Source organism: Prionailurus viverrinus, chromosome E2 (genome assembly GCF_022837055.1).
Source record: "Prionailurus viverrinus isolate Anna chromosome E2, UM_Priviv_1.0, whole genome shotgun sequence".
NCBI classification, from domain to species: domain Eukaryota; kingdom Metazoa; phylum Chordata; class Mammalia; order Carnivora; family Felidae; genus Prionailurus; species Prionailurus viverrinus.
The window spans coordinates 43696991-43757938 of record NC_062575.1 but is presented as its reverse complement, the minus strand read 5'-3'; the positions used below and the strand labels follow the sequence as shown (position 1 = coordinate 43757938).

General features: G+C 42.0%; 1 long non-coding RNA gene, 1 other non-coding gene and 1 pseudogene across 2 annotated transcripts; 1 reads left to right on the top strand and 2 right to left on the bottom strand.

Annotated features, from left to right (window-relative positions):
- Positions 1–4028: 4028 nt before the first annotated feature.
- LOC125152899 (uncharacterized) lies at positions 4029–9939 on the bottom strand. Its single transcript, XR_007147354.1, has 2 exons — positions 9755–9939; positions 4029–4312 (listed from the first exon to the last, which is right to left on the bottom strand). It is a non-coding gene; the product is annotated as an uncharacterized LOC125152899 (long non-coding RNA).
- A 15112-nt stretch (positions 9940–25051) lies between these two features.
- Positions 25052–25159, bottom strand: LOC125153873 (U6 spliceosomal RNA). The gene has a single exon (XR_007147613.1). It is a non-coding gene; the product is annotated as a U6 spliceosomal RNA (small nuclear RNA).
- Positions 25160–48856: 23697 nt separating this feature from the next.
- On the top strand, positions 48857–51687 carry LOC125152556 (methyl-CpG-binding domain protein 4-like; annotated as a pseudogene).
- The last annotated feature ends 9261 nt before the right edge of the window (positions 51688–60948 follow it).

Sequence of the window (60948 nt, the reverse complement as noted above, 5' to 3'; positions counted from 1 at the left end):
TTGTTGCTTTTACTTAATGTTTTGCAACTCATGGTTTCCTGTACTCTATGGCATTATCAACTATGCTGATCAGTGTGATAGCCCATAGTATATTATGCACATGAATTTCCCACTTATGTGCTAGAAAATGGTTGAGAACTGTGACACATTTCATTACTGTGGCTTCCAAAAACCCAAATCCCATGTTGCTCCCCTGCTTAAGAGCTAAAAGATCCCGATTCTTTTTTTTTCTTTTTAAAATTTTTTTAATGTTTATTTATTTTAGAGAGAGAGACAGAGTGCGAGCAGGAGAGGGGCAGAGAGATGGGGCGCCTGGGTGGCTCCGTCGGTTAAGCGACCGACTTCGGCTCAGGTCGTGATCTCGCGGTCCGTGAGTTCGAGCCCCGCGTCGGGCTCTGTGCTGACAGCTCAGAGCCTGGAGCCCGTTTCAGATTCTGTGTCTCCCTCTCTCTGACCCTCCCCCATTCATGCTCTGTCTCTCTCTGTCTCAAAAATAAATAAACATTTAAAAAAAATTTAAAAAAAAAAAAGAGAGGGGCAGAGAGGGAGACAGAATCCAAAGCAGGCTCCAGGCTCTGAGATGTCAGCACAGAGCCTGATGCAGGGCTGCGAACCACAAGGCGTGAGATCGTGACCTGAGCTAACGTTGGACACTCAAACAACTGAGCCACCCAGGTGCCCCAACAAGATCCCAATTCTAATGTGTGTGGGGAGATTCCCATGTAATCCCTGAACACCAGCTGTGGTGTCCTACAATTCAACTTAATTTTGACACTATTTACCCAGATTCCACAGGTTGAGGGCTCAGTCCTACAAGACTGCCCTACCCCCTTCAGATGCCAATCATAAGCCCAGGTTATTACCAGTGCCTCTGACCAACCAACTACAGACTGGGGGGCTCCAATGATTCCCTCCTTGGACATCAGACCCAGTCCCAAGTACAGGTTACCATACTTCTGACAAACTGACTATATCAGAGGTTCCCACAACCCCCTTTCTTGGGTTCAATTAATTTGCTAGAGCGGCTCACAGAACCCAGAGAAATATTTTACCTACTAGATCACTGGATTATTATAAGGATAGAACTCAAGGGTGAGTGGGTGGCTCAAGGGGTTAAGCGTCGGACTTCGGCTCAGGTCATGATCTCACAGCTCGCGAGTTCAAACCCCGCGTCGGGCTCTATGCTGACAGCTCAGAGCCTGGAGCCTGCTTCAGATTCTGTGTCTCCCTCTCTCTCTGCCCCTAACCCACTCGTATCCTGTCTCTGTCTCTCTCAAAAATAAATAAACATTAAAAAAAAAAAAAAAACAACTCAGGAACAGCCAGAGGGAAGACATGCACAGGACAAGCTATGTTGAAAGGGGTGTGGAGCTTCTATGCTCTCTCTAGGTGTGCTGCCATCCCCAAATCTCCACATCTTTACCAGCCTGGAAATTCTCAGAACCCCTTCATTTTGGATTTTTATATAAGTTTCATTACACGGACATGATTGGCCATTGGCAATTGATTCAATCTCCAGCCCCTCTTGACTCCCAGAAGTTGGGAGTGGGGGTTGTAGAGGGTGGGAGAGTGGGACTGAAAGTTCTAACCTGTAATTACCCTGTCCACTGCACTGGCAACCAGCCGCAATTCTTAGGTACTTTCTAAAAGTTACCCCATTAACAACAACAAAAAAAGCAAGAACAAACAAACAGGATTCCTTTATCACTATCATTACTTAGGAAACTTCAAGGATTTTAAGAGCTCTCTTCCAGAAACAGGATGAAGACCAAACATGTATTTTTTATTATAAATGACAATATAACAAGTTCACCTGGGCTTCAAATGCCTTGAGGGCAAGATATGATCTATGTGTCTTACAGGCTTCCCCTTCTATTAGGACTTGGGCCCCAAACTTTGGGAGATGATGGAACTGTCTTTCAGTTCAGGCCCCAGCCTTCTGCACTGTCACGCATTTAACCCAAGAGGAGGATTGGCTCTGTGTTCTGAATGTTCATGTATTCTTGTCTGTTGCTTTAGCCCATAGGGATGTTTAAAGTATCACTGGTTTCTTCTTGGCCAAGCAAAGCCCTCTGACTGGTGGCAGGCCCCATCATTTGCCTGCCCCCATGGCAAATGCCCCCAGTAGCCACTAATCTCTTCTCATCTATAAAGTCTTGTTCCCCTTCTCCACAATGTACTTTCTGTAGACTACTTTGTGATATCTGTAAAAATATTTTTATTTCACTCATCCCCTCCCCCCCCCCCCCCGTTAATACAGGGGAAATGGTCATCCATTGTGACCTTTTCAACCTCATTGGAAGTGGAATTTGGAAGATTTTTTTTTTCTATATGTATCCATTAGGGATATGCCCATTTTATCCCTAGAGAGGCCCTCCCAGTCAGTGTTTCCTCTAGATTTGGGATAGACTGTTGTTACTTCAGTTAAGTAACCTATGACATTGTTGGCCTGCATTTAAGGCCTGTGTTTTGGGAAAATATGTTCCTTCAGACATCAGAACCACTCTCAGTGCAGTGAGATGCTCATTCTATGAGACATGCAATAAACAGATTAATTGATGGTGCTGTGGAGGTGCTATGTCCTGTGTTTGCTCCGTGGTGCAGACACATAAAGTGAAATTGTTACTTATTTCTCTTACTCTTTCCTTTCAGAGCATGATCACTGAATTTACGTAGGTAAATGCACAGATGATACAATTTCATTGTTTGCTGCCTTTCGATGAATAGTAGCTCTGAGTAACATGTTTTTACTTCTAATTTTTAAATGAGGAAACTGAGGCTCAGAGATGTCAAGTAACTTAGATCCAACATTAAGGTGGGAAATCACGAATTTCAACCACATCTGTATGATTCCATTAATGTGTGTGCTTTATACCATTCTAGGATGGCAAGTTGAACTTTTCATCAAGTGACAACTAAAGTAGATAGCACTGTTTGCCTGGAGGTTTGTGTTGCAAGTTCTGAGGATGTGTCTGAAACCATCAGGACCTTGTGCCATGATCGATTATCAGTATCTTCCATGGGCAGGAGGTGGAAGAATGGTGATGCCAGGAAATCTCCGCCTATACCACCTTCTGTGAGAGTGCATATGATAAAGTGCTTTGTAAACTTAATAGCACTCTGTAATTAGGTACAATAGTCTTATCATCATGCAAATATCTGTCCAATGACCTTAACAACAAACGACAGAAATGGGTAAGAAGTGTGTGATTGGAAAGTAAACAAAGTGATAAAAATCAGTCTATAATGAATTTATCTGAGGAAAAGCTTTCTCTTTTTTAAAAATTTACTTATTTGAAAGAGAGCAAGTGCGAGGGGGAGGGGCAGAGAGAGAGACAGAGAGACAGAGAGACAGAGAGAGAATGAGAAGCAGCTGACAGTGCATGGAGCCAGATGTGGGGCTCGATCTCACGAACCTCAAGATCATGACCTGAGCTGAAATCAAGAGTATGACACTTAACCACGCCCCAAGGAAAAGATTTATAAAATGCAAATCTTAGGGTGTGAGATCTGGCCCTCAAACCTTACCTCAAAAAACCTTCAATGACTCCTGTGGCTCTGTGACCTTAGAATAACCTGGGGTCTGTTTACAAAACCCTGTGTGAACTGGCTCTTGAAGTCTCCTGTCTCAACTTTTTTTTTTTTTAATATTTAGTTATTTTTTATTTTAAGAGAGAAGGACAGAGTGTGAGCAGGGGAGGAGCAGAGAGAGAGACACACAGAATCCGAAGCAGGCTCCAAGCCATCAGCACAGAGCCCGATGCAGGGCTCAAACTCACTAATGGTGAGATCATGACTTGAGCCAAAGTCAGACGCTCAACTGACAGAGCCACCCAGGTGCCCCTCCTGTCTCAACTCTTATTACTCCCCTTTACTGTCCCACATTCTTGTTGCTGGGTACAGTTGGTGCAGCAGCACTGGCAAGGGGCAGGGGTGGGGGGTGGGGCGGTGGGGTGGAGTGTGGCAAGTCCCCAACAGATCAAGTCGAGCCACTTGCTGCTGACAAAATCCAAAGGCAGAGAAATGAGTGGAGGTGAAACAAGAAAGGAATCTATTTCAGGGAGGCCAACACCAGGAAGACAGTAGACTGGTGTCTCAGTGGTCTCCAAAGTGTAGAAAATACTTCCAGGTTTTTAAAAGAAAGTGTGGTCTGTGCACCTGGGCAGTAAAGATCAGGTCAATCCATGTCTCGGACTCAATCACTGGCAGGGTCTTGCTGGCTCAGAGCAGTCCTTGTTGCTTGAGGGGGTAGGTTCAGGTCCCATCACGGGATGCTTTGCCCTCAGGGTCTCCATCTGAGCCACGAACCAAGCTGGAAAAAAGAACCCAACTAGGAAGTTTGAGATCAAAATTGGAAGCAGCCCAAGTCCTCTTTCATTCTCACTACCCTCCAGGCTTTGTCCTCCATTCCAGAAGCCACGTAAATCTTCTCTCTGTATCCCCCTCTGGAGCCTTCTCACTGCAGCTCTAAGTCTAGATATCACTCCAGTCCAAGGGCCTTCCTGAGAGCAGCTGTCCTGAGAGCAGCTGTTGAGATAGTTGCTCTGTCCAAGCGATCCTATCCAACCTTCCTATCCAACCTGTGCTAACTCTGCCGTTGAGCTAATCACATTGTGGTGAATTGCCTGTATATGTATCCATTTTCAACATTAGTTCACAAGGTGTGCCAAGAGCAGGGACTGTATATGTGCCTTTTCACCACTGCATTCTCAAGTACTGACCTCAGGACCATGTGCAGACCTGCAAAATATCGGTCGGTCTCTCTCTGTCAAGAGACCAATTCTTTTTTGGCATTTTGTAAACTTTCAAGAAAGATACAGTGAAGGTGACCTTTTTTATTTTATTTTTTATTTTTTTATTTTTAGGAGACAGAGCATGAGGGGCAGAGGGAGAGAGAATCTTTAACCAGGCTCCATGCTCAGCATGGAGCCCAAATCGTGGCTCGATCCCATGCCCCTGGGATCATGACCCGAGCCAAAATCAAGAGTCGGATGCTTAACCCACTGAACCACCCAGGTGCCCCCGAAGGTGACCTTTTTAAAAAATAGGAGATACAGAAGGAACGACTTCCAGCTTTACAGATTCTATTTTAATATGTGAGGCCTTAAAATGAGTGGTGTAGGAGCTTCATTATGGCACCTGTGTTCTATGTTTGGTTTTTTTTTTTTTTAAAGTGAAATGTTTTGCCTCCAATCCAGGCATTTTTATTCATTTCTTGTTGTGTACTAAGTTAACATGCAAATTTCAATTGCCAGTTGAGTAGTTCTGGGTGATGTTTTCTTGTTACTATATGGCAGACACCCATGGCTTTCTCATTCACCCCATCTGGGCCTCCAGTGTGGTCTAATTATCCTGAAAAGCCAAGATGTGTTAGAGCTGAGCTTGATTACTCTAATGGCACACAGTGTTTTTACAAACCTCCCGATTCCTGAATAATTATCATTATCATATGTATGTGTTTAGCCAAAAGCTTAATTGGAAAATTCCAGAATGAAACAATGCTACATGAGGAAAAAAAAACAACAACAAAACTTCCAGTCATTTTCTTAAAAAAAAAAAAAACATTAAAAAAAATCAAAGTACTGCTAATACATGCACAAGGTTAAACCATCAAATCATGCAGACGGGCTTCTATCGCAGGGCAATTATTCCCAGCCTATGTCTCCCCCGCCGTGGTCCTACGGAGGCAGCCACTTTTAACTCATTCGGCTGTTTCTCTTGGTGGTTTCTCTAAATAATATGCTTACATCACCAGTTCTTGATTCATCCATTTTAGACATTATCTTAATTTCTAGCTACGTTAAATGAAGGTTTATCTTACAGGGGTAGTACTTAGGGATATTTTAAAGTTCTTTTCCATTCCCTAGTTGCCTTTATGCGGGACTGAGGTCCAGGCTGTATGCATTGTAAGGTGGGCTTGTCATGTCTGGGTGGTGCCTGTTCTGACCATGCACAGCCTTTGCCCTACCCATAGTTCCACGGTATGAGGATGGCCCTCGCCTCTTGGTGCTAGGTTTTGTTTTGCTTATCTTTGTGTGACTCTGCCTTTTGGAGGCTTTCCTCAAAGTCTGGTGACTATTGGAGCACATAAGAGAACAGGATCATAGGGGATCTCTGGATGGGACCTCTGGGCTTGCAGGGGGCTCACAAATTGAAGGAATTCACTTAGGGTGATCAGGTGGGAAGCCACTCTCTTAGACAGTTAGCTGGTGAACCTCCAGATGACAGATTGTGGAAGTTTGGGGATGTTCGATTCTCTTTTAGAGAAGAACCTTTGCCCTATTTCTGGGGATGGTGTATGTCAAGCCAGCACGTGGCTGCTGGTTCCGAGTGGTGGGGAGTGGGCAAGGTTCAGCCCCTTGTCTTACTCCTACCCTTTGTTGTACTGGGTATTTATATGACACAAGCCACTTGGGAGTCCAAAGGGATGATTTGCTCTCTGCTTGGCTGCTGTTTCCTTCCCCGCCATGTGCATTCCAGTCCTTGGCCTCCTGTACTTGCCTTTACCAGTTGCCTCCATTCTCGGTTTTTGTGTGTATGTCTGGCAAAATAGACATAAAATTGATCATTTTCACCATTTTTGCGTGTAAGGTTTGGTGGCATTAACTACATTCACAGTGTTGTGCAGCCTTCACCACCATCTACCTTCAGAACTTTCCCATCTACTCAAACTGAAACTCTGTACCTGGTAAACAATACCCCCCTGTTCTCCCCTCCCCGCAACCCCTGGCAACCACTATTCTACCCTCTGTCTCTATGATTTGACTACTCCAGGAACCTCATATCAGGGGAATCATACAATATATGTTCTTTGTGTCCACCCTCCATTTTACATCATCAATAAGGCTGTTGAAATTTCTTATCTCTTCGATTTCTACTGAAGTTCCCAGCTCTGGTTGTGGATTTGCACCTTTTACCTCTTTTACTGTTCTTTCAGTAGGGTAGTGGGAAGGCACGGAGATAAAAATGTGAGGTTAAACAGCCATTTAACCAGAGTTTACTTATTTGGAAGAGGGGGCATTCCAACAAAAGGACAGATATTGTTTGATTGCACTTCTATGAGGTACCTGGAATAGCCAAATTCACGGAGACAGAAAGTAGCATGGTGGTTACCAGGGGCTGGTGGCAGGGGTCGTGGGGAGTTATTTAATGAGTACAGAGTTTTCAGTTTGGGGAGAGGTGGTGGTGATGGTTGTACAACAGTCTGAATACACTCAAAGCCACCAAACTATACATTTAAAAATGGTGAAATTGGTCAATTTTATGTTATGTATACTTTATCACAACAAAAGCTTTTTTAAAGAAAGGAAATAATTGAGACTTCTGTCTTCACTGCGTTTAATTCTATTACAATTGAGCGTCAGAGGAAAAGCAGCTCCTTTAAAATGCTATAGAAGGGGGGGGTGCCTGGGTGGCTCGGTCCGTTAAGCGTCCCACTTCGGCTTCGGACATAATCTCTCAGTTTGTGAGTTCAAGCCCTGCAGGGAGCTCGCTTCGGGCTCTCTGCTGTCAGTGCAGAGCCTGCTTCGGATCCTCTGCCTCCTCCCCACTTGCCTTCTCTCTCTCTCTCTCTCAAAAATAATACATAAACATTTTTTTTTAAAATGCTATGGAAGGTGGGGTTTTAATTCTGGAAATGACAGTATCTTGTATTGGACCCACTTACTTGTTTATAATGATTACTAACCCTAGAAGAAAAACATTTTTTAATGTTATTGCTTGAAGGCACTGGTAAACAATCTAGAGCAGGCAGGAATTGAAGGGAACATGAGTCTTGTAAGAAGGGAAGGAAATAGGTTTAGTGCCAATTTATTAGGCTTTTCCTCTGAGGACATTCCGCCTTTCAGCAACACACGGCACCTTGTAGAGTAGGGTTAAGATATAAAGAGGTGGTTTTAGTAGCTGAAGAGACTGAGCTTAGATTTTGGGGCTGCCAAAACAGTTGGGAATTGAGGGGTGACCTCCCAGGAAGGAGAGAGTCATACTACAAAATGTGCATATAAATTCCCCCAAATCTCTGGCTGACTCCTAAAGGGAACATGCACAGGGCAGGACCTCAGGGACCCCAGTGAAAGTTTTAGGTAGAATTTTAGGCAGATATTTCTGTACTAGTTTGAAGTTCAAGTCCTGACAAGTAGGAGGGGCTTGAGGAACTCCCAAATCTTTTTATAGAAAACCAAAAGTAAGCCCAGAGTTGAGTATTATCAGAGATCAAAGACATCCTTGGGGTGGCCTAATGGCAGACTGGATACAAGAGAGTCAAGTTGAAGACAAGTCAGTAGAAATTATTCAAATGAAGATTTAAATAGGGAGAAAATGATTGAGGAAGCTGAGTAAGAGTCTCTGTGACTTTTGGGAAAATATCAAAATGGTCTATTAGATGTGTATTTGGAGTCCCAAAAGGAGAGGAAAAAAATAATGGGGTAGAAAAAAATATTCCAAATACCAGTGTTCAAAACTCCCCAAATCTGGTGAGGTACATCAACCCCAGGTCCAAGACTGAAAAGAGAATCTGTAACACAGCTTCATAGCTGCTTTTGTTTTGTTTTGTTTTGTTTTGTTTTGTTTTGTTTTCCTGAAGTGTATGTATAGATGTAAAGTTTGCAGAGAGGGGAGACTTAGTCCATGGGCAGCCACAAGATGGGACATGAAGTTAAAATCCAATGACTTCTAGGCCCACGGTTAGCTTGATGTAAAGGAATGCAGAAGGCCAGCCCCTCTGTGATGGAGCTTCAATAACCAGGGCACAATAGGCCAGGAAACAATGACAATGCTTATTCCTGTATCTGTGGGCTTTGTAAGTATCTCTCCCAGGGTACCAGGGCCACGGCAAGGGTGAAGCAGGGCAGGTACCTAACACGCAAAATTTAAGAAGGCCCTCATTCCCAAGATAGAGTTCCAATAAAGAGACAGAGGGCTGCTCCAGCACATTATCTGTTCGGATGACATCTGTCAAAGGAACACAATGCCACCACAGCATTAGGGATCATGATGCCATGAACAGCCTTGGCACGCCGTGAAATGATACCGACCAGCCCATTAAGGTACTGCTAATAAAGCATTTATCATTTGATCTTCCTATGACCTGCATTGTAGAGCAGAGAACCAGCATTATCATGCTCCTCTCTTTACAGTGGGAAGAAAACTAAGGGCCAGAGAAGGTGGTGGTTTTGACCTCAGGGGGTCAATGGCTGAGCCAAAACCAGCACTTGAGGCTTTTCAGTCCAAACCTCAGCTCTTTCTATTGCAGCTAGAAGAGAAGGGAATCCACTCAATAACTGATTCAGCCCTATATGTTTGTGTGCAAAATTCCCGTGTTTGTTCTGTCTCATATCTTGCCTAATTATGTGTTTTGACAGTGACTTGAGTTATTGAGGGTATAAATAAGTAAATTATGATAAGTATAGGCATAACTATTGGCAAATAAAAATGATAGAGTAACTCATCAATATAGTATTGCAAAGCACTTTCATAAAAATGGCCTTCTCCTGGCGATTCAAAGCATCATAAAGAGAAAACAAATTACAGTGGAACAACTTTTAGAGTTTATAGAACACGATTTTAGGACAAAAGTAAAAAAATAGAGCAAAATAATGAAAAGAGTAAACTATATAACAGCAAATTATATGTTACTAGAGTCTAGTAATTATGTAAATTACATAGCAGTATATTCTTAGATTTAGATGTTATTGGATGCTTTGCCAAAAGTATTACTTTATTGAAAATGATATTTACACCAATACTCATCACTTACCTCTAAAAAAGTTAGAAGTACTTCATGGGGTAACATTTTAGAGAATCGATCGTCTTTCCCAATACACTGCACTGCTTACAAGATCTGGGCACCATACTGGTGTTTGCGTAGGTAGCTAGTTGGAGTTTCAAAGTCTCTTGGACACGAGTATGCACTAGTGTTGGCAAGATGGCGACCCCCTACAACGTCTTCTGGGTTGGAATGTTCTGAGTGACGGAAATGTGACTTATAGGCTCTGCGGTGAGCACAGAGGAAGTGGTGGCAGTGTGGTGATGGCAGAGGTGGCGGTAGTCATGGTGACGGTGGCAGTCATGGCGGTGGCAGCGGGGGTCATGATGAGGGTGACGGTGGTGGCGGTGATGATCGTGGTGATGGTGATGGTGATGGTGGTGGCAGCGGTGGTGATGACAGAGGTGGTAGTCATCATGGTAGGGATAGTATGTTAAATGAATGATAAAGGGAGACAAAAAGCAACCTTCCGAGGTCTTACATCTGCCACAAAGGAATGTGTTGTTCAAACATCAAGAGGTTCAAAGAAAGTAGTTAGATAAACTAGAAAGAAAAGACGTTCCAGAAGTATCTGATAGGAGGAATGAGGAACTGGCCAGTTGGTGTCATCCTTGTTCTGTCACTGAGAACATGAGCACTGAGCGTGGGGCCCGCAGCCAAGCCGAGGAGCTGAAGGCGAGGGAGGCTGCGCGGCATTGCCACAGGTCTCTCCAGACTCTCCCGGAGCAATGTGGAGATAGGAGCCAGCTCGAAGATTCCCTTTGCAGATGAGCGCCTGTGGGGACCCGTTCAGCTGGCTGAGGCTGTTCTGAGAAGTGTTTGTGCTTTTGCACAGGTTGCCCCTTGCATTCTGGGGCAAGGGCAAAATATAAATGGAGACCACATACCATATGTCTGAATGTTTAAAAGTTATAATTCAAGCAACAAATGGTTGAATAAAATATGTTAAGTGCTTTTTTCTCTGGACAAAGTATACCTTCAGACCAAGCTGAAGGCCAGGTTCAAATGTAGACTTTTTAGACTCCTTGGAGTCCCACACTGGAACGTGGGAAGTGGAAGAGAGGCCCACACAGGCCAGTCTTGTGTAGGGGGCATGAGGCTGTTGGGGCATGGCATTGTGGATCTTTGGGTAGCCACGGCATGGATTAGAAAATTGGTTAGTAAGCTATGCTCCTGGGCCAAATCAAGGCCCTCTGTCTGATTTTGTAAATAAAATGTTATTGGAATCCCAGCCACACTTCTTCATTTACATATCATCTGTGGCTGCTTTCTTGTTACACAATGGCACACTCCTGCTCTAACTGAGGAGTTAGAGCAGACATCTTCAGGGCTACAAAGCCTAAAATATTTATTCTCTGTTCCTTTGTTAGTTTTTTTCTAATGCTTATTTATTTGTTTTTGAGAAAGAGAGAGCGCACAAACAGGGAAGGGACAGAAAGAGAGAGAGACACACAGAATCTGAAGCAGGCTCCAGGCTCCGAGCTGTCAGCTCAGAGCCTGACGCGGGGCTTGAGCCCACAAACTGTGGGATCACGACCTGAGTTGAAGTCGGTCGCCTAACTGACTGAGCCATCCAGGTGCCCCTATCTTCTGTTCCTTTAAAGAAAAAGTTTGCTGACCTTTGGTCTGGAAGGAAGTGGGCAGGTTCCCATGGGCTTGCCTCCTTGACTCTAGACTTGGGAGATGCAAGTAGAGGAGGGTCAGAGTGGATTTCCCGAAAGTGTGGGGCCCCAAACCTGGATCTGAGCATGAGGGAGCAAGGCCTATATATACTCTTCAAACTTCCTGTGCCATGAAAGACAAACAAACAAACAAACAAACAAAAAAGGGGCTAACGAGCTATTCCCAGCTAAAGAGGAATAGAAGTACAAGACAAACACAAGCAATGTGATGACTAAAAGATGGGATCTGGGACCAGGAAAACATATGCTCTAAAGTACCATATTGGAAAAATTGGTGAAATTTTCATAGGTCTGTCAATTAGGTAATAGCTTTGTATTAATGTGATTTCCCACCTAGAGTGTTATACTATGGTTATGCAAGTAGATGTCTTGTTTTTAGAATATTCACAATAAAGTATTTAAGAGTAAAGGGATATGATGGCTGCAACTTGCTCCCAAATAATAATAATAATAATAATAATAATAATAATAAAAAAAATAAAATAATAGTAGTAATAAATGTAGAGGGAAAATAAAAATAAAATAAAGCAAACGTGGCAAAATGTTAGCAGTGAATCCCTGTGAAGTCTTTCTAGGAGTTCTTCAGCCACTGAACCCCTTTCCCTCACTATTATATTCATTATAATTCAACAAATTATAACAAATTACAAATGAAAAGGAAATGAATACGGTTAAGGAAAGGAAACAGAAAAAAAAGTCATTTGGGTGGCTGATGTAATTACCTATGCAAGGCCCATCAGGGGTGATGTTAGGCTGACTCAGGCTCACAAGGTGACCATGGGCCATGCTCAACTTATTAAGAAGGATACAGGGCAAGAACTGCAGCAGTCAGCAGGGAAGATCTGGAACTCTTTCCAGTGAGTGTGCCTGTCATAGTTCACTCACTAGGTGCAAGGAGGTGAGGTGCACATCTGGCCTTTACCAGAGCAGCTCTGATTTCAGTGTGCATGCCTCCCGGGAGGCAATCTCACAGTAATTCTGGAGGCATAGCTTCCAGGGCCTCTGCAAGGGACGTGCGCAGTTACAAGGGTTCCACACTCAGGAAACCCAAAACAGTGGTTTCCTCATCAGGTATTTATAAGTCTGTCAGTCCAGATGCAATTTACCAATGATCATTTTTACTGTAAGCAGCGTTGTCTAGCAACATAGTTGATGCATACTCTCAGGGAAAAAAACCTAGGATTAGATTCTCATGCAGAAGTGTTTTGTTAAACCTTTGCCAGTCATTTACCCCCATGAGTTTGTTGAACACTTTTAACGAAGAAAAGGACAAGTAGGCACATCTTTTGATCACCAGAATTTATATTACCCAGGGGGGTAAGGATGTCCCCTCCATATCTTATGCAACTGGACTGGTCTTTGGCCATCTGTCTTTACAGGACCTACAGTACCCTTTTTATTCTGGGAATTCTAGGAATTTTACATCAGACAATATTACATGCTAGTTTGTAACAAACAACAAACTACAGTGAAATTTATTTAAACTTTTTAGAAAAATCATCTCCCCACACCATATGCTGTTAAATCAAGAATTTTATCTAGTCTGAAAGTACAGCGTGGGTCCTTAAAATAACCAATTGTGGCTTTAAAAAAATGTCTGAACTGTAGAAAATCTTTTCATTCCCATCTATTTTCACTAGGTGGCAGCAGAGGACACTGGTCGGGCTCTAGTGTCGCACTAAATTCACTCAAGGGCTCAGTCCATAGTTTTTGTCAGACTTTGGGGTTGACCTGGGGTTACCTCTTTCGACACACAGAGAACTTTCTTTCATTGGTGACCCCAGTCCTGTTGTTACTGTAGTCCTGCTTGCTCCTGCTGGACACCACTCAGCCATGTGTCTGCTTTCGCCCTTTGCTCCCTTGTGTGCTCTCGAACATTCCTCCATGCAGATAAAAGTTTGAATGGAGTTGGAGTCAACTTGGAGGTAACACCTAGTTTATCACAAGTATGGGGTCTTCAAGTTCATTCTCTTGTCTTCGTGGTCCCCCTCAACACCCACCCAGCCAGACATGAATCCATCCCTGTAGCCGCCCTTTCTGGCCAGGTTTCTGCATTTCTGGCCAGGTCCCTTTCGTGGACAATGAACAGTTTCTCCTCTCCGTATGAATTTGGTTTTACTCCAACCTGCAACTGCCCCACAGGGATTTGTCCTCTGTCATATGTCTCAGAGTTTTCTACATCAGAGAAGGGGTAAAAGTACTTTTTCACCCACTCAGTGCTTTGTTAGCATTTCCTTTCCAATTCCTTTATCTTGTAGTCCATCGGTTGAAGAAAATTGAGCATTTGAGGGTCTTAGCCTACTGTTGCCATTACCCTGTGATGCCCACGGGTAGGTCTTCTTAGATTCGGCCTAACTTTCAGACTCCTAAGGCTAATGGAGGTCACACACGACACTATTCAGAAAATATAGGAGACTATTCAGAAAATATAGGACAGGAACCTCACATGCCACCAAGGCAGTGTCAGATATTTCCAGCCGTGGGAATCTTTGAAGCAGTTCACTCAGCAGATGGCTCAGAGCAAGAAGACAAGATCTACATTGGGCAGGTGTACAAGTTGCCCTGATTTCGTGCCCCCTAGCAAACAATATCTCTGGAAACAACTTTAAGGCATGGCCTTCAGGGTCCCCACAGGGGACTTGCAGGTTAGAAAAGGACCCCCAAGGCTACAGTGACTCCAAGTCCAGATAAAAGTTACAAACCAAGCAATGTTGCCAAGTAACATAGTTGACACATACCATCTTTACCTGTTTTCAAGAAAACGTAGAAAATTAACCAAAAATCAGACTCTCATATAATGGAGAAAAGGTTTGATACTTTATACCTGAAAGTTAAAAAAGTCCAATGAAGAAAAACTATAATACTTTGTTCAATGAAAATGAAGAAGCTCATCAAAGTGGCCAGATCTATCTATCCATCATCCATCCATCCACCTATCCATCCATCATCTATCTATCCATCCATCCATCCATCCATCCATCTATTATCTCTCTATCTGGATATTTTTTATTTGAGAAAGAGAGAAAAAGGGAATGGAGGGGCAGAGGGAGGGAGAGAGAATCCCAAGCAGGCTCCCCCGAGTATGGAGCCTGATGTAGGGCCCAATCCCATGACCCTGGGACCATGACCTGAGCTGAAATCAAGAGTCAGATGCTCCACCACTTAGCCACCCAGGTGCCCCAGATACATAATTTTTAAAAGCCTTTTCATGTACCATCAATGATTACAGAATGTAATAGGATAAATATTTCTTATATAATAGCAGCAGAAATAATAATTACTTAATACATATCATGTACATAATAATAATATACCAAAAATATTCAAGCATTACCTGAAAAATACCTTAAAACTTGACTGAATTCCTGAATAAATGAACCATGTTAATTGGATGGAAAGAGTCAATATTGTAGAGATTTAAGTGCTCTCCAAATAAAGTACAGATATGGCATAATTCCAATGAAAATCCTAACAGGTTTTTTCTGAGGAATTTGAAAAATTGATCCCAAAGTTCACCTGAAAGCATACATGTGCAGGAAATTTTTGAAAGAAAACCAGTTAGGCTTATTTTTCAAACATCAAACCTCCTAGGAAGTTATAGCATTAAGAGTGCAACTTTGGCTCAGAAATAGATACATATCAGTAGAATTGCATTATGTTCAGAAACCAATACTTTATTTAGTTGTCTTTTATGTTAATAAAACTTATGTACATAAAACAAATAAATCTTATGTGTAGAGCACAGTGTATTTTCACATGTGTATATCTCTGTTTAGCCACCACACAAAGATACAGATCATTTCCGCTACCCCAATAAGTTTGCTTGTACTTGTCCCAGTGGTTATCAGTCCCCACCCCCAACAAAAATAACCATGGGTTAGTCTGGCCTCTTTATGAACTTCATATAAATAGAATCATACAGATGTAATATTTTGTGGCTAGGTTGTTTTGATTGGCATTATATTTGTGATATTCATCCATATGCTTGCATGCAACAGTGGTTTGTTCTTCTTCATTATTGTATTCCACAGCATACGGTAGTATTTCAATTTATGAGTAAAACAAAATATGGTTGCGCATTCTATTGTTGATGGAATTGGGCTTGTTTCTAGTTTCAGCCATTAGAAATAAAGCTTCCATGAACATTCCTCTACATGTCTTTCTCTGGACATAAGCATTCATTTGTATTGGGCATATATCCAGAAATGGAGCTACTAGGTCATAGGGCATATATGTATATTTAGCTTTAATAATGCTTCCAGGGGCGCCTGGGTGGCACAGTCGGTTAAGCGTCCGACTTCAGCCAGGTCACGATCTCGCGGTCCGTGAGTTCAAGCCCCGCGTCAGGCTCTGGGCTGATGGCTCAGAGCCTGGAGCCTGTTTCCGATTCTGTGTCTCCCTCTCTCTCTGCCCCTCCCCCGTTCATGCTCTGTCTCTCTCTGTTCCAAAAATAAATAAACGAAAAAAAAATATTAAAAAAAAAATAATGCTTCCAGTTTTCCAGACTGGTTGCAGTATGGTGGGAGGTTGAGAGTTTTGATTTATAGTGGTAAATCAATTGTGGTTTTAATTTGCATTTCCTTGTTGACCTAATGATGTTGAATGCCTTTTCATCTGCTTGGATCTTCATCCATTTGGATCTTCTTCTTTGTGAAGGTCAGTGCAAGTCTTCTGCCTTTCCCCTTCCCTAAAATTAATCCAGAGATTTTCTTATTAATTTATAGGAGCCCTTTGTCAGATATATGTTTTACAAACATCTCCTGCTGGCCTGTCACTTACCTTTTCACTTTCTTAATGGTGTCTTTTGATGAGTAGAAATTTTATTAACTGATGTAGAAGTTAAGCGTATTTAATTTATAAATTAAATTGAATTAGTGTATCAGTCTTCTATGGTTACAGCTATTTGTGTCCCATGAAGGAAATATTTGCCTGCTGTTACCCATTAACATAGTCTCTTATCTTTCATCTCTTACCTTTCATATGCTTCTCAAATTGATTTTTGTGTATGGTGTGTGGTGGAGGCCAAGGTTCATGTTTTTATTTATTAAAATTTTTTTATATGTATTGATTTTTTGAGAGAGAGAGCACACATGCACGTGAACAAGAGGGGGACAGAGGATCTGAAGAGGGCTCTGTGCTGACAGCAGATGGCCTGATGTGGGCTTTAACCCACAAACTTCGAGATCATGACCTGGGCTGAAGTTGGATGCTTAACCGACTGAGCCACCCAGGCACCCCTCATATTTCCTTATATAAATATTCAACTGACCTAGCCATATTTATATTGAAAAGACTACCCATTCCCCATTAAATGTTACTGGAGGTTCTAGCTAGTGCAGTAAGGTAAGAAAAAGAAGTAAAAGTCATTCAGGTTAGAAAGGAAGAACAAAATGGTCATTATTCATTGATGAAATGACTGTCTATATAGAAAATCTTTTGGTATGTATAAAAAACTACCTAAACTAATAAGTGAGTGTACTAAGTTTTCAGGATACAAGATAAGTATACAAAAACCACTTGTATTTCTATATATTAGCAATAAACTATTAAAAATATAAAAATAATACCATTTATAATAACACTAGAACTATGAAAACTTAGAGATAAATCTGTCAAAAGATACACAAGTCCTATACACTGAAAACTACAAACATTTCTGAGAGAAATTACAGAATACCTGTGTACATGGAGATGTATACCATATTCATAGATTGGAAGACTCAATATTTTTAAGGTTTGATGTAGATTGATCTATAGATCCCTTACAATTCCAATCAAAATCTCAGCAGGCTTTGTTTTTGTTTTTGTTGAAATTGACAAACTGATTCTAAAATTCATTTGGAAATGCAAAGCATATAGCAAAGACCACTTTGAGAAAAAAGAACAAAGTTGGAGGATTTAAATGATCTGATTTCAAGCTTATTATAAAGCTATGGTAATCAGGACTATGTGGTATCAATGTCATGATAGATAAATCAATGAATAGAATAGATTCCATAAATAAGCCCACATTTACATAATCAACTGATTTCCCACTAAGTGGCAAAGGCAGGTCAATGGAGAAAATATAATCTTTTCAACAAATGGCTGAAAAAAATGGATAGCTATAGCAAAAAATTAACTTTAACTCATCGCTTGCAATATATATAAAAACTAATGTAGCATAGATCATCATCATAAGTTTAAATTTTAGAACTATGAAACTTATAGAGAAAAAGACAAAATCTGTAGGACCTTGGGGTAGGCAAAGATTTCTTAGATATGACACTAAAAACAAATAAAAATAGCTAAGTTAAACTTTGTCAAAATTAAGAATGTCTGCTTTTGAAACATGCTTTTAAGTCAATGAAAAGATTCCAGCCACAGATTGGAAGAAAATATTCACAAATCACATATCTGAAAAGACACATCCAAAGTATGTAAAAAAACTTGAAACACTTATTAGTAAGAGAATGAGAAACCCAATTTTTAAAAATGGGCAAAAGATTTGAATTGACACTTTACTAAAAAATACATGGATGACATATGCTTATGAAAGGATGTTCAACTTCATTAGTCATTAGACAAAAGCAAATTAACCTACATGAGATCTTTTAGATCTCTAGAATATCTTTTAGACATTTAGAATGTCCAATAAGTTTTGGTGAGAATATGGAGAATCTAGAACTTTCACTCACTGTTGGTGGGAATGTAAAGTGGAACAACCACTTTGAAAAACAATTTGTCAGTTTTCTTAAAAAGTTAAATATAGATCTATCATAATGAGAGCCATTCACTCGTAGGTATTAATCGAAACAAAAGCGTATGCCCATACAAAGGCTTGCACAACTACGTCGATAGCTTCGATATAGCCAGAAACTGGAAACAACCTAAAAGTCCAACAACGTGTGAATGGATAAACACATGGTGCGATATCCACATAATGGACTACTACTCAGTAATAAAAAAGGAATGAACTATTGATACACTCAGTAACATGGATGAATCCAGAAATGATTAAGCTGGATTTCTAACCCCCTCCAAAGCACATAGTATATGATTACGTTTATATACAACTCCATAAAGTGCAAACTAATCAATAGTGACCAAAAGCAGATCTATGGTTATGTAAGGAATAGTTACAGTAGACTGCCTGGGAAGAGGGATTACCAACGGGCCGAAGGAAATTTTCGGGGGTGAGGGCTATGTTCACTCTTGATTGGGGTTTGAGGACTGAGAAGGCCGGACACTCAGATGGCCGGCACAGGTGATGAAGACGTGGCTAAGGCTAGAGCAGCCCAACAAGCAAGTTGCCAGCGCACCAACCACCAAGCCATCGCTACCTCCCAGCCTGCCCCGCGTTATCAGGCGCAGGCGCAGAGAGGTGGGCGGAGGAAGGGTCTGGCCCCAAGGGCCTGTGGGTGTGATGTGGCCCTCAACCCCGCCCCGGCCGTGGCCACACCCCTCTCCCCGCCTCCTGGCTCGGGACGCCCCGGGCGAGGTGCTGCTGCGGTCGGTTGGGCAGCTTTTTGGTGGCAGGTGAGTGAGGTGCAGCGTCGGCGCCCGGCGTTATTTGCACCGGCTTGTCTGCCGGAGGGGAAGGCGGGAAGTTGTGGGTACCGAGTGGGTTGATCTTCCCCCGTTCCTCTGCTCTCTTAGGACAAGAGTCCTGTCGGGAGTGGGACGACTACCCAGGGGACGCTCCCTGCATCCTCGCGTGGGCTTCAGGGGCACTGTTGCAAAACAGATGCAGCACCTGAGTGGTTTTCTTCCTGGGAGGGGAGTTTTCGGTTTAAATACGGCTTCCTTCCCGAGCTTTCTTCAAAAATAAAAAGAAAGTCCTCAGCCCCGTCTAGTAATGAGAGTTCTTAGGGGCGGCTCCATTAGATGGCCAAAATAAAGGTGTGTTTTCGAAGTTTTTCGTGATGCAAAACAAAATAAAATATATTTTTATAAAAATATTGTTCTACTCAGTTTCATTTGTGAAGACCTCCTTAAAATGTAATATATGCGTGCCAATATAGTATGTGAGTGCTTGAGGCAACTGAGGCACAGATAGGCAATTTTGCCTCCCAAAGATTTCACACCTATTACTTGGCAGAGTCAAGATCAGAATCTCATTATTCTGGCTTCAGAGCTTGTGCTCTTGACTATATGCTATTGCACTCTGGCCACTTTCTTGTCAAACTGTGGGTAGGTATTTACTTCAATTGCCTTTTTTTTTTTTCTAATTTTTTTTTTTTTAAGAATAATATGGCTAGATCCTGGATACTAATTTGCCTCACTAATAAATGAGGCAAAAGTTACCCAGGGAGGGGTGCCTGGGTGGCTCAGTCTGTTAAGCCTCTGACTCTTGGTTTCAGCTCAAGTCATGATCTCAGGGTTCATGAGTTCAAGTGCCTAGTCCGGCTCTGCACTGTCTGTGAGAGCCTGCTTGGGATTCTCTCTCTCTCGCTCTCTCTCTGCCCCCCCCCCCCACTTGCTCTGTCTCTTATTAATTAATTAAATAAATAAACTTAAAAAAATTAAAAATAACATTAAAAAAAAAGTTACCCAGGATAATCTGATGTGTCCCATTCATACCTGAACTTGAATGACATCAGTTAGGAAATTGTTATTTTACTCATAATCAAGTTATGAAAAACATATTTATGACTCAAAACACTCCTTGTTTCATTTTAGTCTCAAAATAATCGAATCTATATGGGAGAACACCTGCGGTTTTATGATAATTTCCATTCTTTAGAGATACAGTGTCTCCCCTTAATGAGGAGGGCCATCTTCACTTCTGCTGGCCCCTCAGTCCTCTTCTGGGCTGCACAGTAGCTGCTAGTCAGCTGAATCGACTCAAAAGCAGCCATGACTCACGAGTGCTTGGCAGGCTGCTAATTTTTGTTTTCCTACCATAGCAATTGTTAAACACACAGGAACAAGAATAAAAACTCAATAGATGACAAACCAAAGCACAGATTTCCCTTACAAAATGGCAGTGCAGCTTGTTCTTCTGTGTAGGCAAAACATTTTAAGTGGACTTTAGAGGTTGTGGTTATGTGGCATCTCAGTGGTACATGTTCTGCATAAATAGATGTACATTTTTACAGGTGAGATTTTATGGTTTTGTAGTTGCCATCACATGTCCTCTGTCTGCCTCCAGCCCGGAATCAGATCTTATGATACTTGGCTGCCCTTGTTCTGTGATCATATTGGGGAATCTTGGATCCAGCTTGGGTCGAATCCTCTGTTCTTCACCTCCCCAGACCCACAGCCTTCTGTGAAGACAGGTCACCCAGCCCCAATTGGCAGCTGTCTTTTTCAGCTTCCTTTTCTTTTCTTTTTTTTTTTTTTTGTTTCAGTCTGCAAAATTTTTTTTTCATAATTTAACTTTATTTTTTATTTTTATTTTTATATTTATTTATTTATTTATTTATTTATTTATTTATTTATTTTTAATTTACATCCAAATTAGTTAGTATAAGTGAAGCAATGATTTCAGGAGTAGATTCCTTAGTGCCCCTTACCCATTTAGCCCATCCCCCCCCCACACACAACCCCTCCAGCAACCCTCAGTTTGTTCTCCATATTTATGAGTCTCTTTTGTTTTGTCCCCCTCCCTGTTTTTATATTATTTTTGTTTTCCTTCCCTTATGTTCATCTGTTTTGTCTCTTAGAGTCCTCATATGAGTGAGCTCATATGATTTTTGTCTTTCTCTGACTAATTTCACTTAGCATAATACCCTCCGTTTCCATCCACGTAGTTGCAAATGGCAAGATTTCCTTCTTTTTGATTGCCGAGTAATACTCCATTGTGTATATATATATATATATATATATATATATATATATATATATACCACATCTTCTTTATCCATTCATCCATCGATGGACATTTGGGCTCTTTCCATACTTTGGCTATTGTCGATAGTGCTGCCATAAACATGGGGGTGCATGTGTCCCTTCGAAACAGCACACCTATATCCCTGGGTAAATGCCTAGTAGTGCAATTGCTGGGTCGTAGGGTAGTTCTATTTTTCGTTTTTTGAGGAACCTCCATACTGTTTCCCAGAGTGGCTGCACCAGCTTGCATTCCCGCCAACAATGCAAAAGAGATCCCCTTTCTCCGCATCCTCGCCAACATCTGTTGTTGCCTGAGTTGTTAATGTGAGCCATTCTGACAGGTGTGAGGTGGTATCTCATTGTGATTTTGATTTGTATTTCCCCGATGATGAGTGATGTTGAGCATTTTTTTCAGCTTCTTTTTTTTTTTTAATTTTTTTTCAACGTTTTTTATTTATTTTTGGGACAGAGAGAGACAGAGCATGAACGGGGGAGGGGCAGAGAGAGAGGGAGACACAGAATCGGAAACAGGCTCCAGGCCCCGAGCCATCAGCCCAGAGCCCGACGCGGGGCTCGAACTCACTGACTGCGAGATCGTGACCTGGCTGAAGTCGGACGCTTAACCGACTGTGCCACCCAGGCGCCCCTTTCAGCTTCTTTTTAAGAAAAAGAGCTTTCTTGCAGAAAGCAAGACTCCTTTGTCCCAAAGGAACTGAATTCCTGGTTGCCAGTGCTGGGACCTGTCCCTAATCCAGTAGGCCTGGGGCTGCCCTCTTGCCACCACTGTGTATATCTGTACCTTGTCCACTGAGATGATTTTCTTATTCTTGAGCCTAACTGGCTTACTGTTTTTCTCTTTTTATATTTTATCATTCACTCTAGGCTCTCAGAGGAGAGGAACTGTCCGTTTTGTTCATCACTGTATCTTTAGCATTCAGAATGGAACCTGACATATGGTAGGTATCCAGTAAATATTCATTGAATAAATAGAGGAACAAAATGCTTTGTTTTGAAAAAGGATGTGTTAAAGTGTAAACTTAGGAATCATCCAGAAGTGGAATTTGACATGTTCTCCTGGATATGCATTCTGAAGAGCAAAATATGGCAGTGTTCCAATATTAATCTCTAGTTGTCTTCGTCTCTCATTTAAAACCACATACAAACTTTCTAGTCTTATCTTTGTTTCATATCTAATAGCTTTACTTTATAATTTCGTCAAGACATGAAAAGAATAATTAGATCATTTTCATTAGCAACATATTTCTGTAGAATGCAGAATTCTATTTAAAGCTGCTAATTTTATCAGGTCTTTATTGTACTAGTTATCAATTTCTGGGTAACAAATTACCCCACAGCTCAGTGAGTTGAAACAACAGTCATTTTCTCATAGTTTTGTGGGACAGGAATTCAGACAGAACACAGTAAGGAAGATTTATTTATACTTATTTATATGTGAGACCTCATCTGGGGGCTGGCTGGGCATGTCTGTCCTCTCATGCGGTCTCAGGACCTCCCTACATGTGTCTCCAGCAAGGGGGCCATAGGGTAGTTGGAATTCTTACATGGTGGCTGATGGCTCCAAGAGAGGCTGTTTCAAGACTCAAGAAACGGAAGCTGCTTGTTTCTTAAGGTCCGGGCCTATGACTGGCATAGCATCACTCTTGTATTCTGCTGGTCAGAGCAGTTAGAGAACTTGGCCAAATTTAAGGGACAGTGACACCTCTAATGGTAGCAGTACCCCTTTCTGGCCATCTTTAGTCCAACACATTGACTATAGAAAAAAGTATCTTTGTTACAAGGTATCTCATAACCTGCCATGCTCTGGACTTTTCTTTTGTAAATAGCATCCCTAACAAAAGCAGTTCAATTTTTGTTCAAACATATTCAATGAGGTGAAAGTAAGCCTTTGTTTTGATCTTAAACCAGCCGCTAACGTCAGCTTTGAGATCAAGTGAATCATAAAAATGGACAGTTGATTTGACCACTAAGAGCCCTCATTTTATAGCTAATCTTTTTGAAGTTTGTACAGAACCTCAGTTAAAGCAACAGTTATGGTGATACCCAGGGAAAGTGGGAATCTCCGGGGTGCTGAAAATCCAAATCATGCATGATGCCAATGTGTTGAATGTAAATCCTCTAAGTTGCATTTGAAGTAGAGAAAACCAGCTAAGAGGCAACAGCTGTAATCTGTGGAGAGGAGACGTGGTCCTGGCATTATAACAAGGCAGCTAGTTAGCAGCAGTGGGTGCTGTTGAGGCTGACTGGACAGGACTTTTGCACCTGGGTGTGGGAGAGGAAGGGATATCTGGTACCTCCACACGTTGAGTCTTGGTGGCTGGAGATGGGGACTCCTCTCCCTGAGGCAGGGAGGGAGGATGAGCATGTGTTACTGAACTGAGATGATTATGAAGTCCAAGATATCCCACTCGAACCGGAAACATGAATGCATAGTTCGCAGATAGGAAACCAGAATGGTCAGGCCTCTGTTTGGGGACTAGATGACTTCATTTTTTAAAAATTTTATTTATTTTTGAGACAGAGAGAGAGAGAGAGAGCGCACGTACAAGTGGGGGAGGGACAGAGAGAGTGAGGGAGACCCAGAATCCGAAGCAGGCTGTAGGCTCTGAGCTGTCAGCACAGAGCCCAACATGGGGCTTGAACCCATGAACCGTGAGATGATGACCTGAGCCGAAGTCTGACGGTTAACCGACTGAGCTACCCAGACACCCCAGGGACTAGATGACTTCAGACATTACATTCCCTGGGTGTGTTCGTAGACTAGACCAGGTAGCACTTGGCCTATTGTTTCGCTAGGAGTTTAGATATTCTTTTACAGGTAGCATAAATCTATCAAAGAGCGTTTAATGAGGGAGTGAATTTTAGGAAGGGTTATGAGTTTTAGGAAGGTCACTCTTTTGGCATTGTAGAGAAATAAATAAGAAATGGTAAGTCCAGTTATAAATCTATTTCACCAGTCCAGGGGTATGAACTAAGCCTGGGTCATTAGTAGTGAATATGAAGGGGCAGATTTGAGAGCGTGAAACTCTCAAGGTAATAGAGCAGATGAAGAGGAAGAGGGAAGTCTAGAATGGGTTGGACTTGAAGACTTAAATAAATGGTGATGTGCTAACTAAGATAAAAAATAGGAGGAAAAGGGAAAGAAGAATGAGGTTTGATTATTTATGTTAATCAGGGTATAATTTACATATAGTGAAATGCATAGATCTCAAGCATACAGTTCGACCGATTGGACAAATGCATGTATCTGTGTAAGTCATAGCTCTGTCAAGATATAAGACATTTCCATCACCCCCAAAGAGTTTCCTGTTGCCTCTTCCCAGTGAGTCCCCTGTCCGGAAGCAACCGTTCCTCTGATTTCTCTCATCAAAGGTATGGGTTTTGCCCATACCTTCTAGGTACTACTCTGTGTCTCACTGAGTGTAGTGCTTTTCTCACTGAGTGTAATGTTGCTGAGATCACTCTGTTTTTATGTGTATCAGTAATTCATTCCACTTTGTTGCTGGGTAGTTTTCTCTTACGTGACTATGCTACGGTTTATCTCTTTGCCTATGGACACCGGGGCCATTTTGAATTTTGTCACTGATATAAATAAAACTCCTATGAACATTCTCATACGAGGCTTTCCGTCGACATACGTTTTTATTTTTCCTTGGATAAATACCTAGGAGCGGGATTGCTGAGGTTTAAGTTAAGAAAGTGCCTAGGAGTGTTTGTGTGCCGTTTTACACTCTACCAGCAGAATGTCAGAGTTCTGGTTGTTTCTCATATTCACCAACGCTTGGTGTTGTGGGTCTTTTTGCATATCATCCCTGCAACAGGGGCCATGCTGCTCTTTTCCGTATTGTTCCAGTTTTAGCACATGTGCTGCCGAGGCGAGCACGTCAGCCTTCTTCATATTAACTATTCTGATGGGTGTATGGAGGTATCTCATTGTGGTTAATTTGCATTCTGCTGATGATTTATGATGTTGAGACCATTTTCATGTGCTCACTGGCCTTTCATATGTTTTTTGTTAATTGTCTATTCAAGCCCTTTATTACTAACTTGTAGAAGCCCTTTATCCTGGATACAAATCTTTTGTCAGATACATATATGTACTGAGAATATTAACTCCAAACTGCAGCTTTCCAATTAATATTCTTTTAAAAAATATTTTTAATCTGGGGCGCCTGGGTGGCTCGGTTGGTTAAGCGTCCGACCACTTCACTCAGGTCATGATCTCATGGTTTGTGGGTTCAGGCCCCGCATCGGGCTCTGTGCTGACAGCTCAGAGCCTGGAGCCTGCTTCGGATTCTGTGTCTCCCTCTCTCTCTGCCCCTTCCCTGCTCATGCTCTGTCTCTCTCTGTCTCAAAAATGAATAAACACTAAAAAAAAAAAATTAATTTTAGAGAGGGGGGTGGTGTAGAGAGAGACAGGGAGAGAATCCCAAGCAGGCTCCACACTTCGTGCAGAGCATGACGTGGGGCTCAGTCCCATAACCCTGAGATCATGGCCTGAGCCGAAATCAAGAGTCAGACACTCAACCAACTGAGCCACCCAGGCACCCACTTAGTAGTATTTAGGCACCCCGGCAATTAATATTCTTAGTAGAGTATTAAATCCTGTGTCCTGGGAAGGTGATTGTAAGTGGATAAACTCTCCCTTCTTCAATTTATATATTCTAGTCCTCTTGATCAAACAAACACTCTAGAATCCAATCTTATAGGTGCTCTCCTGGCTTTTGCTGGCACATGCTAGCTCCCTTTGGGGTACAGTCCCTTTCCTTCCTTATCAGGCCCTATGGGTTATATTGTGGGTCAATCCTAATTTTAAGGTTCAGTCACCATTTGGAGATTAAACTCCTGGTGGTTAGGAAGGACAGGTCCTGAGGGTCCACATCCCTGCAGAGATGGGAGTGGGTGGGTGAGCGTTGTCTTGGGGGGGAGCAGCCTCTGTGTGATCTCCACAAGGGGGAGATGAGAGGTTAGCTCTTAATGGGAGGGGGTGAGCTCCTTCTGTAGGCTCAAAGGGCTCAGAGGAATCTAGGTATTCAAGTTTTTCAAGGACATCAATCCAGATAATTCATTCCATTTCTTCTCACTGGGCCCTGACCTAGGTGCAGCAGACCTCCTTCGTTGGGAATGTATCTTTCCGTGGAGTTTGGCTCCTGTGACCATTAAGTCTTGGGACTGGTCCCCGGCTCCTCTGCCTTCCCACAGAGCAGATGAGAGCCTGTTTGTTTACTCTTAAGGAGGCCGTGGTGGTTTAGAGATACGTCTACACGTTCTTTGATACTCTTCCCTTCAGGAGGTGGGGCCAAACTGAATAACCGGCTTGCCAGTTTCTCTTTTAAGTAAAAATGACATTCTATCAAAAGAGTGGCTAGGTCCGCTTAGAACTCAAATGATCACACACATGCTTTTCCTCAAGATAACCATTGTACTTCAGTATGTCACAGAAGTGCTTCCCGCATACCTCATACGTCATCTCATAGTACGTATTATATTAAAATGGTTTTTTAAAAGATTTTATTTTTTAAAAAATGTTTATTTTTGAGAGAGAGAGGGAGAGAGCATGTGCACGCATGTGTGCACACGCAGGGGAAGGACAGAGAGAGAATCCCAAGTAGGCTCCCTGCTGTCAGCTGGGAGGCCAGCATGGGGCTCACGAACCATGAGATCAAGACCTGAGCCTAAATCAAGAGTCAGTTGCTTGGGGCGCCCGGGTGACTCAGTTGGTTAGGACTCTGACTTTGGCTCAGGTCATGATCTTGTGGTTCATGAGTTCGAGCCCCACATAGGACTCTGTGCTGACAGCTCAGAGCCTAGAGCCTGCTTTGGATTCTTTGTCTCCCTCTGTCTCTACCCCTCCCTCACCTTCTCTCTCTCTCTCTCTCTCTCTCTCTCTCTCTCTGTCTCAAAAAATGAATAAACATTAAAAAAAAAAAAGAGTCAGACACTTAACTGACTGAGCCACCCAGGCACCCCTTATATTAAAATGTTAAGATTTATATTCAAGGGAAAGATTTAGGAGCATTAATAATATTTACTGCTTCATCAAGACAGGCGCCTCTTATATTAAAATGTTAAGAAGATGTATATTCAAGAGCAAGATTTAGGAACATTAATAATATTTACTGTTTCATCAAGAACATTCTTGATGAGTAAAACTGGCCCTGCCTCCCAGGCCCCACTGTGAGGGCAGGGCTATGAAGAATACAATGACTCTGACAGTTTGGTGCTGCAGCCTTGATTTGTGCTAGGACATCAGCTCCCCTCTGGTCACATCTGCTCCCCTGCACCTGGGGGAGCAGATAACTGCTATCCTAACTTCTCATGTGCTAGATAAAGTTTTGCCTGCTTTTGAACTTCGTATAAATGAAACCACAGAATACGTACTTTTTCATGCCCAGCTTCTTTTGCTCAACATTATGTTTGTGAGATTCATATGTGTGTGTTGTTGCAGTTTATCCATTCTTATTACTATTTATAATTTCCTCGTATAAATCTTTGTCCCTTCTGTGACCATCGTTCCACTTGGGGTGAGCAAAGCATGTATAGAGAAGGTGAATCACGATGTTGTGCACCTGCCACTAATGCAACGTTGTATACCAACTATACTCAAATAAAAAAATTAAAGAATACCTGCATGTTTCCGTTGGTATTTACCCAGGAGTAGAATGGCTAGGTTGTAAAACACGTGTCAATTCAGCTTCAGCAACTGCTGGTTGCTTTCCTATCATGTTCTTTTTTTTTGTCTTTTTGAAATAATAAAATTAGATTGGAGAAACAACTTTGATTTATGTATAACAAAATAAGAGCTGTGAAAATGTGTATTAGGTTGGGGAGTCAGTTTGGGGCTACGTTGTTCAGAGCCTGAAAGCCATGTGAAGGTCAGGTGGGCTGGGAAGTACAATGAAGAAGGGGCTGGGTTTCAATCCTGGGTCCACTGCTTACACTCTACGTCACCTTGGCCAAGTGACTTAACCTTCTTCAACCTTAGTTTCCTCATCTGTAAAAGGGGGATAGTACTCACATACAAGGGTTGTTTTGAAGAGTAAATGAATAATGTATGAAAACTTTTTTTAATGTTTTGGTTTATTTTTGAGAGTGCAAGTAGGGGAGGGGCAGAGAGGGGGGCAGAGGATCCGAAGAGGGCTCTGTGCTGATGGCAGCGAGCTCAATGTGGGGCTCTAACTCAGGAACTGTGAAATCATGATCTGAGCCGAAGTCCTATGCTCAACTGACCGAGCCACCCAGGTGCCCCTATGAACATTTCTTAGAAGAGGGCCTTTTACCTAAGACACCCCAGAAATATTAGTTTCTTTCCTTTCATTAGTTTCTTACCTTTTATTTGAAGGTATTAGGAGATTGATAATATTTGAGCAGGAAGATATATCCTTAACCGTATATCCTTTAAAGTGTTTAAGAAAATAAAGGTAAGTCTGAGACTGAACCATTAGAGGCACAATCTTGTAGTTTTCTGCTGGTGGGTATATTTTATGCCAAGCACAGAAAGGGAATGAGTGTTTCTCAGCTTCTTTTTCAAGATGCTGTTTTGCAGAATACACAGACTCACCCGCGTATTTACAGTGCTTTGAAGAGTAGAGACAACTCACTGCCCTCACCTGACAACCGAATCTATCACAGAGGATGAAGCCCTACAAGGTAAAGAGTAGAGACCAAGATGCAAATAATTGGTCTTTGTCTCAGCTGCAAAGACATGACCATTGCCATCACAGCCAAAAAAAAAAAAAAAAAAAGGCAAAAAGTAAAGGGATCTGAAGCCTCAAAGTCCGAGCACCTAACATTGTGAACGTTGATGTCGGGTACAAGAGAGGGTAGGGAACAGCATCAGGATCTTACGTTATACTCACAGATGTTGTTAAAGAATATGCAGATGGACCTGACTGGAACAAAATGAGGTGACCTAGTAACGCAGGTGTTTTGTCTGGAGGTAAGGGAGGAGTAAGCCAACTAGAGGCGTCTTCTGCTTGCCCAGTGGCTATGGGCTGAGTAAAGACTTATCTTCTTTTACCTCATTGAGACACAGAGCTTGAATAAGTCGGCCTGCATTTTGGTTATCTGTGATCTCTTCCAACTAAACAAGGTACGTGCAGCAGTGAACGTCCTGGAGATATCCATCCAGGCGCTGTTGTTTGGGGGGTAACTCCGTTCTCAAAGCTTATGTTAAAAAACGGAAAATTCCCTACAGGGAAGGCTGAGTGGATTAGTGACAGTTTCCTCTCATCCTTCAGTCTCCTACCTTGCCAGAATAATCTTCCTAAAATACCACATTGATCATAGGAAGGCCCTCCATTAAACCTTGAAGTAGCTCTCATTGGCTGTAAAATAAATCTCATCCTGGCATTAATGGTCCTCAATGAGTTGAGTCCATTCTGCTCTGAGCCTTCTTTCTGATTTCTCACTAAACCACACTCTCTTCTTTAGCAAAATGAGATTATTCGAGCTTTCACGACTTTTTCAGTTTTTGTGCTTTAATGAATCCTACTCATTCTTCAAGGGCTAATTCACATTCATTTTCTGTCTTCTCTGATGTTTTTTCTTTCCAGTCCAACTTCAAGTGTTTTCCTTCCTGAGAATTTCTATAGCAAATAATTTGTTCATATTTAACAGCTAACCTTGTGGCACCATGTGATGGTAGTTTATGTTAGGCTGTTATTTACATTTTTCTGTTTACTTCTTTATTATTATTTTCTAACTCCATTCAATTTGTGAACTCCTGTCCCTGGTATGAAGTTACATTAAAAAAAAAAAAATCAAAGGGCATCTGGGTGGCTCAGTCAGTTAAGCGACCAACTCTTGATTTTGGCTCAGGTCACGATCTCAGGGTAATGAGATGGGGCCCTGAGTCGGGCTCTGCACTGAGCTTGGAGCCTGCCTGGGATTCTCCCTCTCCTCCTCTCTGCCCCTCCCCCTCAAAATAAATAAATAAAGCTAAAAATCGTTTTTAAACAATTAAGTTGCTTTTTATGTAAGCAGAATGATTTTATATGAAGCAAATGATTTGCAAGTACTAGGCCCTTAATAAGGGTGTGTGTGTGTGTGTGTGTGTGTGTGTGTGTGTGTGTGTGTTTTAATATAAGTATAAATGAAGATAAAGAAAACTATATACCATAAAACATCAAGGATATCTTACAAAACAAGATTTTCATAAGCAGAAAATAGAACTGGATTTTCCTGGGGCCAGACATGATGTGGTGATGCACAGAACTGAGGATGCTATGTCTTCTGGAAGACCAGTCTTCTAGGAAAACTGTAACATTGGGTAGATTTCTTGATCCAACCAGGAGTCTCAAAGGTGTATTGCTTTCTCATGCCCCCTAGGACTGTAAGTCCTACACATGCTATAAGTTTGAAGACTTTTGAATAAGTCTTGTGCCCAAGAAATCCTTCATTTCATTTCATTTTTATGGCATGCCTGCTACGTTCCAGACACTGAAGCAGGTGTTGGTGACAAGACGGACAAAGTCCCTACCCTTCTAGAACATGTGTTGTGGAAGATGTGTTCAAAATGAATGTATGTCTATTTTGTTAGGTATCTAGGGAGGAAGAAGGAGACAGTATATAAAATAATTTTGGAGGGAAATGATAGGATGATGGGATAGTAACCGGGTGGGGTGGAGTAGGGATAGTGGCCATGAGTTTACTGTAGGGATAGAGTGGTCAACTACTTTTGTCAAATAAATGTGAGGTGAAGAGCCCCCCTGAATTTAGAGCCAAGAAGACCCGGACTCTATCCGGCTCTGCACTTATGACTTCACATAAGACCCTCAGTATCTCTGAACTTTAGTACCTCACTTGTAAAATGAAGATATTGATAATTGCCTTACAGTGTTGTGCAAATTAAGTGAGATGTTGCCTATGGAATGTTTTATATATATATATATATATATACACACACACACACACACACACACACACACACACACATACACACACAGTGTGTGTGTGTTTTGGTATAACAGTATAAATATATATATGTATTTTTTTCATATGTATATATGAAAAAACTAAAATATGATGTTATTCCATTTCTCAAATGACTTCTTGGATTTCATGCAGTGATGATGATTGTGTACCAACCCTTTGGTGGGAACTTGAAGCAGAGACGTGGGCCATATGAGCTCTGGACTGCTTGGATCTTCTGCTTCTCTCATATCTAAACAAGTATTACTGTTAAAAGCTCATGAACTCATACTTAGTTTAGGCAAACTCAATAGTAAGAAGAAAAGTATGAATGAATATTAACAGTGTTTGAAATTTGTAAACTAAATTGTATCAACTCCTAGAATTTTCACTTTTGATTCCTGATTATTTTTGATGTTTGAAAGATGACAGCAGTGTGACTTCCATTTGTAGCAGGCAGGTGCTGCCATCTAGTTTTAGATGTTTGACTGTTGTCTTTGCTGACAGTTGGAACAATGTTTCTGGAGAAACTTTCTGAAATACTAAATAGTGGTTAACATACAGGGTAAAGCTCATTTTTCATTTGTAGCTTGTTACAACCTCATAGGGTTGATTTACCATTATTTTAATTATGTGGCATGTTTTTCTTTTTAATTTTATTTGTTTATTTTGAGAGAGAGAGTGAGAGCAGGGGAGGGGCAGGGGGGGTGGGGAGAGAGAGAATGCCAAGCAGGCTCCATGCTGTCAGCGCAGAGCCTGATGCAGGGTTCGAACGCACAAACTGTGAGACCGTGACCTGAGCCAAAACCAAGAGTCAGACGCTTAACTGACTGGGCCACCCAGGTGCCCCAATTGTGTGACATATTTAATATCTTTGGTTTAACTTTTGACTCAACTATTCTAGAACACGGGAAAGTCTGTTTTAGGACAGGAAGGTGTGTGGTGGACTGAATATAGAGTTGTCCACAAAGTGCACTGTTTTGGCCATGGTGGTATTACAGACAACTCCAAACACCCAATTTTCAAATATTTAAAGACCATTTTTAGTTGTGGCTCAGGATGGAAAGTGCAGTTATTGGAGTGGATTAAGTTTTGATCAGAGGCAAGCTTATGAATGACATTCCAGGGTTCCAGAGTGGCCAGCAAGCTCTGGTGGTGGTTTTCTTTTCTTTTCTTTTTTTTTAAATTTGTTTTTTAATGTTTATTTATGTTTGAGACAAAGAGAGAGAGACAGAGCACGAGCGGGGGAGGGATAGAGAGAGAGAGGGAGACACAGAATCCGAAGCAGGTTCCAGGCTCTGAGCTGTCAGCACAGAGTGACGCGGGGCTCGAACTCACGAGCCATGAGATCATGACCTGAGCCGAAGTCAGACGCTTAACTGACTGAGCCACCCAGGTGCCCCACTGGTGGTGGTTTTCTACCCCTCTGCCTCACGTTGTAGGACTTTCTGTTCCGTACCGTTTTCCTTTAGTTTCTGGGTGACACCAATCTCCTTCCTCTAGGTTCGGCATTCACGCCATTTCTTTTGCTGGCAACATTCTTGCCTCTACTCTTGTTTATTTACTTGTTATTTTTTGGAAATTGAAAATGCACAGCAAGGTCAAAGAAGAAAGTAACAATCATTTACACTCCTACCACTTAGAGGACTAGGTCCTGCTAACGTGTTTGCCTGTTTGCTACACTTGGAATTTCCTAAGTGGTGATAGCTTAAAGGTTTTTCTTATACTATGTTAATAAAGTGACTTTCGGAAAGCACCTAAGGATGAGGGCTGGTTGCCAGAAGAAGCAACTGTGTAATTAAAGGCTTGGGACTTTCAGTCTCACCCCAGCCCTCTAGGGAAGGGAGAGGAGCTGAAGGTTGGATCAGTTGCCGGTGACCAATGATTTCATCAGTCATGCCTATGTAATGAAGCCTCCATAAAAACCCCGAAGGATGGGGGCGCCTGGGGCCCAAGTCAGTTAGGTGTCTGACTCTTGGTTTTAGCTCAGGTCATGATCTCGCGGTTTTGTGAGTTCGAGCCCCACGTCGGGCTCTGAGCTGACAGTGTGGAGCCTGCTTGGGATTCTCTGTCTCCTCTCTCTGTGCCTCTCCCCTAGTTGCGCTATCTTTGTCTCTTTCAAAATAAATAAATAAACTAACAAAAATCCCAGAAGGATGGGAGTTCAGGGAGCTTTACTGTTGATGAACGCGTGGAAATTTGGGGGAGAGTGACATGCTTTGAGAGGGCATGGAAGCTCTGTGCCCTGTCCCCGCACCTTGCCCTGTGCATCTCCTCTATCCGGCTGTTCCTGAGTTCTGTCCTTTTATAATGAACTGGTAATCTAGTAACTAAACTGCTTCTCTGAGTTTTGTGGATTGCCCCAACATATTAATCCACCCAAGGCAGGGGTCATTGGAGCCTCTAATCTATAACCTGTTGGTCAGAAGCCTGGGTGATAAACTGGGTTTGCAACTAGTGTCTGAAATTGGGGGTGAGCTCAGTTCTCCAAGAACTTAACCTGTGGAATCTGGTGCCATCCCCGGGTAGAAAGTATCAGAATTGGGGTGCCCGGCTGGCTCAGTCAGTTGGGCGTCCGACTTCAGCTCAAGTCATGATCTCATGGTTTGTGAGTTTGAGCCCCTCATCAGGCTTTGTGCTGACAGCTCAGAGCCTGGAGCCTGCTTCAGATTCCGTCTCCATCTCTCCGTCCCTCCCCTGTTCGCACTCGCTCACGCTCTCTCAAATATAAAATAAAAAAACCAAAACATAAAAAAAGTATCAGAATTGAGTTGAATTGTGGGACATCCTGCTGGTGTTCCAAAAATTGGTGCCATAAAGGAATCCCACTCCCACTACAGTGGAAATTGGGTCCCAGAACCTTTTAATTTGATAATAATGTTTGTTTATTCTACAGAGTTCAAATAATACAGAAAATGGCAATGATAAAACTAAAAAAAATATATAACCCTTTCATTGCCCATCAGCCAGAAATAACCACCATTAAATAAGCATTAAATAAACATTGTTTATTAACATTAAGCTTCTTTTTTTAATTAAAAAAATTTTTTTTGACAGAAAGAGACAGAGTGCAACTGGGGGAGGGGCAGAGAGAGAGGGAGATACAGAATGTGAAGCAGGATCCAGGCTCTGAGCTGTCAGCACAGAGCCCCATGCGGGGCTCGAACTCACGGACCGTGAGATCACGACCCGAGCTGAAGTCGGACATTCAGCCAACTGAGTCACCCAAGTGCCCCTCTTGTGTTTTTTCTTTGAAAACTTCTTTTCCATTTGCTGGGTTTTCACAGCAGGGTCACCAATCATCCTATCCCCTAACCTCCATAGCCATCTGTTTCTCTCTAATTGCTTTAATTTCTTTTACTTTTGAGTCTTTGTTCACTGCCATTCCTATAAACCCCCTTTCTCCCATCTGTCATAAATGTGATAATTGGCTGTGTTCTAGTTTGTTGCCATTTCTATTGTATTGACTTGTTCTGTAATGTTTTGGTCCTCAGTTTTAGTAAGCCTGCAATCTTTCTTTTCATACCATTCTGTTGTTTTTCATCTTGTCCTTGAGCATTATTGAATTCTTGTTCTCTCCGACTTGGATTGTGAGAAGCAGCGTGGGGAAGTGTTCCTCTGTTCCTTGAGTTCATTTTCTTCAGGGTGAGTTTTGTAGGCTAAGTTCCTGGGAGTGTGTTTGCGTATTGCATGCTGTTCCCGTTCAACCTGCTCCTGCTTGGGTGACTCTGCACATGCGCAGGCCGGCCCCTCTGCTCCTGAGGTCACTCGGTGAGGTGACTGTTTGACAGTCTTTCTATAGCATCTGGGCAATTTGTTTGCCGCAGGAGCCGCAGAGTGAGAGCTGGACATTTCCTGTGATGTCCAGTTGTTTCTGTGCCTTGAAGGAGTGGTGGATGAAGCTGGTGTGGGGTTTGAGGGGGGGGGGGTTTGCTCAGGTGAAGGCTTGACCTGTAAACGTAGTAGAGATGTTATTACTCCCCAGAATGACCTGTAGGGTTAATTCGATTCCTATTAAAATCCCAGCACAGGGGCGCCTGGGTGGCGCAGTCGGTTAAGCGTCCGACTTCAGCCAGGTCACGATCTCGCTGTCTGCGAGTTCAAGCCCCACGTCAGGCTCTGGGCTGATGGCTCAGAGCCTGGAGCCTGTTTCTGATTCTGTGTCTCCCTCTCTCTCTGCCCCTCCCCCGTTCATGCTCTGTCTCTCTCTGTCCCAAAAATAAATAAACTTTGAAAAAAAAATTAAAAAAAAAAAATCCCAGCACAGTTTTCTTTCTAGATGTAGATAAGCTTATTCTAAAACTTTCATGGAAAAAAGTCACAGGCTCAAGAATAGCTAAAATGATTTTTTAAACATTTTTTTAATGTTTATTCATTTTTGAGAGAGAGAGAGAGAGAGCAAGAGAGAGTGAGTAGGGGAGGCAGAGAGAGAGTGGGGGACAAAGGATCCAAAACAGGCTCTGTGCTGAGAGCAGCAAGCCTGATGTGGGTCTCGAACTCACAAACCGTGAGATCATGACCCGAGCCGAAGTCGGATGCTCAACCGACTGAGCCACCCAGGCGCCCCTAAAATGATTTTTAAAAAGAAGAATAATGAGAGCCCCGCATCGGGCTCTGGGCTGACAGCTCAGAGCCTGGAGCCTGTTCCAGATTCTGTCTCCCTTTCTCTCTGCCCCTCCCCTGCTCACACTCTGTCTCTGTCTCTCAAAAATAAATACACATTAAAACAATTTTTTTAAAAAGAAGAATAATGAAGGAACCACTCTAACCCAATCTTAAGGCCTACTATACAGCTACAGTAAATAAGACAATGTGGAATTGGAGGAGGGATGGACACATAGGTCAGTGGGACAGAATACATAATCCAGAAATAGACCCAAACAAACATACTCAATTTGTTTTTGACAAAAGTGCAAAGTCAATTCAATAGAGGAGGCACAGTGTTTCCACAAACAGTGTAGGAGCAATTGGACATTCATAGGCAAAAGAAATGAGTCTTGACCTGTAACTCAAAATGGAAAATGCAAAACTATAAAGCTTTTAGGAAAAAGCCATGGGAGAAAATCCTTAGGGTCTAGAACAAGGCAGAAAGTTTCTTAGACTTGTTACCAGAAGCACAATCCATAGAAGGAAAAACTGACAAATTGTACTTCATCAAAATTAAAAACATTTGCTCTGCTAAAGCCCATGTGAAGGGACATGAAAAGACAAGCTGCAGACTAGGGAAAGATATCCAGCAAAGCACTGGTATTTACAATATATAAAGAACCCTCAAAACTAATGTTAAAAAACAAAACAAAACAAAAACCAACAACTCTCAGGGCACCTGGCTCAGTCAGTGGAGCATGTGACTCTTGATCTTGGGATCATGAGTTTGAGCCCCATGTTGGGTGTAGAGTTTACTTAAAAATAAAATCTTTAAAAAAATCTATTATTTTCTGCAACTTCATGTAAACCTACAATTACCTTAAAATGAGAAGTTTAATTGAAAAAAAAAAAAAGAAACTTCATGTCTCCAGAGCATCCTTTTTTCTGATCCTTCCGACTAAGGATCTTAGGTCTTATTGGACCCTGAACTTTTCCTTTGGAGCATTTGTCATGGTTTTGTACTTATTTGAGGGGTTATTAGTTTAATGTCTTGTTTCTCTCACCAGGCTGTGAGCTCTATGCCACTGTATCTCCAGTGCTAAAACAATGCCTGATACATATTTATTAAATGAATAAGAGTTAATGCCTTGCAGAATTACTGAAGGGCTTTGTATTTGGAAAACACTTTATTTTGAATTTTAATTTTTTAAAAGTAATCTCTATGCCCAATGTGGGGCTTGAACTCATGACCTCGAGATCAGGAGTCACATGCTCTACCAACTGAGCCAGCCAAAAATCCCTGGAAAATATTTTAAATCCATGCCTCCCCAACTTTTCGTTTGAAAAAATGAACACCCATCCTTTTTCCAGGACACTCCTCATACTTTGAGGTTCCTGGCTCAGCCCTGCATCGTCAGCAGCCTCTGTACAACATCTGCCATTTCTCCGAATTCTCCAAGTTGGACAGCTGCCGAGAAAATCCACCCTTTTGGCCTCCTCAGGGCTGAGTTTACCCAGTAATTGGTCTCATTATTCTATGTTGGAGTTTTAGAAAGACAGCATGATGCTGTCATTATTCAATGAATAACAACATCTAAATTGATCCAAGGCTCCATGAAAATGACATTTCTAGGCTTATTTATAACAACCCATTCAAACATTTTGACTTATTACTAAAACAATTCAAGTGACTTCAACTTCCCAAATGACAAGGTATCTTGAGAAAGTATATGGAGGGGAATCTCTGTGACAGGTAAGACCTTGTAACAAAGTGACTAACTTGACAGTTAGTTTCAGAATTCTCTTTGAATTCCAAGCAGTGTTTGCCTGAGAAAGAGGGAGTTTTGGAGGTTACAGGCTGGTGGCATTCTTGTTTGCTGTTCTTGGGCCAGTCCGGTTGTGAAGTCCGCAGGATTTTCTTATGTGGTCTGACTTGTCACAGCATTTTTGAAGCATATATATATATATATATACACCATATATATATATACCACACTCAAGACAACAGAGAAATCCCCCTTTATGACTACAGAAATATATACTCAATGCAGAAGACTTAGAAAAGAGTAAAATACAGGGGCACCTGGGTGGCTCAGTCACTTGAGCAACTGACTCTTGATTTTGGCTCTTGTGGTTCGTGAGATCAAGCCCTGGGTCAGGCTCCGTACTGAGCGTGGAGCCTGCTTGGGATTCTCTGTCTCCCTCTCTCTCTGTTCCTCCCCCACTCACACGAGCTTGTGCATGCTCTCTCTCAAAATAAGCTTTAAAAAATGTAAAAAATCAGTTTCTTCAAATATCACCATCAAGAGATTATCATTCTTTTTAAGTTTTAATTTTGAACTAATTTTAGCCTTGGAGACAAGTTGCAAATATACTTGTAGGAAAGTGGACCCCCCCCCCCCCCCATATCCATGCCCTACTCTCAGAATCCTCTGAATATATTATGGTGATGGCCATGGAGACTTTGCAGATGTATTTAAGGTCACAAACCTTAAAATAGGGAGAGTAGCCTGGAATGTCCAGGTGGGTCCAATTTAACCAGAGCTCTTAAAAGCGGAGAACGTTCTCTGGCTGAAGTCAGAGAGATTCAGAGCATGAGCACACTTTTGCTAGCTGTGAGTTGGAGGGGGCTCCCTGCATAGACCAGAGGGAGGCCTCTAGAAGATAAGGGTGGCCCCTGGTTGACACACAACAAGGAAATGGAACGTCCTCCTGTAACTGCAAGGAATTCAATCCTGCCAACAACCTGAGTGAGCTTGCAAGAGGACCCTGGGTCTCAGGTGAGAATCATGACCTCCATGGGTATCTGAATTTTAGCCTGGTGAGACCCTGAGCAGAGAATCTAGTGATGCTGCTGCAGGCTTCTGACTCTGTGGATCTGTGAGATAATAAATGAGTAGTGTTTTAAGCTGCTAATTTTGTGGCAATTTGTTATGGAGCAATTGAAAAGGAATAGAAGAGAACAAAGAATTCCTGTCTTTTACCCAGCTTCCCCTAATGTTAACATTTTACACACCATAGGACAGTGATCAAAAACCAGAATATCCAGGGGCGCCTGGGTGGCGCAGTCGGTTAGGCGTCCGACTTCAGCCAGGTCACGATCTCGCGGTCCGTGAGTTCGAGCCCCGCGTCGGGCTCTGGGTTGATGGCTCAGAGCCTGGAGCCTGTTTCCGATTCTGTGACTCCCTCTCTCTCTGCCCCTCCCCCGTTCATGCTCTGTCTCTCTCTGTCCCAAAAATAAATAAACGTTGAAAAAAAAAAAATTAAAAAAAAAAAAAAACAAAAAAAACCCCAGAATATCGGGGCGCCTGGGTGGCTCAGTCGGTTAAGCAGCTGACTTCGGCTCAGGTCACGATCTCGTGGTCCATGAGTTCGAGCCCTGTGTTGGGCTCTGTGCTGACAGCTCAGAGCCTGGAGCCTGTTTTGGATTCTGTGTCTCCCTCTCTCTGACCCTCCCCCATTCATGCTCTGTCTCTCTCTCTTTCAAAAATAAATAAACGTTAAAAAAAAAAAAAAAAAAAACCCGAACATTGACATTGATACAATACTACTGATGAAACTACCGACTTGACCTGAATTTCACCGGTTTTTCCACTAATGTCCTTTTTCTGTTCCAGGACCCCATCTAGAGTTAAACGGTGCATTTAATCATCACGTCTCCTTAATCTCGTCCAATCTGTGACAGTTCCCCAGTCTTTCTTGACCTTGACACTTTTGGAGAGTACTGTCTAGTTATTTTGTAGAACATAACTTGATTTGCATTTGTTAGGCATTCCTACATGATTGCAATGACATTATGTACCGTTGGCAAGAATACCATAGAAGAGTGCTTTTCTTGGCACGTTATATCCAATGCTTTGTGATTTTGAGATGTCTTTTTACTGGCTTTATTCACCTCGATCGCTTGGTTATTATGGTGTCTGCTGGGTTTCTCCACCATAAAGTTACTATCTTTCCTTTTGTATTAATCAATACCTTTGAGACCATGCAAATCTTATTTGCCTTTAAACTTTTGTCCACTATGGGGTGCCTGGGTGGCTCAGTCGGTTGAGCGTCCAGCTTCAGCTCAGGTCATGATCTCTCAGTGCGTGAGTTCGAGCCCCTCGTCAGGCTCTGTGCTGACAGCTCGGAGCCTGGAGCCTGCTTCAGATTCCATGTCTCCCTCTCTCTTTGCTCCTCCCCTGCTCACACTTTTGTCTCTCTCTCTCAAAAATAAATAAAGGTTAAAAAAAATTAAAAAATCACTTTGGTCTACTAGTTTTAGCATTTATTAGATTTTATCATCTGTAACAAGGGGGGATGGGAGGACTCTTAATAGTTTAAACAATATTCTTCTAATTCCCTCCCATGTTTGGTAAATATGTGTTTGTATATATAACATATATATAAATGTAAATACATATATAAAACAAATAAGGTATATTTGTTACATATAATACTAGTGCTATTTTGTAACCAGCTATTTACTTAACAAGCATCATAAACATTTTTCCTTGTCATGAAATATTTTTTAGAACATGGGTTCTAAAAGTAGTTAATACTAGTAGTTAGATAGCATTTTATTTTATGTTTCTATTATTTTTCTTTTCTCTATTTTTAATTGAAAAAAATTTTTTTTAAGTTTATTTACTTTTGAGGCAGAGAGACAGAACGTCAGTGGGGGAGGGACAGAGAGAGAGAGAGAGGGAGACAGAATGCAAAGCAGGCCCCAGGCTCTAGGCTCTCAGCTGCGAGCACGGATCCTGACGCGGGGCTTGAACTCACAAACCATGAGATCATTATGTGGGCTGTAGTCAGATGCTTAACCAACTGAGCCACCCAGGCACCCTGGTTCCATTATTTTTCTAGCCAGTTTACAATTTTCAGGTGAGTGGTTTAAATTATTTTCTATTATACGTAGGGTGCAATGAATATCTTTGCACACATCTCTATTTCCTAAAGGTGTGTTTTTTTTTACATGCTTATTTATTTTTTGAGAGAGAGAGTGCGAGCAGGGGAGGGGCAGAGAGAGAGGGAGGCACAGAATCCGAAGCAGGCTCCAGGCTCCGAGCTGTCGGCACAGAGCCCGACGTGGGGCTCGAACCCACAGACTGTGAGATTGTGACCTTAGCTGAAGGTGGACGCTTAACCCACTGAACCACCCGGGTGCCCCCCTAAGGGTGGTTTTCTTGAAAGTTGAACCTGCTGGCTCAAAAGATTTGTACACTATTTAAAAAAGGTTTTTAAATAGTGATTTATTTTTGAGAGAAAGAGACAGAAAGTGAGTGGGGGAGGGGCAGAGAGAGAGAGAGAGAGACACAGAATGTAAAGCAGGCTTCAGGTTCTGAGCTGTCAGCACAGAGCCCAATATGGGACTAGAACTCACGAACCATGAGACCATGACCTGAGCTGAAGTCAGAAGCCTAACTGACTGAGCCACCCAGGTGCCCCGATTTGGACACATTTGATACGCATTGTAAACTCCCTCTCTCTGACCCAAAATGCAGTGTGTGGCAGATTCTCCCATTCATCCTATTCATAACAGTGTTTTATATCAGGATTTTCAGCATTCTTGCTCATGGTATAATCATTTAATAAGAATTCGATTCCCGCAAAGCCAGCTTTCTGTTTTCAGAACCCACGGCTTTTAGGGGAGACACAGACCACTGCAGAACCAGCCTGTGGTGTTCTGGGGGTGAGCGGGAGGCCCAGCTCAGCCTGGAGCTAGGAGTCTTCTCTGTGTAGGCACAAGCTCATGGTTCGTGGGCTACCCTGTGGCACAGGCTGCTGTGGTAGTCCTCAGAATTTGGTGGTATCAGAATTATTTGGGAGGTTTATTAAAAGATAAATTTCTGGATTCAGATCCAGGCCTTAAAGATCCGAATCGTTGGTGGAGCATCCCAGGCGTTTGTATTTTAAACAATCTCATCAAGGGTGTAAAAATGAGGTGGCCCTTGGGGCCGTACTTTGAGAAACACCAGTTTTGGCTTTAAGCCACTTTAAGAGATTATTCTTTGGAATAATCTGTGAGAAATAAACATAACAGGGGAATCAATGCCCTAATTTTCACCATGTGCAAAGACAGGTTTTCTCTCGCCTTCCTCTCTCAATTACCCACTTTTTAGTTCTTTTTTTTTTTTTTTTTCTGTCCAGGCTCTCTTTCCAGCATGCAGCTTTCCCAAAATAGAAACATTTTCTTTTCTTTTTTTTTTTCAACGTTTATTTATTTTTGGGACAGAGAGAGACAGAGCATGAACGGGGGAGGGGCAGAGAGAGAGGGAGACACAGAATCGGAAACAGGCTCCAGGCTCCGAGCCATCAGCCCAGAGCCTGACGCGGGGCTCGAACTCCCGGACCGCGAGATCGTGACCTGGCTGAAGTCGGATGCTTAACCGACTGCGCCGCCCAGGCGCCCATAGAAACATTTTCTTTGTATCAATAAATGGTCTTGTCACTCCCACCCTTTTAGGTCTCCTTCAGCCTCTCTTGCTTTGATGAACATTTTGTAACGTGCCCATACTTCACGTATGTGATTTCACAGGATCCTAACGGCAGCCCTTCATGGGAAGGGGTGCTGGTATTAGGAGCCATTGCATTTGTAAATATAGGAAATAGGATTAGAGAAGTTAAGTAATAGTAATAATAATTGCATTCATTGAGTCTCTGTTGTGTCCCAGCACCTCTGCAGTGTGGAAATTCATGGTATTAGGCCCAAAATGGTCAAGAGACTGATCTAAGTGAGCTGGTTAGAAACCGAGTCAAAGTTCACATCACAGCCTGGTCCAGAGCAGATCCTCACTGTAGCTGATCAAGCCATTGTTCCCTGGGGTGTGTGTGTGTGTGTGTGTGTGTGTGTGTGTGTGTGTGTGTGTGTGTGTAGTGAGGGATGGGATCCAAGTTCTGGGATCTTGGTTCTCCGTCTAAAGCAGTTTCTGTCTGCAGTATATTTACTTACAATCTTAGCGTGTGTATGGGGCACCTGGGTGGCTCAGTTGATTAAGCATCTGACTCTTGGTTTCGGCTCAGGTCATGATCTTGTGGTTTGTGGATTTGAGCCCCCACATCAGGTTCTGTGCTGGCAGCACAAAGCCTGCTTGGGATTTGCTCTCTCACCCTCTCTCTGCACCTCCCCTGCTCTCTCTTTCTCTCTCTCTCTCAAAATAAATAAACAAACATTAAAAAAAAACACGATCTAGCGGTGCCTGGGTGGCTCAGTCGGTTAAGTGTCTGACTTTGGCTCAGGTATCTGCTCCTGAACTTCCGTGGTGCTATATAGTTGTTTATGTGAACCCGATGCATTTTAAGGTGTAATATTTGAAACATTTGGAATCAAATCATAGTTCTGCTCTTAACATTTTTTATGGAGAAGTTGGGACATGGTTTCATTCATACAGATTATTCATTTGGATTATTAGGCTCATCTCCTTAACAGAGTCTAGCTTCTTAAAGTAATGGGTTTGATGTGTACAAGGATAATTTTTGTATAAGTAGCTCTTAAGCTATGCAGTTGAGAGCAGAGACAGTGGGGAGTACAGTGTAATTGCTTTCTGTAAGGAATGTTCATCACTTCTGTTAGCTCATGCTAACGATTAGGTATAAATACATAAGACCTTTTTACATTAGATAGTGTATTGACAAAAGCAGGTCCTTAAAATAGCTCAGTTTCTCTGGATTCAAAGCTGAGGGAAGAAGGCAATGGATTTCACCTGGATGACCCTTTACCAACTTCTTTTCCTGAAACCTCATATCCTTTCTCTCCCATTCTCACTTCCAACAATCAGTGAGAACCTGTGGACCTCCCATCACCATGTCTACACAGCAGCCATGTCCCTCTGTGTGAGCTTTGCCTTCCCTCCTGTGACTTTGACTACCACCATCCTTTGCCTTCTCAAGCATCTGGCTCCAGCAGTTTTTCCCTGTTCTGTATCTTCACATTTTCCCCATCCACCGGATCATTCCCATCAACATATACATTTGCTATAATATCACCTATTGTAAGATAAAAAAAAAAAAAAGCTTCCTTACCCTATATCCTTCCTTAGTGATGACTTATTTCTCTTTTCCCTTTATAGCAAAACTCCTTGAAAGAGTTGTCATATTCTTTCTTGAATGCACACAGGATTTCGGGCCCTCGTTCCCTTCCACTGAAGGTCACCAAAGACCCTGTGTTGTTAAATCCGGTGGTCATTTCTCAGACCTTTCTTGACCAGCCTGCAGCATCTGAAGCAGTCACTCCTTCCTCCTTCAAACTGTTTGTAAACCCTTGGCTTCAGAGAACACACAGTCTTGGCTCACTTCCTTCATCACCGTTCACTCTTCTGCAATTTCCTTTGCTGGCTTTTCCTCATCTCCCCAACGTCTAAATTTTGAGTACTCTAGGACTCAGTCTTTGAGCCTCTTCTCTGTATTCCCATTCCTTATACTGCCACTTCTGAAGCTTTCTCACACCAGAGCCCCCACAAGAAAATAACCACTCATTTAGTCACACTGGGGTCATTAAGGCTCTTGGTTTGAGATGACCAGTCAGGAGGCTCTTGTAGCCCCCGGCTGCCATATCTTGGCTCACCCATCACCCTTTTATATGCAGAGAAATCTCTTTACTAGAAATCTCTTTACTGGATGATCTGCTTTCTGTTATAGACTTTAAAACATTTTTAATGTTTATTTATTTTTGAGGGGGGGGTGGAGGGGCAGAGAAAGAGAGAGAGACACAGAATCTGAAACAGGCTCCACGCTCTGAGCTGTCAGCACAGAGCCCAACGCAGAGCTTGAACCCACTAACTGCGAGATCATGACCTGAGCCAAAGTCAGATGTTTGACTGAGCCACCCAGGCACCCCATGTTATAGACTTTAAATAGCATCCATACTTTGATCTCCAAATTTGTTTCTTTAGCCTAGATCTCTCCCTAAACCTTCCCTAAACCTATCCAACTGCCTCCTGCAGTCTCCATTTGGACATCACTTTCCATCTGCTCTCAGTTCTTTTTCAGGAGGAATTTCCCTATAAATAGGTATGGATTTGGTGTGTCTGTGGAGGAGGTGAGTTCAAGGTCTTCCTACATTGCCATTAACAAGGGAACCCTTAACAAGGGTGGAGAGAGGAGAGAGAAGAGAGGAGAGAGAGAGAGAGAGAGAGAGAGAGAGAGAGAGGAAGAGGGAGAAGGAAACATAGAGAATCAGGGCGAAAATCAGTTCATGAGGTTTAACATTCAAATGAGAGGAGTTCCAGAAAGTGAAATCAGAAAGAGCTGAGGAAGGATATAATTAGTTAATTCAGGAAACCGAAATCTCTAAATTAAAATGACCCATCTCTTGAGGCGCCTGGGTGGCGCAGTCGGTTAAGCGTCCGACTTCAGCCAGGTCACGATCTCGCGGTCCCTGAGTTCGAGCCCCGCGTTGGGCTCTGGGCTGATGGCTCAGAGCCTGGAGCCTGTTTCCGATTCTGTGTCTCCCTCTCTCTCTGCCCCTCCCCCATTCATGCTCTGTCTCTCTCTGTCCCAAAAATAAATAAACGTTGAAAAAAAAAATAATAAAAAAAAATAAAATGACCCATCTCAGTACTCATCTCGATGGATAATTAAAAAAAAAAAAGACTCACACCAAGTCATGAAAGGTTAGACTTCTGGGGATAAAGAGAAAATCATAATAGGTTATAGAGAGGAAAAAATAACACACAAAAAGATTAAGCATCAGAATGACTGCTTGTCAATACTGTGAAGTAGAAGAGGCAATGCTGTAACATTTTTTTTAGTATAAAAATATTGGCATGAAAACAAAAACTATCATTGTTTGTAGATACTATGATTGTTTTTCCTAAAAAAAATCCATGACAACTGAAAAATATAGTCATCAGAACTAGTGAGATGGCTGGGTACAATATCAACATGAAAAATCAGTAGGAATTTTATGCCTGTCAATCTCTCAAACTCATTAGGTTTTAACTAAACTCATCTTTCCCCCCAAACAATGTATCCTGGATATTCATATTTCGGTGAATTTTATCATTACTCTTTCAGTTAGTCTACACACCTTAGGGTTATCCTTTCCTTCTCCCTCCACATCTAAACAGCCACTTTATATTAGAGATTATCCCCAGACAGTGCCTTTGAATACATCTCTTCTGATACTACCAATACAACACTCCTATATTTCCATTTCACACAACACTGAGTCCAACTCCCTTCTCCCTGACCTTGCTCTACAGTAGAGGCTGGAAATATGGAAATGTTAGAATTCCCAGCTTTCAAGCCATGGGTGACCATTTGACACAGGTCAGGCCAATGAGCCGTTAAACAGAGGTCCCTGGGAAGACTTCTGGTTTTTCAACAGAAACTGAGAAACACCAAGACAATGGATAACATCTTTAAAGTGCTGGAAAAAACCAACAACCTATATTCACACATCCAGTAAAAATATCCTTCAAAGACATTTTTGAAATGAAATTAAGGGAGTTCCTTAGGCTGAAGGAAAATGGCCTTGGACAGAAGCATGCAATGCAGAAAGGAAGATCACCAGAAACAAAAAATACGTGATCAATACAAAGGAGCATTTCTTATTTAGAAAGCAATAATGATAGTATTTTATAAAATTTGTAATATATACAAAAGTATTAAAAATTTTTTAAAAATGTGTATTTACTTTTGAGAGAGAGAGAGAGAGAGAGAGAGAGAGAGAGAGAGACAGAGTGTGAGCAGGGGAGGGGCAGAGAGAGAGGGAGACACAGAATCTGAAGCAGGCTCCAGGCTCTGAACCATCAGCACAGAGTCAGATGCAGGGCTTGAACCCACAAACTGTGAGATCATGACCTGAGCCAAAGTCAGACACTGAACTGACTGAGCCACCCAGGTGCCCCATGTAATATACACAGAAGTAGAACGTATGACAACAATATATAGGAAAAAAAGGCAAGAGCGTATTAAAAATGGAGCTGAGTTTCTTGTATTATTTAGAAAGTGATAAAGGCACTAATTTAAAGAATTCTACAACAACTATTTTTTTTTAAAGTTTATTTTCAGAGAGAGAGAGCAAGCAAGCACAAGTGGGAGAGGAACAGAGAGAGAGAGGGAGAGAGAGGGAACACCAAGCAGCCTCCATACCATCAGCTCAGAGCCTGATGTGGGGCTCAAACCCACGAACCACAAGATAATGACCTGAGCTGAAATCAAGAGTGGGACACTTAACCGACTGAGCCACCCAGGCGCCCCCTCCAACAACTATTTTTAAGTAAGCATACATACAGTGATTACTAATGAAAAGATCACTGTAAGAATGTTTATAAGGATAATATAGGAGAAAAATAATTGAGACTTGGGTTAATCCAGAGAGGGCAAAACAGAAGGACTGAATCCAGTTTCTCAACTCGGGGTTTGTGGGACCCTAAGGTTCCAACAAGATGTTGCCTAGAAATTCTGATTGAAGGGGAACAAAAACATTGAATTTTAACTTTGCACACCATGCTGAGACTCCTAGGGATGAGCAGTGATGAAACAAGCCCTTTAACAATTTGGTTAGTGATCTTTCAGCCCCTATGGTGGTGCACAGTATGACCTTGTTCATTCATTAAGCCCAGTGTCTGTTCTGATGTAAGAAAAGAGTAACATGAGAGTCAGAAAGATAGGAGGGAGCCAGATTCTGTAGGCCACTGTAAAGACTTGACTCTAAGATTGGAAATCCCTGGTGGGTTCTGAACACAGGAGTGACCTGATTTGACTTCTATTTTAAAATAATAATTCTGAGTGCTGTATTGCAAATGGCTAGCAGGAGTGCAAAGCCTAAAGCAAAGAGGCTGGCCTGGACACTGTTGTACCAAACCAACAAGACGATGAAGGAACTTGGTACATTTTGAAGTGACACCAACAGTTTTTTTTCTGATGGATTGGAGGTAGGGTGTCGGACAAAGAAATAAGTCAAGCACCTGGAAGAAAACCTGCCATTTATAGATATGAGGAAGATGATGTGATAAGCAGTTCTGAGACTAAGATCAAGAGATCAGTTTCAGATGTGTTATTTCTCTCTCTCTCTCTCTCTTCTGGAAAATTTTCCTGACTTTTTAAAAAATCTCTTCTACGGAATCTTTGAATTGTTGAATTTTTTTTTTTTTTGAGTGTCCATTTTCCAGAATTCCTAATCTTATTTCCTGGATGAAATATCTTTTCTCTCCAAAAACATTAATTACAATTTAAAAGGTTTTTTTTTCCTGCCCCATGAGGTATCTTTTTTTACTGGGTTCCTTTATTTACTGGGTTTCATTTGTTTATAATTTTTATTCAAAGTTGATAATCCTGCAAGGTTCACTGTAGAAACCAGAATCATCTGTCCCCTCTCCCTTTGTTCATTTTGCCACTTCCCCTCCCCCCGGGAAAACACAAGTCTTCTAGCTGATATTTCTAAATAGCATACTTGTATTGCTACTTCTTGAGTTTTCAGTTCCAGCCACTATCTTTTTCATTGGAGAATGAGAATTGACCCCTCCTTTTTATCTCTGCTGCTATAAGCATGCTCTGTTGTCATCCCTCCATGCTTCCAACATTATTAGGTAATTACTGAGTGTGCACACTATTACTTAGCTCATTGCAATTGTTTTGTTTTTTTAGTTTTTAAAAATATTTTATTTTTAAGTCACGTCTACACCCACGGTGGGTAAACTCAAAAGCTGGAGACCAAGAGTCGTGTGCTTTACCCACTGAGCCAGCCAGGTCCCCCTGGTTTGTAGGAGTTATTTATATAGCTAGGCTATTAACTATCCTCTGTTAGTTGTATGTATTGCAGAAAGCCCTCCTTCGTAGCCTTGTCTTTTTACTTTGTTGGTGGTGCTTCTGTAATGTAATCACATGCAACAGTATTTTCTTTACGGTTTGTGGTTTCCCCCCTCTTGTTAAAGAAAATTACCTTGAGATCATGAATCTATTTTCCTATATTTCCTTCTGAAAATTTAAAGTCTTGCTTTTCACATTCAGAACTTTAATTCACCTGCAAAATCATTTTTTTGTGTGTGATACGAGGTAGGGATACACCTGTCATTATTTTCCACGAAGGTGATGAGTGATCCCAACTCCCTTTATTAAAGAGCTTCTGTGGGACTTGATTGGCTGAGCCATGGAGATGGCGCCTGCAGCCAAGGGGGCGGCCAGAAAGCAGCTGTAGAGTCTAATAGACTTGCACTGTCTTCGGCTTTTGGTTTCAGCCTAGCGCTCTGAACTGAAGGTTTCACATCTTGTTCTCCACTCCTAGGGCATCACATCCTCTCTCGACCTGTTGTTGCCACTGGAGCCCACTTGAAGGGCATGGCTGGGATGGAGGGTTGGAGCCTGGGGGACTGTGGGACTAAGCACCTCCAGTAGGCGCTTAGCCCAAGACTGGCCCTATGATCTCTGGGAGGAACATGTGGCTCTGGCATCAGAAAGAGTGGGAGAAGTGAGAAACAAGGGGGGATAAAAAGCAGCGGTGGGTGGAATCCCCTGCTGTAAAAATCCCTTGCTCCTGCTCAGGTTGCTGGTACTGTATGCAGTGATGGAATGCTGGAAGTCTGTCCCAGGCGGATGGGAAAGAGTTGTGAAGCAAAGGTGGTCAGGGAAAACAGCAGGAAGACTCGATGGATATTTTATCAGCCCACAAGGACTGACGTTGAGATCCGAAAGTTCACTTGCTAATTATCTTCACATAAATGGAGAGACTTCTCTTATGCTGGAAGAGTTTGATTTTACTGTGCTTTCTAAAAGGAGCATCAAGTCCAGATATAAAGACTACAGCGTAGCACTTCTGACATCCCAAATGCAAAATGAAAGTATCACTTCAAACCAGAACATCAGGACATGGGGCTGGTGGGAAAAAAGATGTCCTTCCCCTGCCAAGTTATAGTTTGGAAGGGCAAACTAGCACAGGACTATCTAACTTTATTTTTTAAATTTTTTTATTAAAAAAAGTTTTTTAACGTTTTTTCGTTTTTGAGAGACAGAGAGAGACAGAGAATGAGCAGGGAAGGGGCAGAGAGAGACACACCCAGAATCCAAAGCAGGCTCCAGGCTCTGAGCTGTCAGCACAGAGCCCGACGCAGGGCTCGAACTCACAAACCGTGAGATCATGACCTGAGCTGAAGTCAGACACTTAACTGACTGTGCCACCCAGGTGCCCCAGGACTATCTGACTTTATTACTTATTTATTTTTAAATGTTTCATTTATTCTTGAGAGAGAGTAGATAGAGTGTGAGTGAGGGAGGGACAGAGACAGAGAGAGGGAGACACAGAATCCGAAGCAGGCTCCAGGCTCTGAGCTGTCAGCACAGAGCCCAATGTAGGGCTCAAACTCATGAACTGTGAGATCATGACCTGAACTGAAGTCAGACGCTTAACTGACTGAGCCACCCAGGTGCCCCAGGACTATCTAGCTTTAAAGAAGATGAGGGTGTCAATGATGTTGACTCCAGAAAGGTTAGAAAGTCCAAAGGAAAGATGACTATTTTGAAAGGAATTCAAATTAAAGAAACTAAAACAGGATGTTGGAAGGGTTTTCCAGATTCTGCTCACAGTAATAGGAAAAGAGAATCTGAGTATAATAAGGCAGCTGCTAAAAGTGAACCATTGTCGCTTGATAAAACTTCCTCCGTTTCTGAATCTGGAGTGAACAACAAGAACCTCAGTGTAACCAATGAAGAAAAGAGACTTGTAGAAGAAAAATCATTGAGTTCCGGATCAAATTTTTGTTTTGAACAAATAACTTCTGGCATCATAAACAAATTATGTTCAGCTGAAGAAGCAGAACACAACGAGAAGTGGGAAGAAATCTTTTTAGAAGCCAAGGAAATAAAAACAAAAGTAGAAGTCAGGGAAAGGAAGGAACATTTGCATACTGACATTTAAAAATGTGGCTCTGAAATGGACAACTGCTCATGAAACCGAGAAAGACTATTTATGTGAAAATATGTCAAGAAGATACCATTCCACAGACACAAATAGAAAAAAGGAGGGGCGCCTGGGCGGCTCAGTCGGTTAAGCATCCGATTCTTGGTTTCAGCTCAGGTCAAGGTCTCGCGGTTTGTGAGCTCAAGCCCTGCATTGGGCTCAAGCCTGGAGCCTGCTTGGGATTCTCTCTCCCTCGCTGCCCCTCCCCTACTTGTGCACGCTCATGCTGTCTCTCTCTCTCTCTCTCTATCAAAAATAAAATAAAGTTAAAAAAAAAGGAAAAAGGAAAACAAACATTTTTCCAACAAATACTACAAAGAAGCTCTTAGCCCCCCAAGATGTAAAACCTTTAGGAAGTGGACACCTCCTCGGTCACCTTTTAATCTTGTCCAAGAAATACTTTTCCATGATCGACGGAAGCTCCTCATTGCTACTATATCTCTCAATCAGACCTCAGGCAAAGTGGCAACACCTGAGCTTTCAGAGTTTCTGGAGAAGTATCCTTCATCTGAGGTAGCAAGAACTGCAGACTGAAGAGATGTGTCAGAACTTCTTTTATTTTTTTTCCAAAAAATTTTAATGTTTATTTATTTTTGAGAGACACAGAGAGACAGAGCGTGAATGGGGGGAGGAGAGAGAGAGGGAGACACTGAATCTAGAACAGCCTCCAGGCTCTGAGCGGCAGCCCAGAGCTTGATGCGGGGCTCGAACCCAGGAACGGCGAGATCATGACCTAGGCAGAAGTCAGATGGTCAACTCACTGAGCCACCGAAGTGTCCCATGAAGTGTCAGAACTTCTTAAACCTCTTTTTCTCTACAATCTTTGAGCCAAAGCCATTATCAAGTTCTCAGATGAATATCTGGCAAAGCAGTGGAGGTAGCTGATTGAGTTTCATGGGATGGACAAATAGGGCAATGACTCTTACTGAGTTTTTTGCATCAATGAATGGAAGCAGGTGCATGCTGAAGACCATAAGTTAAGTGAATATCGTGACTGGCTTTGGAAAACTCATGAAAAATTAAGTCTGTCTTAAAATTCTTCAAAGTTTTCAAACCCATCTTTTATATGTTACTCTGTACTTGATTCTCAAGAGCTCCATTAAGCACAACCAACTGCCTTTACAGGCATAGAGATTTTAATCAGTACAACTAGAACCACAATGTAGGTTATGTTTTTTGTGTGTTTCAGATTTTTATTTAAGTTCTAGTTAGTTAACATAGTGTAATATTGGTTTCAGGAGTAGAATTTAGTGATTCATCACTTACATATAACACCCAGTGCTCATCACAAGTGCCCTCCTTAATACCCATCACCCATTTAGCCCATCCCCCGCCCACTTCCCCCCTCTAGCAACCCTCAGTTTGTTCCCTATAGTTAATAGTCTGTTATGGTTTGCCTCCTCTATTTTTTTCTTCTTTCCCCTATGTTCATCTGTTTTGTTTCTTAAATTCCACGAGTGAAATCATATGGTATTTGTCTTTCTCTGACTGACTTATTTCACTTAGCATAATATACTCTAGCTCCACTGAAGTTGTCACAAATGGCAAGATATCACTCTTTTTGAAGGCTGAGTAATATTCCATTGTATATATATATACACCGCATCTTCTTTATCCATTCACCAGTCAGTACACATCTGGGCTCTTTCCTAAGTATTGTTGATAGTGCTGCTATAAACATTGGTGTGCGTGTGCCCCATCAGATCAGTATTTTTGTATCATTTGGCTAAATACCTAGTAGTGCAATTGCTGGGTCATAGGGTAATTCTATTTTTAACTTAAAAAAGGTTTATTTATTTATTTTGAGAGAGAGAGCATGAGAGGGAGAGCATGAGCAGGAGAGGGGCAGAGAGAGAAAATCCCAAGCAGGCGCCTCACTGTCAGCATGGGGCCCCACGTGGGGCTTGATCTCATGAACTGTGAGATCATGACCTGAGCCAAAATCAAGAGTTGGATGCTTAACTGACTGAGACACCCAGATGCCCCTCTTTTTAACCTTTTGAGGAACCTCCATACTGCTTTTCAGAGTGGCTGCACCAATTTGTATTCCCACCAACAGTGTAAGAGGCTTCCCCTTTCTCCGCATCCTCGCCAACATCTGTTGTTGCCTGAGTTGTTAATGTTAGCCATTCTGACAGGTGTGAGGTGGTATCTCATTGTGGTTTTGGTTTGTATTTCCCTGAGGATGAGGGATGTAGGTTTTCTTCATGTGTGAAACACTGGTAGATCTTTGCTACTGAATGTGCTAGGACATGTTTTGAGTTAAAAAAAAATGTTATTTGACAACAATCCCAAAAATGTATTTTCCAATAGTAAAATATGATTTGAAGTTGAAAAATAAAAGAGCTTCTGTTCTCCACTGATGTTTTTTAACGCCCCCTCTGTCATTTGTGAAATCAACACATATGTTTAAGTCTTGCATTTTTTAAAAAATTTCTTTAATGTTTATTTAGTTTTGAGACAGAGAGAGACAGAGCATGAATGGGGGAGGGTCAGAGAGAGAGGGAGACACAGAATCCGAAACAGGATCCAGGCTCTGAGCTGTCAGCACAGAGCCCGACACGGGGCTCAAACTCACGGACCATGAGATCATGACCTGAGCCGAAGTCGGACGCTCAACTGACTGAGCCACCCAAGTGCCCCAAGTCTTGCATTCTTCATATGCGTTTATGTATGTTCTTTTTGTGTGTTCCACTGGTCTACTGAGTCAATAATACAATGTCTTAATTATTATAGTTTGACTATAAGTCTTTGATATCTGGATGTTCTTGTTCTCCTTCAATAATTTCTTGGCTATTCTTGCTGTTCCATTTAAATTTTAGGATCAGCTTATCAAGTTCCATGAAAATCCCTTTTGGGATTTTGATTTACGGTTGCATTGCATTTATATGTTAGATTGAAGAATAGTCTTACTTTGGTTATGGTATTAAGTATTCCTTTCCATGAACATGGTGTATATTTTCCAGTTTTCTTTAATGTCTTTCAATGACATCTTATACCTTTCTCCATTAGAAGGCATGCATATATTTTGTTAGATGTATTTATTTATATTTTTATTATAATTATAAAGTGATCTTTTTAAGAGAAAATGTCTGATTATCATAGGCGCATAGGGATGAAATTACTTTTTGTATACTTATTACATATATAGCACAACTTTGCTGAATTCTTATTATAATTTATTAGTAGATTTTCTTGGGTTTACTATCTAGACAATTTTATCACATGATTAATGATAATTTTGACTATTCTCTTCCATTCTTTTTTTTTTTTTTTTTTTTTTTTTTTTTTTTTAAATTTTTTTTTCAAAGTTTATTTATTTTTTGGGGGACAGAGAGAGACAGAGCATGAACGGGGGAGGGTCAGAGAGAGAGGGAGACACAGAATCGGAAACAAGCTCCAGGCTCCGAGCCATCAGCCCAGAGCCCGACGCGGGGCTCGAACTCACAGACCGCGAGATCGTGACCTGGCTGAAGTCGGACGCTTAACCGACTGCGCCACCCAGGCGCCCCAATTCTCTTCCATTCTTTATTCCTCTTATTTATCTGACACGTTTTACTCTGCTAATATCTCTAGTACAATGTTGAACAGAAATGAGGATGCATGTATCTTCGTTGCTGATTATTAAGGGAGTTCTAATATTTCAGTTGTAGTATTACATTTGCATAAGATATTGGTAGATTTATTTTCTATTCCCAGCTTGCTAAAGAGTTTTTGTTGTAAATGGATTTTGAATTTTACCGGACGCTTGTGTGTGTGCAATGTACGTGTGCCTGTGAGCTTGCACAATCTTTGGAAGAATCGTGCTTTTCATCCTTCAGTTTGTTATGTGGTGAGTTACATGACTCTAGTTAATTTTTATTTTAAGAAATATATTTTGGATTTGGCTTGCTAGTATTTTGTGAGATTGGCCCATGATTTTTCTTACTGCTTTCTCTTGGGTTGGTATCAAAATTATGTTAGTTTCATAAAATGGGTTAACTGATGTTTCCTCTTACTCTTTTTATTGCTGTTTATTTTATTTTATTTTATTTTATTTTATTTTATTTTATTTTATTTTATTTTATTTTTTCAACAAAAAGCAAGCTTTATAAAATTAGAATAATCAGTTCCTTGATTGGATGAATTTACCTTCAAACCTGTTTTGGACATTTTTTTCTTTTTCCCTTGTGAGTTTAGTTTTAATGAATGATTAGATTTTCTTAATCAGTTTAGAACTATATGAATTTTCTTTTTCTTTCTGGGTAAGTTAAATTTCCCTGTGAAATTATCTATTTTATGTAATGTCCAGATATATTGCATTAAATTGTAGATAGTAATCTCTTCCAATTAAAATTTTTTTTTAATGTTTATTTACTTTTGAGAGAGAGAGAGAGTGCTAGTGGGGGAGGAGCAGGGAGAGAGGGAGACACAGAATCCGAGGCAGGCTCCAGGCTCTCAACTGTCAGCATAGAGACCATTGTGGGGTTCGATCTCAAGAACCGCGAGATCTTGACGTGAGCCAAAGTTGGATGCTTAATTGACTGAGCCATCAAGTCACCCCTCCAATTTTTAAAATCTCTAATTTATTTCAACTTCATACTTTAGAGATATTCTCTCTGGATGTTGAATTGTGGCTTGGCAGCCTTTTTTTTTTTTTTTCTTCTTCTTTTAGCCCTTTAAAGGCACTGTCTCCCTGTCTTCTGACTCTGTAGTTTCTGATGAGAAGGAAACAGTAATTTGAATTATTGCTCCACTTTTTCTGTGGCTGCTTTCAAGATTTTTCCTTTTATTATTGGTTTTACCAGTTTGACTAGGATAGGTGTAGGGTTTTTGTTTGTTTTGGTTTTCTACTTGTGATTTGCTGAACTTCTTAAATATGTGAATTTATATATTTTTTAATGTGTATTTATTTTTAATTTTTTTTAATCTTTATTTATTTTTGAGAGAGAGAGAGAGAGAACGAGTGGGGGAGAGGCAGAGAGAGAGGGAGACACAGAATCCAAAGCAGGCTCCAGGCTCTGAGTTGGCAGCATAGAGCCTGACGCTGGGTTTGGACCCGCAAACCGTGAGATCATGACCTGAGCTGACATCAGATGCTTAACTGACCGAGCCACCCAGGCGCCCCTAAAAATTTTAGCCGTTCTCATGGAAGGGGTGGTGGTATCTCACTGTGGTTTTGAGTTGCCCTTCCTTAATGAGTAATACTGTTAAGCACCTTCTCAAGTGCTCACTGGCCAATTGTGTATCTTCTTTTGTAAAACATCTTATGTTTTGGAGGAGGTCATGGAGAGGACACGACCTCTGGTTGACCCTTTAGCTGAACAGGGTCAATTGGAGGCTCCTCATCCCCTCCTCTGTCCCTGGAATGTACATCGCCCACCATTCCACAAGTGGCGCCGTTTCAAGGACGTAGCCTTGAGAGAGCAAGGTGTTGAGGTCAGCTCGGTGGTTTATGTTATTGAACCCTGTTAACGCCTCTATGTAAACCTTTAAGATTCTGGCAGGCGGGTGCGGGGATCTATTGGTCTTGCAGCCTCCCAAGACAAGCCTCGTAAGTCAATTCGCTTGCCTATTAAACCTGCCACACCTCAATCTGGAGTGGCTTCTTTTCCCTTCCGTCTCTCCCTGCCCACTGTGTATGGGGGCTGGTTTGCAAACCCACGCTATTTATTTTTTTGCCCATTTTTTCACTTGCGTCGTTTGTCTTCTTAATTTCAATATGGAGGAGTCCTTTCATGTATCTTCTGGATAGAAATCCTTTGTTGGATACATGTGTTATGAGTTTTTGCTTCTAGTCTGTGGCTTGCTTTTTCTTCCCCTTAATGTGCCTTTTGGAGAGCAGATGTTACTCATGTTGATGATACCCAGTTTATCAAGAATTTTATTTTATGTTTTCGGTGTCCTTTTAAGAAATCTCTGCATACCCCAAGTTTGCCAAGATAGTCTCTTATTGCTCCTAGAAGCTTTATAGTTACAGCTTTCTCATTTTGTTCTGTAACTGGCCTATTTTATCTGAAAATGCCTTTATTTCAACTTCATACTTTAGAGATATTCTCTCTGGATATTGAATTGTGGCTTAGCAGCCTTTTTTTTCTTCCTTTAGTCCTTTAAAGGCACTGTCTCCCTGTCTTCTGACTCTGTAGTTTCTGATGAGAAGGAAACAATAATTTGAATTATTGTTCCACTTTTTCTGTGGCTGCTTTCAAGATTTTTCTTTTTATTATTGGCTTTACCAGTTTGACTAGGATAGGTGTAGGGTTTTTGTTTGTTTTGGTTTTTATATTTATTCTACTTGTGATTTGCTCAACTTCTTAAATATGTGAATTTATATATTTTTTAATGTGTATTTATTTTTGAGAGAGAGAGAGAGAGAGGGAGAGAGAGAGCAAGTGGGGGAGGGGCAGAGAGAGAGGGAGACACAGGATCCAAAGCAGGCTCCAGAGTCTGAGCTGTCAACATAGAGCCTGAGGGGGGCTTGAACTCCTGAACTGTGAGATCATGACCTGAGCCGAAGTCTGATGCTTAACTGAGTGAGCCACCCAGGCACCCCTTTTTTTTTTAAACCAGATTTGGGAAAGTTTCAGCCATTATTTCTTCAAAGATTTATTTTGGCTTTTTCTCCTTATCCTTGCCTCCTGTAGTATAATTACACCTATGCTAGACATTTTTTAATTGTTCCACAGGCCCCAAGGCCTCACACATATGCCTCAGAGTAGGCAGTGTCTGGTGATCCTCCTGTCCTGTGTCCAATTTTTCTTTTTTTTCTTTAAAAAAAAATTTTTTTTAACGTTTATTTATTTTTGAGACAGAGAGAGACAGAGCATGAACGGGGGAGGGGCAGAGAGAGAGGGAGACACAGAATCGGAAGCAGGCTCCAGGCTCTGAGCCATCAGCCCAGAGCCCGACGCGGGGCTCAAACTCGCGGACCGCGAGATCATGACCTGAGCTGAAGTCGGACGCTTAACCAACTGAGCCACCCAGGCGCCCCCAATTTTTCTTACACATACTTGGTAAAGGCCTGTGGAGTAAGTTGGTCATAGGTACAGACTCTTTGTGTATGGGCGCTGTTAGGGATTCTCACCTATCATGCTAACCTTTAAAAATTTTTTTTAAAAAATATTTATTTTTGAGAGAGAGAGAGAAAGAGAGATCACCCGTGGGGGAGAGGCAGAGAGAGGGGGACAAAGGATCCAAAGTGGCTCTGCACTGACAGCATAAAGCCTGATGTGGGGCTTGAACTCACGAACCATGAGATCATGACTTGAGCTGAAGTTGGACGTTCAACTGACTCAGCTGCCCCAGCACCCCATATCTCTAGAAATTTATTATTCTAGAATCTCTAGAAATTTATTAAAAGTTCAGTGCTTTTCTAATCCATCTGTGGCCCCCTCCTCTGCTGTACCAAAGATGAAGGCAGCCATGGTTGTCCGTTTTGGGATTTTGTGAGGTTTCATTGCAACCTCAGCTCTGTGATGTACTTGAGAAGACTATGATTTTGTGGTTAACCACCTTCACCTTGCTAGAGTTAGAGCAACTTTCTTTTTTTTTTTTTTTAATTTTTTTTTTAACGTTTATTTATTTTTGAGACAGAGAGAGACACAGCATGAACGGGGGAGGGGCAGAGAGAGAGGGAGACACAGAATCGGAAGTAGGCTCCAGGCTCTGAGACATCAGCACAGAGCCCGACTCGGGGCTCGAACTCAGAGACCGCGAGATCATGACCTGAGCCGAAGTCGGACGCTTAACCGATCAAGCCACCCAGGCGCCCCAACTTTCTTTTTTAAAACATATTTTTAGGGGCGCCTGGGTGGCGCAGTCGGTTAAGCGTCCGACTTCAGCCAGGTCACGATCTCGCGGTCCGGGAGTTCGAGCCCCGCGTCAGGCTCTGGGCTGATGGCTCAGAGCCTGGAGCCTGTTTCTGATTCTGTGTCTCCCTCTCTCTCTGCCCCTCCCCCATTCATGTTCTGTCTCTCTCTGTCCCAAAAATAAATAAACGTTGAAAAAAAAATTAAAAAAAACCCATATTTTTATTTATTTTTGAGAGAGAAAGAAAGAGACAGCATGAGTGGGGGAGGGGCAGAGAGAGAGAAAGACAGAATCCGAAGCAGGCTCCAGGCTCCAGGCTCCGAGCTGTCAGCACAGAGCCCCATGTGGGGCTGGAACTAGTGAACTGCGAGATCATGACCTGAGTCAAAGTCAGATGCTTACCCGACTGAGTCACCTACGTGCCCCTGTTGCAACTGGTTTTGACATGCTAGATTTAAATTAAAAAAATTTTCCATTCTACATACTTTCTAATTTCCGTGACAATGTTTTTCCTCTGACTTTTGTGTATTTTTTGTATTTAAAAATTTCCAAATATACAGATTTTTTTAGAAGTTAATTATTTTTACTACTGATTCCTAATTTAATTGCATTTTAATGAGATTAAGGCAGTTATGCTTTGGAGCGTTTGTTTGTTATGATTTGCCTTATAGCTTTGAATAGTCAGGTTTTTAAAAAAAGTTTTATTTATTTCAGTAATCTCTACACCCAACCTGGGGCTCAAACTCATAACCCCGAGATCAAGTGTCCCATGCTCTCCTGACTGAGCCAGCCAGGCGCCCCTGAATGGTCAGTTTTTATGAGTGCTGCATCTGAATGAAAACAGTGTTTTTTCTTTAGTTATTCATTCATTGGATCAAGCTGTCGTTCAAATGGTTCTTTCTAAATCTTTATTAATTTGTGTCCCCTGGACTGTAAACTTGCTGAGAGAGCCATGTTCACATTACCTACTATGATTGTGGATTCACCAATTCTTTCTTGTAATTCTTTAATTTTTGCCTTATATATCGTGAGCCACAGGATTGTGTACCTTATGTACTTTTCATGATTGCGTGGTGGCCCCTTTAATCACGTAGGCTGGTTATTTGCCTTTGAGGCTATTCAGCTTTAGTCTATGCTCCTCACTCTTGTTTCCTCTGAATCTCTGGGATGTAGGCATTTCCATCTTTTTTTTCTGTTGAACTTCATTACAGCTTAAACTTCCTCTTCCCGTTTTGTCTAGCATGTCAGTGTGCACGTGTGTAAGTGTGCATGCATGCGTGTGTGCATGTGAATGTGTGTGTGCTGTAGATACAGGCTTGCTGCGTGAAGTCTATTGGCTCTCTGGCACCTACAGTCCATCAGAGCCTCTCTGGCCTCCTTCATCATGACCTTTAACCTTCTTCTCTCGTCACGAAGTGCTTTGTTTCCATGTCCTCACTCACATTGCCCCGCAATAGACACTGATTGGCCTTGCTTATCATTTTGCTCCAGGTCCCAGCATAGGAGACGGGCCTGCATATGAGTTAGCTGCCCTTGGGACGCATGCTCATCCCTGATGCAGAGCTGGGTCCGCGTGCCAGCCAGTGTCCCATACAGAGCTCTGTGGAAGGGCAAACTGGCCAATTTGGTCCTTCTGTATGTGGGCTGTCAGTGAAGTTATCCTCGTTTGGTTGTCTGCCTCAGCTTCTGTCCAGAATCTGCTGCTGCATTGCGGAGACCCCTCTGGAAGCCAGGGGCTGTTGCCAGGCTCCGAGGAAGGCTCGAGAGTCACATCTTGGGAGTGCTGATCAGTGCCTTTGCCTCTCAGGCCAGCTCAGAGTTCATATCAGGCCTTCTCCCCCATCACTGCAGTCACCTGCCCAAAAGTTCCCTCTATCACAGATGGAGACTATTAGGTCATGGTCTTGAATCGGTTGCTGGGCAAAGTCTTATAGAGCAGAGCAGTACTTAAAAAAATTTTTTTAAATTCATTTTAGAAAGAGGGAGTGCATGAGCAGGGGAAATGGACAGAGGAAGAGAGAGAGAGAGAGAGAGGGAGAGAGAGGGAACCCCAAGCAGGCTCCACCCTGTCAGCATGGAGCTCCATGTGTGGCTTATTCCCACGAACCATGAAATTATGACCTGAGCCAAAACCAAGAGTCAGACTTGTAACCAACTGAGCCACCCAGGTGCCCCTCTTAGTACTCTTTATGTAAGGGTAGTCTTCCCTGTCTAAGACCAGTGAGGTCTGATTTTATAGCTATTCTGATCTTGAGGACTTGTCCAAGTATGGGAAGTTTTCCCCCTTTGAAACAGTCGGATCTGTTATTTATTTCAACTCTAAGAAGCTCTGGGAGCAAATCTTGGGTATTCATCTCATTTACCTATTCATCAGCATCCTCCGTGAGTGATACAGGAGGTTCAGTAACCGTAAATCACAGAGCGATAGCTTATCAGAGCTGGAAGGAATCTCAGGAATCTCCTCCAACCTTCTTACTTTACCACGCCACCACAGAGCTCCACAGAAA